The following is a 68009-nucleotide window of genomic DNA, read 5'->3' as shown; positions in this document are numbered from 1 at the left end:
AATACTTTTGTACAAAACGGGTTAAATTGTCAGCACTGTTGTACGTGTATAGTTTATGCTTTACTTTAAAACAATTAAGTAATATTTCTCTAACTCAGAGTACTAGTTTGTTGCAGCTAGAACTTTTCCCTCCTTGCAAAAACTGGGAGATAAATTGGTTCCTTTTTAGCTGTGACATACCATTATGTATAGTAGATAAAAGTAATTATGGGTTGAGATGCATAAAATGGCCCACTGGATAGCTTATCTAGGCAACTAGCTACATTCTGATGCTATGTGTAGAATCTGATCTGAAGATTAAAAAAAAATAAATTCCATCAACACCTGTAGTATTTCAAAAGGAATAGCGTGGAAATAACTAAAACTATAGTTAAGTAGCCTTCTAGATCAACAGCTTGTCAGTAACTAATGAGATCAGATTAGTTAGTAATTAGATTAGCACTTCATCTGCTAGTCAGTTAGTAAATGTTACATCCACTGACTTTGTTGAAACAAAAATCTGATTACCAAATTGAAGATACTGGTGAAATATACCTAGTATATTCTCACTATGAGATGGTACACTGTCTGTTTCAAATCTAATTTGCATTAGAGATGCTTTTATAGAGAGGTATCTGCAAGAGAAAAACTAGGTGAGTTATAGACTTGATCAAGTATTGATCTCAGGAAGATACAAAATCTTGAAGACATTTCCAGTATTATTTCATGACTCACTAAAATAATGTCAACATGACAAATCTCAACAGGTTCAAAGCACCATGGAAGAATGAGCAGTTTTGGATCTCTAAAACAGAGGAACTAAGTTGGATCTAGATGCATACAGAATCCAAGTGGTGAGCCACGTTGTGTTTAAAATCACAAAGTAATTCAGACCACTGAAGTGGGGGATGTTAATGCCTAAGCAATGTGGAAGAGCTGCCAATGCAAGACATTTTTCTGTTGGTTGGCTCATAGTATCCCAAATGGAGAAAACAATCAGAATGTCTGCTACCTAAACAATAAATTCTAACATTCCAAAAAACCAACAGTCTTGTTTCTTCCAGCAGATGCCAGATGACTTTCTGCTGGAATGTCTTTATTTAACACCCTGCAGATTGAGCCACAATTTCCTTCAGTGTGACTTCTATTGACAACACTGCCTTCTTTAGACATACTGAGATTTAGGATTTATAAGTTAGACCAAAAGGAGAATCGCTACGACTGTTTGGGTCATTCTTGTTCAGCTTTAGGCAGTTTGTCTTTTAGAAGAGAAATAATTTCATTTAACATCCAAGTGTACCTGAAACCTTCTCTTAAACTGCTGTAGGTGATGGCATATTGTATCTTGGTGCCAAAGGGAATCAGTTCTGTGTCCTTATGGTATGTCTGTGAATAGTGCTAGCACTGAAGATGGAAAGGCTGCAGTTGACTCTATATTAGAGTCACTGGTTCATAAAACTGAAGAAATCAATAAAATTCAGCATGTCTGTTATTTAGTTAGTGAGATTTCACTAACTGAAGAGTAGACTTGTCAAGACAAATATAAACTCAAAAGTTAAGCACAAATCCAGTTTTTGTGCAAAGTGGAAGATAACATAAGGAAACAGGAAGAATGTGTTATTTTCACTGTACTTTAGCTTAGGCTGGACACTGCCTAACTTTAAACTGTTCACGTGGAACCATTTGATAAAGTTATTGCAGAAACAGTGTACTGTTTCCACTGAACGTAGCAATGATTAACTAGAAATCACTGTGTATGGGTTGCTCCAAAAGTAATGTCTCTGATTTATTTCCATGGGAACTGCAATAGGTACAAAAAGCAAAATAATGCTGTTTGATAGTGTTTTGTATCTGAGGATTTACTCTCTTTCAACATGGCCACTACCCTTACCTATGCATTTTTACTAGCAATGAACAAAAGCCTGCATGCTGTGCTCATAAATATCTGCCAGCAGAGGTGGCGCACTGTTGCCACTGCTGAAATGCTACACTCACTGCCATCCAGTGTGCGGCCTCCAGGAATGTTCAGCAAGCTTTGGTGATTATCAGTGGGCTCAATTTTTTTCTGCACAGAGGAGTTTAGTTCCAGTTTTTTGCTTGATCTGTACTTCCACATCAGGCGTCATTCTGTCCAACTGCCCCTCTGCTGCCATCTGTTGCATGGTAACGAAATGGAATGGAATATAGGTGGGAAGATTCAACGTGCACTGCGATACCACCAACATCTGCCTCTGACATCGTGGGCCAACATAATAAAGTAGGAGGCATTGCTTTCAGAGCAACCCTTGCACATAGATTTTCCACATTTTTAGAGAATAAAGTCATTTTTAGATGGATGGATGAATTTGGGACACTGTTGCTTCGTCTTTATCTCTAATTGAGATACTATCACGGATTGTAAGACTCTGGAGTATAATGATTTGTCAGCGCAGGACAGAGTGGACCAATTTAATAGCTGCTGGAGGGGTTAGGATTCCAGCAGCCTTTGATCAAATCCTTTTTAGGTCAGTAACATTTAGAGATGTAGAAAAAAAATCAAGTAATTGGAGAGAGACCAGATGGTTTGTGGCTAATTTGGAAAAGTACAGATTATATTGTTGTGCAGGATCTTATTAAATAGAAAGGTCTTAAGATTTTGTAAGGGATAGATTAATATTGATATCATGTTATTCACACTGTTTAGTGTGCAAACATCATCCATCTTTTTATTTTTCTGCACGTGCTCATTGCTGCCTCTAAAACCACAGTGTCAGGAATTAGCATGGTGAGTCAATAGACAATAGCATTATGTGAATATTTCTCTTCTATGTTTTCCGTTGTTGAAGAAATATTTACGTGTGTGTAAACTCTCAGTTCAAATATTACAGAAGTAACCGAGTGTATGCCTATCATGGAATTAATACAGGTGAGCGAAGTGCCATAAGCACAGGCTGATCTTTCTGCACTCCATACCACTTTTGCAGAGCATTTTACCTTATTTGCACAGGCTCCTACTCACTGCAGTTACACTAATGAAATATGTGTTCATTTTTAAGTTTCTTTACTGTTATATTCTGTGTGCACAAAGACGTACTGGATAGGAATTAAGCTGTGTGTTTACTTTAAGGGGATAAAGGTAAAATAACATGGATTGAACTGGGTAAATATTACTTGTGTTTATTGCAGCACTGCCCAGAGGTTGTGGGTGAAATTGCTGAATATTTCACAGATACTACAAGGGGTAACTTCTACCCCACGCAGTTTACAGCAAAGAATAACAGTCGACACAGACTGGGAAGTGACTTTATAAGAAACCTCTTTTTGTGGGAAAGGTAGAATGCAGAATAACAGCATGTCTGCTGCCTGAGTCTTGGGATCATACCATCTCAAACAAGAACGACCTACCTGTCCCAATGCTCATATACACGTGCCGTAAGATATGTTTTAAAAGCACTTAATGCATTAAATATATTTATAGGCTTACATGTGTATAGTTTTGCAGGTATATCAAGATGTCATTATAATTGTTAGTACTACTTCACAACTGTTATTGGGCTGTTATTGCTTCTTATTATCTCACTTAGTGTTCCTAATGCCTTAACCGTGATTAACAGATTTAAACTTTACATCATCTTGCTATCGTTTGCTGGCACACACTTAAGAATATATCTGAGATTTTGGGATAATCCTTTCTGTTTGGCAGAGATGTTTGGAACTAAAAAGTACAAAATAGATGGTCAGCTCTGGAGGGAATCCTTCAGAGAGGTAATAGCTTAAGGAAAACATTGCCAAACAAGCAAAGATTTGCTGAGAGGTTTTCGGAATAACATTCTTGACTTAGAGCCCATTATCTAACAGATGTGTATTGATTTAATAAGCCTCCCTACTGTTTCACTATAAGTACTTAGTTCTCTCATCTTCAGTGTTGTATGTGGAGCAGGAACTTATTAATAAAAAGTCTGTAATTCCAGCAAGACGTGTCGGTGCCCATATTTATCAAGGACAGTTAAGTATTTTAAAGCTAATTAAAGCTGCTTCCTTTTTTTTTTTTTTAAATTGGGATGCTGCTTCTAAGTCCCTCAGTTGGAAGTAGTACCTGATGTATACATTTCTGTCTTTATTTGACAAAATAATGATATTACAAGCTATGTCATAGATTCAGTTTTTTTTTTCCCAGGATGCCTCAAAATAATCTTACAAAATAATATCTTGCTGTGGCTGCACAAGAACTGACACCTTGCAACTGCCAAGCTATTACTTCATTCTCACTTTTTTTCTAGCTGATGTTTACTAACTGTACAGAATCTGTTATTTTTAATACTACAGGCTTCATTTGCCATGTGAAAGGCTTAATACCACTAATTTCTGGTGAATAGAAAAGCATGTAATTATATGGCATATCTCACTGCTTTGCAGAATAGAGGACAGAATAGAATGGCATCAGTGCATTAACACAACTTCTACCTAGACTCTAGTTGTACTAGTTTGTAACACTGAAGCTGTTGGTAGCCTCTGCCTAGATTGACATAAAGACTCATAATGCAGATGATAGTGAAGCACAAACAGAGGCATCCAGTAGTCCAGAACTGTCACAGATGTGACAACTGCTTACCTCTGCTCCAGGAAGTGGTTCCCTTGGGAAGAAGGAAGAAGTCCAGCCAGTTTTTCTGCTTTTCCCCTGTCTTATTTCTTACTGTAGCAAGAGGCGATAATAAAGAGAGGTAAAAAGAGGTAGGATTTGGTGCAAAACCTGCTGCAAGAAATGCAAATGTGGCAAGGAAGAGGGAGAGAGTTCTGCTGCTGAAAATTGCTGTAAGGTTTAGCAAATGCTGCTGCATTGGAATGCAGCTGCCTGCCTCAGAACTGGGCACAGAACGTCATGTACGGCTTTCTCAACAGTCTTGTGCTGTGCACGAAGGAGTCGTCTCATGCCTATGTACACATGTGCATGCTTCAAATGAAGGCTGTTACAAAAAGCTGTAACCTTACCTAACATGAGAACAGCCATTATGATGCTCAGATTTTAATCGAGTGTGAGTTAGGCTGTGGGTTTACCCTGATACTTTGTGTGTTTATTCATTGCTATCAGGTGTTAAAATGAAAAAAAAATCAGCTGCATGTTGATAAGCAACTAATGATTTTACTCTAGTTTTGTGGCACTAAGCTTCAGGTAGTTTAGAAGAGTCTGAAAGATGGAAAACTAATAGATTTGTCACTTCAGCCTCTTGAAAAGCTGTATTCCTGATGTTTCAACATGCACATTGCAAAAGGGAGACACTATGGAACAAAAGGGAGACACTAATGGAACACTAACAAGTCATTTCTGAAAGTCTTAGCCTTCAAATGTTAGTCTTACAACTGTAAAACAAAACAGCTGTGTATCACTGTAGTGGGTATGTTATCAAGTACCATAATCCCATCTTTTTTTAAGGTAAGAAATACATGTGTGAGAAGTTCTGCAAGTGTTCTGAGCACAGGACTTCTTCCATGATCTATTACTATTTTCTGCAAAGTTTCAAGTAATTTGCTTTTCTGATTCAAGCTATAAAGCTTTTAACTATAAAATTGATCTCCCCGTAAAGTGCATGTTGTGTTCTAATACCATAATTACCTACGGCCTGATCTTCCAACCCTTGGTGGCATAAGTAATCTTTACTCATCTGTCTAATCTTACTGATTGCATATACAGGAGGTGTTAAGTGAGTACAGCAGGCTGTTACCCAACTTTTCTAAATCACAATTTGTTTTCACATGAATAAGTGATCTAAGTGAAGGGTTAACAGTGCTCTGTCTCTCTTAATTTAAGAGTTGGAAGACAATTATAATTCAAAATGCTTCTTCTAGTTGAGACTCCTTAGGAAAAATATATACACCGCCTAGAGCTAGAAGTCCAACTTTGCTTTTAAATGCAAATATTTTAACAAGTATAACACATAGAATCATGAACTATCAATTATTCCTACTAGGCACATGTAAAACATCTTGTTTATCACAAAGAGGCCAAATTAAGCAAAAAATGTAAAGTAAAAATTTGTAATTGAAGTGTTGCCTGTTCTACTTTGAAACTGCCCGTTGTTCTTATCAGCTGTAGCCTCCAGGTTGTCTTGATGCATTTGAATGGGTCTTTTAATAAGAAAAGTTGAGAACTGCTGGTAGTGGCTTTCTGTGGGGGTTGTTATGCAAGTTAATCTGGCTTGCAGTGACTGCTTACTGAGAATGGCGTTAGAACAGTGCATTGTTTACAAACACAAGCCTGTCAGATAAGAGAGGACATTAGTTTCCTCTACTTCCATTCCCTAAATGTTCTATGGGTAAGTACAGAATGACAAGGGGGAAACATTTCACTTCGGGAAGAATGGATTTCCCAGCTAACCTACAGAGAGAAGAATATAGTCAAAAGTTCATGTAGATTTTTGGAAGCTTTAAGTAGAATTTTTTTATTCCAGTTTAATTGCATCAGTCTGAAGGCAGATCAACTACGAGTTTCAACAAATGTTGTTTTTAATTTTCAGCATGTTGTTGTTTCAGCCTAAATCAAACAATCTGCTGTTTATCTCCATGCCCAGGAAGAGTTTGTTTGAGACTGTATCTTTCTTTTTGTTGCTGTTTGCTTGTTTGTTTCACCAGGGTACTATTAACTATCTTTCAGAACTGTAACTTCAAAATTATGTCCTCAAGGTGATTTTGTTGCATTCTTTTGAAGACGTGATGACTGTTTTACTGACACTTTCCTGTTCTCAAGGGAGAGCTGATAGTTTTGGACCAGCAAGTAATTGTCTGGATCATACTCAAAGTCTCCTCTTCAGGTTTCACAAACGTGTATGCACATGCATGGGATTAATGTGAATGCTGAGTCTCTGTATGGCACAGTCCTGTGATGTGTTCTGAAAACACGTCCTGATCACACAGTTATCTCTGGGAATATTCAGTGAAGTTAATGTTACATCACTGCAGCGTCCAGCACCTGTTTTTTGTGCCTTTTTAGTTTGGGTTTTTTTTTTCCTGGAGTGGGGTGGGATTGGGGGAGAGGAGAGGATTTTTAGTTAGTTTTTAATATGTCCTATGAGCTCTTTTCTACCTTGCAGTCTTAAGTCTCTGGCAGTTAATGGACTGTTCTGTGTTTGTTTGTTTGTTGTTTGTTTTTTACATTAGCCCTGCTTTTGAGGAGTGATTTTTGAGATCTCTGCAGTCTTGGTTGCCATCTGGGTCTACAACCCCAACCCCACTGATGTGCTTGGGATGTTATTTTCAGACGTCTCTCGGTTGCGTTTTAACCTTGGAATTTACAGTGCTTCGTAAGTCAATCCTATGTTGACTGGATTGATAGAGACTGTAAAACAGGTAATTATGCAAATTATGTCCAAATAGTATTATTAAAGATGCACTGTCTATATTGTTTCACAGTTTCATCCCTCTGTTCTCTTAGATTACTTCCATGCTTTTTACAGCTCCGAGGTTCTATGTGCAAGAATATGAATTTATTCCACGCGTTATTTTGTCATATGCCTTGAAATGAAAGGTAGTTTGCTTCTGTACAAGGTTGATTTCAGAAAGGTAGGAAAATCTTATTTTTTAAAAGCATGTTCATCCTGCTATCACCTAGTTCTGATTTTTTTCAACAGCACATGATAAAAGAGACTTGACCCAGCTGTAGTGAGCCTTTTGCTTCAACTCCTTAAGTGCATGAGAATTGCAGTAATGCTTATTTCACTTAAAATTACAGCAGCCACAAGAGAACCTGTTTTTATGTATTTTTCTGTTTAAAACATAAAACACAGATGATTTGTCAGGGAACCACCTGTCTCAAGATAGCTGAATACATTGATTCCATTGTTTTCTGACTGTTGAATCTAAGCAAGACCACCAGTGGTGTATTTCTGTGATGTGATGGAATTTTGACATACACTGAAGAAAATTCATGGCATTGAAATCATCAGATATTTTTTCCTTGTATTAGTTAGCGCTGTTATATAATAAGCATGGTTTATTTCACTTGTTTTCCAGCATTGTTATTTCATGGTTGATTGTTGACCATGTTTACTAGTTGTAGCAGCTGTCACTGGACAGTGCGGAACTTTTCAGATGTGACCTGGAAAATGACTCATTTTTTGGCATGAGCAGAAAAGCTGAGTTACTGGGATCATTCACAGTGATATAGGTGAGCACTGATGCATCTTACAGTGAAATTTATTGCTTCTCTCTTAAAGTTCTTTTATCAGATCAGAGGACTAATTTGATTGAAAATGCAGAATGGTGGCACTGCGCAATGGAAAGAGCTTCACTGCAGAAATGAGTTCTGTTTCAAATGAAGACTGAGATGTTCAAGCACAGGTTGTATCTATGAGTGGACTTGAAGGGAAAAGTGGTCTGTCCTTGAGATGGGTAGAACTGCATAAACAGTCCTTCAAACATGTACTTTGTGCCAGACTTCTGTACATTGGTCCACAAGTATTCAGTTTGGGCTTGATGAGTCCTGCTTCCTTCTCTGTATTCTACTACTAAAAATAATAGAATTAGAGGAAGTCTTGTGCATTAAACAAATGCAACTTATTTGGCCTGGAGTTATCTAAAAAATAAAAAGGCACATGCAAATTAAATTTTATTCAGGGATCTCCTGTTTAAATGGAGCAGTGATATCATCGAACTTGCTCTGAGATTACTGCATTGTGTTGGAGAAGTGGTGGGCAATGTAGGTGGGCGCTATTTGCTGTTCTTCCAGATTTTTGAAATGTAAACAATGCTTACAAATGTAATTGGCACACTGTGATAGTGAACTGCCAGCCTTACTGAGTTGAATAGTGGCTGCTGTACTGTAAGGAGAATTCATGCTCAGACTTGTAGTTAACTATGTAACCACTGCAGCGTAACAAAGATGTTACTTCTATAGACATCCTTTTGTTATTTTAGGTTGAACTTTGGGACTTCGGAAGCCATCTTGGAAGAGGTTAAATGATGCCATGAGAAATTCTGGCCAGCATACAGCCTTTCTAAAAGCTCTGCTTTCTTTAGCCACGAACTCATTTGCTTTGTAGCTTTCTGTTCACCTTTAGTGTCTGATTTCGTAGTCGGTGAAGTTCAGCAGCAGAACTCGGACCACATCCTTTGTGCCACTCACACTTCAAAAGGACATGAAATAGCTTTCACATCTCCACCTCCCTACTAAAATCTCTCCTACCTTTTGGTTTCTTGCATTAGAAGGGAAGGAATGTGCCTGAAACAGTCAGTTTTTTTTCTTCTTTTCATATTGTTTGATGCATGATGAGCTTGGCTATCTGATCTCATTGTGTTACTGAATATGGCTTCATTAGCCACAAAAAGTGCTATCTACAAGGAAGAAAATATGCCCTCTGCTGACTTCGCATGCGGCTAGAATTTAAAAAGCTGCTGTCAGAGTACCACGATGGAACTATTGTTTGCAAATAAAGCAAATTAAAATAAACATCTTTTATCATAAGAAAGCAATTAGTGTTGATTCGCAGCTTTGCTTGGTTTTTCTTTCCTGACCTTGACTACATCGTGATGGTTTTGTGCTTCTTCGGACAGCTTCCACTGCATCTGCATCGATTAAACCTTGATCTCATTTATTATCTCAGGAAATGGTCTCAAGGTCACAGGGCTGGAAATTTAATTATGGTGGCAGTATATTAAGTGGCACATTTAAAGATGCTGAATCGCAGTAATTAATTTTTTGGATGGTGGTCTCTAGGGAACAGGTTTTCTCCACACTGGGTGTTTAGACATCCATCATGGCCATTCAGCTTGGCAGCTGTCTTTTAGCTTTAAACTGTGTCATTATTCATCTTTTACGGCTGACTTTAAAAACACTAGACAACTATATTCTTTTTTATTGTAATATATGTCAGATGCTTGTATTAAGCTATACTTCACCTTTGCTATAAAACATTAACAGAGGTTGCTAGTAGTTACCTGCCTGGCCTCTAAATTGAGATAACAATTACCCTTCGCTGACATCTAGTGTCAAGGCATGAGATATAGCTGGAGTGCTGAATCCATTGGCCTGGAAATCCTGCACTTCCCCAGTGATTCAAGCTCACCCGTGAAGCTACAGCACTGGACGTAATTAGTGGACACGAGGGATTAAGTTGGCACTCGGTGTTGACTTTGTAGCAGCACTAGGTTATTGAATGAAATGCAGCACTGCCAAGGTCTTAAAAATCTTGTAATGTTTAATGAAGGAATGGTCATTAAACTTGCTGGATCAAATATTAGGCAAGATGGAACTGGGAGGTATTTAATAAGGGGTCTGAAAATATGAACTAAATCACATCCACTCATTTACAAAGCTGGCAAAAGTCCAGTCTTTCAAAATTCTTCACTGCTGTTTTAAGGTAGGTGGTATTGGACTGGGGAAGGAGAACAGTGAGCAGATTTTAGCTTCTAATGTAACTTCATTGAAAATTCTTCTACTGTAAAATTATTTTTCTTGAATGAAATATTGTTTTCATGCTTCTCGGACTGTTCACAGGTTGATGTGAGGTCTTTCACACCCTTTGTCAAATTGAATATTTCAGGTCTCTGAGTGACCTAGTCTACAAACATGTTATTGAAGTTGAGTGAATTATATATGGCTATGCACGTAGCCAACCAAAGCAGAGCAAATCAGGGCTTGCTACACCTGTAAGAACAGAATAGTCCAAATGTTTGGGTTTTTTTACATGGCTTTTTCAATAAATCCAGAGTCCATTGGATTTTTTGAAGAAAAATATGCCGCAATATGAAAAATCGGAGGTAAAAGCAGTATTTGAGGGAGGTTTATATTTGGAGCTTAGCAAATAATTACTCGAAAATGTAACGAGGGTGTATCAAGCTTGTGTTTTCTTCCTTGTTGTGCCTCATCTTAAATAATCTATGTATGTGAATATTCACAATGGAATGCAGAGTAGCCATATAAAAAGCTAGGATTTTGGAACATGAGGGGAGGAGGGAACATAGCTTACATCACCACTGCCTGGAGAGTGATGGGTGTGTAATAAATAATCCATAGGTTAGGATAAGTTTGTGTGAGTGATTAGGCAAGCAGCTGTGCACAATAAGTGGATAAACAGGAAAGAAAATAATTAATGTTAATTTCAGATGAGGTTAGTGGTACCATACTAAGTATTCACTAAGAAACGCTTCTTTAGCTGTAGTCCTGATGTACATTCTATCCTTGCAGCTCACCATCAGATTAAGTCACTGATGTTTTTGTTCAAACCGGGAGAGCAAATCTTGCTGCAGTTCAGGTGTAATGATGGGCTGTTTGGAAAGTTAGCAAAGTTAGGCTGTTTCATGTCTTTTTACATCAACAAGCTCAATCAAAAATGCTTAGAAGTTTGTATTTGGAGGCAATTTTATTTAGAGATTCTACAGTAGAGGGGTTGCAGTGATAGAAAATGGTTATGCTTTACTTCCTTTATGTAAGAGACCTGTGTACATATAGTCTGTCAGTTTTTCCTTCTGAGAGTTCAGATCTACAAAACCAAGCACGAGAGGTTTGGATTCAAGTTCTACTTCATCAGAATGTTCAAATGATTTATCGTGGCGTTTTTCCCCATTTTTGAACCATCTCTTGTTAGCATTAAACACTGCTGTTCATCTAATGACTTCTTGCAAATGTAAAATCTAAAGTAAAAATTTCCTAAAAATATTGTTTAAAATAGCTATCTGGTTTACTTGCTTCATTTTTCTTTTCCTAGTTCTGAATGCCACATTTTTAGTCTGCATCAGTGTAAGTTTCTTTCATACAAGGTATGCAATAACTGCATTTCTGCTTATGAGAACTAGCTTTCAAAACTGTTTCAGTACATACATAACTGATATCCTCTTAACCATCCAGCCTGAACGACTCTCAACTTTCCTAAATGACATTTTATTGGAACTGATTATGATTAGATAAATGGGTGACTTCACTAATGTATAATACATTTTTCAATTATGGAGTATGTGTGATAATTTACATTTCTTGTTTGATAACGTGATATTTATGTGGCGTTCTGCAGGAGATCTGCTGCTGTTCATATAATGGTCTTCTCTTAAAAGAAACTGACTTTCAAATTCTTTCAATATATTTGATTTTTTGGATAAAAAAAGATGTTAGAAATCCACCTTGATTTATCATTCAGTGGAATGAAACCTGCTGGTGGCTAAATTCTAGTCCTGGAATTTGTTGCCTTAGGATCCAAGTTCTGTCATCAGCTTCACCGATGCAAGATTTAACAAGATTTGTCTGAGAAATCATGGAGAGTTATATGACTGTAGGATGGCCCAGGCTGCTGCTGGAATGACCCTCTGGACCTCCATAGCATTGTCACCTGATCAAAATAGGCTCATTTGTGAGATCAGATCAGGTTACTCAGAGCTTTTTCCAGTTGTATCTGAAAATGCATAAGGACTTTCCCAAATCTTTTCACACTCTTTCTTGTACACACGTGTGCTGTGCTTGTACTATTTCTCAGGTTTTTTTGAAAGCTCAGATGTTTTATTTGTAGGTACCAGGGATCCTGCATGTCAAGCAAGGTGAATGAAGCCTGTCAAGGCACTTGCTGAGTGGGGTAACTATACACGTGCGTGCTGTTGCAATCGAGATTTGTGATCTGAATCTGACTACTACTTTCTAACTTACCTCATTACCTTTTAGTAGCAAACTACTGAAAGTGCAGGAATCTGATCATGAAAAATCAACTACCATGTAGAAATAGACTATGCACTTAAACTGAATGGAGTAGAGCAGCTATGCATGAGCTTGCAAAACGTAACCATGATTCCCTCTTTTTTTTTTTTGCAATTGCAATTTAGGTCAAAATATACTCTGATTAAGAGTAGTTTCAGTGCTTTTTTTCCTTGAATTTGAGTAGCCAAGAGTGTGTTTGTTCTAAAACTGCCTTAATGCAGGTAAACGTGAAAACGTTTGTATGTGATTCATATTGAGTTTCTTGTACAGAAAAAAGAAAGAAACACAACAGGAATATTCCCTGTAAGTAAATAGTTCAACTTAAAACTGATACAAGTTTGAGGAATGCTGAGTTCATGGAATGCATTATTAACAGATAGGCATCCACAGTGGTTGAGACACGGGTAGTTTTGTATCAGGTTAATAATTTGGTGTCAATGGGCATGGCCCATTTTATTTTCATTTAAAATCATGATGCGTTCATGAATCAGTGGGAGAGCTTTTCTTAGATTAAAACGATCTGCTAAAAGCAATTGGGTAAAATCTTTCTTGACTGCAGAACTGATGACTTCTGTTCCTCATCTAAATTGGTGTATGGATGTATATATACTTATATGTATGTGTATATACATTAGGTTTTAAACAGAAGGATGAGGACTTTAGTATCTTTTAAATTCCCTTTCACAGTTTTTGAAGTGTGAAGCTTTACTCCATCAACTTTAATTCTGTTCCCAGGGAGTAGCCAAAAAGAAATCTCCTTCCAATTAAAATTATTGAATCCAGGTACGATCATGCAAATAGCCAGGCGGAATTTATTTAACCTTCAGCCAGCTGCCTAATCAAGTTGAAATTATTGATAGCCCATCAGCAGTGATCAAGATGGAGAGGCTAAATGAAGAGGTGCCTTTTCTTAGCTCTTCCACTCGTGCTTTTTTTTTTTAATAGGAGAACCATTGAGCTGGTAACAAGACTTGAAATGCCGTGTCAGCTCAGCTAGCATGGTCAAGGAGCTCAGCTGTAGAAGGGAAATAAAACTGTTAAGTTATGGCTGCCCTCCAATCAGTCACAGGGGTAATGATGTTTGGCTTTAGTCAGGTTATATGTCAGTAAATATACATCTCTCAGACAGCCTTTAAGACAGCCTTAAGCTCATGCTTATTGTTTTATATAGATAGGGGTCGGATGCTGATATATGGTGGTCATAGGCCACTGGTATAAATTTCACAACATTCATCAGGTAAAGTTAATCTCAATAGAACAGAATGTGACTGCAGTTTTGATAGAATATGCATTCCATCAACAGTGATGGGGCATTTTTTCTCTTTTATGCTAATCTAAGTTAAGATGATCTTTTTCCCCTGCCCTGATTCTAAATTTATCTCTGCTTGAAGTAACCAGTTACGTTGAGTTTTTAACGTAGGGCCCTGACAAGTTCAAAATTCAAAATTGCAGCTTATAACACCACTGATGAACTGTATTCTGCTCACTTGTCCTCTTCACAGGAATCTATGAGTCAAATTCAAAGGTAATGAGACCTCAGAATTCCATTTTTGTCCAAGTGCTGGAAAACACAAATGTTAGCTTCTTCTCACGTGGAGTGATTGTGTGAACTCTTTTTCAAGAGTTAAGGATTGAGACAAGACCGTACCAATGCAAGCATTCTAGACATTCCACTTAAGATCAGTGCTAAAGAATCTGTGTCTATTTGCAAGTACAGGATTATGCCTTCTATTACTGTAGATTTACATTAGTTTGTTAGAAGGTCCCATTACTCCAGCCTCTGCTCTTACTAGTATTCCTTATTACCATTCTGCACAGTGAGGAAATGTAGAAATACAACCTACAGGCACGTGACTGCGTGCCCTTTTCATCTTTAGTCTGTACAATGAGACTAGAATTTGGTAAAGTCATAAATAGTATTTTCTTAATAAGCAAAACTTGCTTTGAGGCTTAGTGTGTAAAGTAGTGTTCATTTTTTGGTTAGCAAAAATTTGTCTTTAAGTGTAGGTTTATACTACAGCATCAAGCTGTCATGTGGTATAGCAAACTTTAATCCAGACCTCCTTGGACCAGAATAGCAAAACTGTTTCAGTTGAATGTAGTAGGATTTATACAGACCAATGACTTAACTCTGAAGTTTTATTTTGTGTCCTAGTTGTCTAATGGAGAATTTGACTTGGTAAAGAACATGACTGGAAAAACAACAGGTAATGTCCAGGTCTGCAGGCAGAAATCATTTGTAGGAAGTTGATTGTATACCAACTTCAAACATTAAGCTTAAAAGAAAAAAGAAGAACAGTGCAAATAAAGTTCTTGTAGTCCTTATTATAGCACAGTAATGTCACTCAAAGTCCTCAGGCTATGTACTAATTTGGAAAAAAAAAAAATTATGATTATAACAACACATTTCTGTACTTACTTGATCAACTATAAACAGTAGCACAAAAATAATTACAAAGTCCATCCTCAGTTGAACTCCACTGAAAGCATAAAGTTTAGCCTTTAAACAAGCAAGCCTAGTTGATAGACCATATCTGTACTAGAAAACACAGAGCTGATACAGTAAGGGAGGGAGAGGCATCAGGAGAAAGGAAGATGGAACTGCCTGCTCAGCTAAGAATTAATGTACAGCTCTGAGGAAAAGAAATGGCAGCTGCAGCAAAGAGCAACATTTGTTTGTATTTTAATAAATTGCCTCCTATGTAGACCTACTTGAACTTGAACTGGAGGGTTATTTTGCTTATTCAACAAGCATGACTATTACTTCAGCTGCTGAAAACTGATCTACCATAACACAAATCCTCACAATGTTTGTGGAGCCTAGTGCCAGGCATCACCTAATACTTGATTTTACTACTTATAGAGCTGACAAAGTTCCTGATGGACAAAGGGCTACAGGTGGCTGAGCAGCGGGCCCTGAGAACAACTGTCTCCATCATCCTGGCTGCCCAGGTAGCACTGCTGCATGGAGTTGTATGAATGCCCTGGATGAACAGTCCTTCAACTATGAGAAACCAAAATCTTACCAGAGATCCAGGTAAGCCCGACTTCACAGCCACTGAAAGCATGGCAGAAACGTTTTTATACGTAAGAGAGACTTAATTTTATGGAATGGATGAGAATTCAGTTTATAAATGAGGCTGAAATTAAGACTTTGTAATACTTCTGCTTGTCTGATTATAAGCACACATATACTGGTCACAGTGTTTAATTAAATAAGCAAAAATTTGTTTTTCTGACTTAAAATCTGGATTACTTCTTTGAGAAGTCTGTGGTACAGCTGATTTCACTGGAGGACTTAGTACAATAAGGGATGAAAAATTTGCCTAATGTTACCTTCCAAAAGAAGAGGCAAGCTTCTCAGCTTTTATAGCGTTGCTCTTCCACATGCGTTCTGTCTCTCGCATTCTAACACCTGAAATCTGCCTGCTAAGCCTCCAAGCAGGTGGTACAGATGGCATAGGGGGTGTTGTGCTCTGAGTTTTATCGTGCCCTTTTACAAGCATTTCATAGAATCATAGCATCACCAGCATTGGGAAATTCTTCTCAGATAATCCAGTCCAAACATCCACCTATCAGGAATATTTCTCACTAAACCATATCCCTCAGTACAACATCTCAACACTTCTTCAACGCCACCAGGGGCAGCGACTCTATCACCTCCCTTGGCAGCCCATTCCAGTGCCTGACTGCTCTTTCAGAGAATTTTTTTCCCGACATCCAACCTGATTGTATCCTAATGCAACTTGAGGCCATTTCCTCTAGTCCTGTCACTAGTTACGTGGGAGAAGAGGCCGACCCCCAGCTCAGTACAATCTCCCTTCAGTTGTACAGAGCAATAAGGTCTGCCCTGAGTCTCCCCTTATTCAGACTGAACAATCCCAGAGGGGATTTCCAGTGGAGTCTATTTGAATTTGGCCTAAAATTCCCCTGAGAACATTGGAATTTGACTTAATATTTCATTAACTAGGACCTTCAGATTTTGCATGAGTAAAAATCTCTAAGATTATTTATCTTCTAAACACAAGGCAGGATTCCTTGTAATGCCATCAAACAACTCTGCTAATAACCTATCCATATTTCCTACCGCAAATACCCCAGATCTTAATAATTTTTTGCAGCTGGCAAAGGATGAAATGATGATGACATTAACTGTGAAGTTCTCCAGTGACTGATAGTGGTCCTGACCTGATAGAAAGATGCATCAGTTTATATGTACATGGTTAAGTGTGTCTTCAAGCATAGCTATAATTCCACTAAAATGGTTATGTAAAATGAAAGCAGGCTAGAGGATTTCATGAAGAGTAATAACCTCGCTTTTTCTTTGTTGTTTTCCTTTTATGTCATGTAACTTGAAATAGAAGTGTTTTATTCTAATAGAAGTGTTTTATTCTAATAGCTTTGGCCTGCCTTAAATGGACTAAGAAATCTAGCTACATGATAAATCAGCTGCACTGCTGCAAGCAACATGCCATTACACTTAAAATAAATGCTGCTGCCCAATCCCCAATGTCCGCTATTTTCTCATAATTTAAATTAAATAAAAATATGCTATTCTTCCATTATAAAATATGCAGCATAAGGTTTATTGCTGTGCGTCGTAAAGACCCACGTCCGCTTGATTTCCACTGAGAAAAAATAGTGAACCAAAAACTTTAAGGGAATTATAACTGGTTTAGTAGTAGACACTGAACAATTCGTGTGTCAATGAACATTTGCTGCTTATGAATTTGGTGTATTTGCTGCTCCTTAAATTACATCTTACTACTTTATCGTTCTTTTGGTAATAACCATTAATTAAAAGTCAGAGCTATCCAGCTAATGTTTTAAAATGCATATGGTCAATTATAAAAAGAAGCATTTCTTACACACCTAAAAATCAGTTTCAAATGACAAACAATAATATTTACAAAAGATTCTAGACTTCATTCATTCTTTCTGTGCCATTTTTAAAGAAGTGTATCAAGATTTTAGGCAGAAATAGTTTTCCAGTGACCCATGAAACATTCTTGTTTCAACTACTGAAAAATGAAAAAAGGTTTTTCATTCCCTGTATCTTTGAGAAATAAGTTTCCCATTTTATTAATTGTGCTTCAGATGTAATATTTTTAATAAACAGTTACAGCAATAATAACCCAAATACACATTTTTTCATTTGATTTCTTTTTTGATACAAATCTATAAAATGAACATTAAGCTTTGATATATGCTGTGTCATTGTTCTCGTAACTGCTAAAGGAGAGATGACCAAAGCTTTCATATTAGTACCACTTAACAGCTTTGCACTTTTTCTCCTTTGGAAGTTCTGACCTTTGGGGTGAGGGGAGAGAAGGGAGAAAATTAATTCAGAACAGTATGACAAGATATATTTCTTCCCTAAAGGAATATTTCGTATGAATGTGTTTCAAGTATGTGTGTAATATTTAGTTTTCATGTTTATGTTATTTACAGATTAGTTTCCAATTGGAATTAGCACACAAATTGAACAGGCTAAATAATCTGAGTTAGTCTGACTCCTGCTACCCTAGGAGCACTGTAGTTCCTGGCTCTTATACCAATGTATCATCCATTCATTCCTAACTTCATCTCAGTAAGGACAAAATCTGGAAGCTCCTACATGCACTGCTCAATTTTCTTTCTGCTTCCTCATTCTAAATCTGTGTTACTTATTTGTGGTCTGGAAATGGAGGGCGTTTATTAATTGCTTCCAGGAGTCACTGGTTCCTTGGTCCCCACGGTTTTCAGCTCAGGGAAGACTTTAGTGTGCCCTCTCCTCAAAGGGATTCCCATTGGGATAGTTGTCAGTAAAGATAATGTTCTTTCAATTTGTTTCTTGTGATAGTTGGAGCTGGATTTGTTGCTGTTTCTATAACATGTTTGAAATACATCTGGAATCTGACTTGAGTGCTGGTGGGAGACAGGAGAGCCAGTGGTCTACGCTGCTGTTATTCAGTCACCATTCCTAACACCACTATGGCATTGTATATTTGTTTTAGGCTTTTCTTGAGGTAGTTTGTTTGTATTTTTCCCAAAATTTATTATGGGAATGCAATCCTGGGGTACAGCAGGCTCACTCTGTTGGAGTACTTAATGACAACCCCTAAGGTACTGTGATTCTGTGAATTTCCAAACATCTGATAAACCTATGATACATAGAAGACTTGATGAACCTCGACGTTGATGTGGATGCTTTTATCCTAAACCCTAAAAAAAAAAAAAAAAAAAGAAAAAAAAAAAAAAAAAAAAAAAAAAAAGAAAAAAAAAAAAGCACCCTACTGTCAGATCTAAAACATCAAACGTTTACCTTGTTTAGCAGCTTGGATTCTGGTGAGCATGCTGATCCAAACAGAAGCTTGATAGCGGTCCTGACCTATGGGTCAGAACAGAGACAATCAGGTGGCTGCTGATAGAGCACTTAATGGATTTATTGCTTATATTTGATGTTCTTTTAAATTTCCGTTAAAAACCAAATTGTTGGAGCATATTGACTTCAGTAGGACAGAAGTCAAGGTAACACTGGATAGTTGGCAAAGCTCAAAAACAATTCTGTATCTGTAGGCTGTTATTTCTACTAAAGGCAATTCCTTTGTTTACCTGAGGTTTTTGATTTACCAGAGATTACAATAATTTTATAAAATAGTAGTTTATAAATGCACAATCACTTCTTCCTTGAGAATTTTTGCAATGGATTTTCCATGTGGTGTTACTGTAATCTGTAGTTATCAGATCACTATGGGGAGCGAACGTTTTCTCATAGATGCCAGGGTATTGAAACAAAATTATCTCAAATCTGACCAATTTGTCTTTAGATTGTTGGTATTTCTACTCCTAAGTATTTAACAGCAGGTCTTATTCACAGATAACTGGGCTCTTTGTAAGTGTTTCTATGCTCATCGGATGTTCCTGCCCCAATAACGTCATTAAGAGGCTCTTGAAAGGTAGACAGCTACTCTGTGTGGATGATGCCCATGTGTAAAATCAAGATGGCTGGATTTGTTTCATATTCCAGGGCATGGGTAAGGTGCAAACAAAGACAACTTATCTGGCTGCAATCAATCTGTTTCTGGATTATTTAATCTATATTCTATAGCGTGTAATATATAACTGCTAATATTTCCTAAATATGCTCCAGGTCCTAAGAGAAAATGATCATATCATCGACATAAATGTAACAGACTTTACCTTTTACACTTGCCAGGAGAATTTTTAATAAGTGTGAAAGAAGTTATTTTATTTTACCTTATTTTTTTAAGTTAGGTAGTATTAGCTGGTTATAGTCACTACAAGACATTCTTCAGTTTTGTTTTCCACCGACTGATTTCCATTCAAAGATGCTCTGGGCATATATGGCACTTTGAAAACAGATTTTCTAAGACCTCACATTGTAATAAATGATGTTTCCTAAGCTTTTTTATGCAAGTGTCATTGGCTAAAAAAAATTCCACCTGTTACCAGGAAACCCATCATTACTTGGATTCTTTTATATGTGAAAATTGAGCAAGAACTGCAAATTTGTGCCTACTTGAACTACAAACAACATGAAATGATTCAGATATTTTCCATACGATCACCAGGTGAGAACTTGCACATAGTAAGGCACGTTTCAGGAATAGGCAGGAAATAGCTTAGCCAGGTATTTCAAGCTATGGACTTGTTAGTGTTCGATTAAGGGCTTTTGAGAAGAGTGACCCTGATTATCATTCTTATGATTTAAATCAGCTCGGCTGTGCCTGTGCACTTCCTCAACTTGGGGAACAAAGATTTGGTTTTAAAATAAACTTATTAAAGGTTTGTATTTTCCTCGTGCAATATATTAAATTCCTTCCATCAGAGAACAAGAAACATTTTAAACGACTGTTGAAATCTGTCAGGGTCTACTGGTATTTTCCTCTCTTTCCATCCTGGTTAGGCTTAAATAATATATTAAGTTGTACATCTCTGTATTTTCTCTTTCAAGCACATATATTCTACAGCTTGCCAATTCTGACTACTCTCCTATTTAACATTTGATCATTGTATGGAAAGGCTTTAGTTTGAAGGGAGCATATGAGCAGTAATGATTTTGATTTTTTTTGTCTTGCTGAAATTTGGTTGTCTCCTAACATTGCTCTTAAAGCTATAAAACTGCTTCTGTTTCACATTAGTGTATGTTGTGCTCTTTTAAAAGCTGTATGTCAGTATTTCCTTATCTTTATTTTTTTTACCTGTTCATAATTACCTGTATGTTATCATCCTGTCAAAATTCACTTCGCATATTCTAAAAAAAAAAAGTTTACCTATTTAAAATTAAATGTAATTAAAATGATGGTGTTTAAAAAAAAAAAAAGTCCTTAGTTAGACCATTTCTCTAGCTTAAAGAACAAGCAAACAAAAAAAAACCAACCAGCTTTTGCAACTCTATAATGAATTAATTTAAAGTGTTAATTTAAAAAAAGCAAAAACCAACCAAACAAAAGCAAAACCCATAATGTCTATGGATCTGATGATTTTTTTTTTTTTTTAAAGTCTGATACAGCTTATTCCCATAACAAAACTCCAAGTATTTAAAGACTTCATAAGTATCTTTTAAAGTGCTGTACCTTCATGTGTGCCAGGCACTACAGCTTCAGAAAAAAAAGTAGTCATAGTAATTCAGTAATTATATTGGTGTGACTGTCCAGTATTGGTTATTCTGTGCTGCTATAGGCTGTAGGAAAACTACACCGGTGTTCACAAAGTGCAAGGCAAGTAATTGAGTAGAACTAAATGATCTGAGAGCACGGGTTCAAGTTTGTGCAAAATGAGATCCTAGCAGTATCTGTGGGTGGGTTTTTTGGATTAGGTTTTTTATACTCATATCATATCTTCACTGAACAAATTTTCATCCCTTGTAAGTCAAAGCATCTATTTCTTATTTTTCTTATTGGCACTTGAAAACCTGCTCTTTTTGTAACTTTTTCCTGTATCAGCAAAAAAATGTGAAAATAGCAGGAAAAAAAAATCTGGGAAAAAAAATTAATTAATGCTTATCTAGAATTCAGACAGCAAAGACAGTCCTGGGGTCAGAAGGCACACCCCATGAAGATGGTAAGCTCTGGCATTAAAAGGAGGCACACTGCTGTACGAGTGGAATGTATCAAATATACCAAATGTTGACTGCAGCGAATCCCCTTGCTCAGTTGCTGTTGAAGAATGCCAGCTGATAACTGGTGATTCTCAGTGTGCACTTCCTAGGCTATCTTTGCAACATGAGGGACCACAGGTAAAATGCATTTCAGAATGCAATATGTGATTTTCCTTGTGATGTCTAGTGCCCCTATATTAGGGGATCCTGTGGCTATTGGCACATCTGGCTCTGTGAAAACACTATTTAAACCTTTCAAGCTAAGAAGATCTCATAGAGTATTGACAAACACATCAAGAAATAAACTGCAGTGTTTAATCACATGGGCATTGCTGTGCATGTAGCTGATCTGTTGGAGTTTAGTGGGATGCTCTTGTGAAAAAAGGTTTCTGGAACTGATCTGCATTTTTCTTGCACTTTCTTGCTGGAACACAGAGGTTCTTTTATTAATTAAGATGAATTATTCTGTTATTTTCCATAGACAGTTTCTGAAGGCAACTGAAACATTATTTTCTGAGGTATTTGTCTTGCCATCTAGAAGGTGTTTCATCACTGTCAGAAAAGCTCCCTGTGTAGTTCCCAATGAAGCCTCACAAACATTTAAATCCCATTAGTAGCTCCCCTACTGGAGGGGAAGTTGATTTAATTGGGAGTCAAGATAATATTAAGCCTCAGTTAAAAAAAAAATAATAATCCACAATTTTTTTTTATTATTATTTTTTTATAAATCAACTCTGGACCTGAGTGTGATTAACAGGAAAATCTGTCTACAGCACTACAAGGGATAATTAAGCTGTAAATTTCATCTTTGTTTGCCAGATAAGAAATATTTTTTACCACGGGCTCTTCCCACCCCAGCTTCATCAGTACAGACAAACATAATTAAATAATGGCTGATTTGTTAGCATTTTATTAGATGCGTTTGTAACGGCATTAATAATAATAATAAAATTCACAACAAATATTGTAGGTATTGAGATTTTCAGCAGTGGAAAACGTGAGTTTCTCAAATCAGGCGGGCTGGAAACATCCATTCCTACAAATTGAATTATTCCTCTGTGCAGAAGAGCAATTGAGATACTTCCATCTTGGTTGATTTACATACTCTAATTGCTAGTTCCAGTTGCTAGTTCCTACTAAGCACTGAGTTCACCTGCTCGATCAAATTAATAAATTAATATTTTCAGACAGTGAGTATTGACAAATAGCAGGAAACAGTAAATTCACACTTGATTTTAGTGACAAAACTGGATTATTCTTTCATTCAGGAATCTGTTTGCTGCTGTCAAAATTTGCAAGGTTTTGTAGGTGTATCTTGTGTAAATGGATGTCTATGTACATATTTATATAATGGTAAAAGTTTAATGCAGACAAGGATGGAAATACTACTTTTTTTTCTGTTCTTTCACAAGTCATATGATCAGGATGTCTCTAAAGTGACTCACTTATCTGGCTGGGAAATAATTATGTTTATACTTTGCTGCTGAAACTTTACAGCAGATTGAATTCTCCATATACAGGACCTATAGGAATAATCCATATTTATGGCCAGTGAAGTTCACAGGAAAATCTGAGCTGGCATTTGTAAACTTATTTGCAAGCTGAACTTCCCCAAAAACCCATTTCACAGCTTAGTTCACTAGCATATGTCTCATCTGTATCTTAATCAATGCACAGCTGACAAGGCAGAGGACAATTATTATTATAGGCATCGTATGCCTTGCCAGCCTGTGGCAGAGGGAAGCCCCTGACTTCAGAGGCGATGCTCAGACACAGCACAAGTGGCCTGTCCTGTCCAGGCTCTGCAGCAGTGTGGGTGTGTTGTTTTTGCTTTCTCTCAGAAGTCCAGAAGAGACAATCCTGGAGACCTGAGACCAACTCCTTGTACGTGTTTCAAGAATTGCAGAGGAATTTCATAGTCTGCCTTAATGACAGTGCTGAGGGATTGTTTTGGGAACATTGAGGTTTCTCAGTTTTAGACACTTCCTTATCTGAAGATAACAATTCTTTTGTTACAGAGCTGCTTGTTCTTCAAAATGTCCTCATTTAACCCACTCCCACAGCCCCCAATAAGACACTACAACAAGCCAACCCTCATGGTGCCTATCCTTACTTTTAAGGAATATTTGATTCTGTACATACGTATTTAAATTTTATAGAAAATGAAAAAAAAAAATTATTAATTACTAGCTGGAAAAGTAATTAACTCCAAAAAGTAATGGAAGGGTGTATGCTGGTCTGAAGTCTGAAAACGTTGATGCAAAGATTCTGGATTTCCTCCTTCTTTCATAGGAAAATACAATTTCAAAGGTCTTAAATGACTCCAGCAGATAGGATGAAGTCACACTTCTCAATTCTGGCTTGTGATTATCCTGTCATCACAAAAAATCACTTTCTTTTTTTTTTTTTGTCACTACCTTTACGATAGCCTAAAGTGCTTACAGTGGAAATATCCAAGAGAACTTCCAATTTAAAGCTCAGAACCAAGTTCCACATTCTTTGTTCTGGCTGAAAATAGATGAGATTTGATTCTTCTAAAGCTTCATTTGGGATTTGTTTAAAGCCACTGATAACTCTCCAAGCAAAAATTATAACAGAATTTATAAAGTGTGAGAATTAAAATAGATGCTCACTAGGAGTATCTATATCTATGTTACATAGGTTTTCTTATCTTCATAATGACAGTGTCTGAACTTCAATAACAATATATCGTAGCAGCTGATTACCAGTAACTTTAATGAGGTCTGTCTGCTGTGTTTTGTCTCCAGTTCTCCAGGTACTTTGAGATGGATTTCTAGGACTAGTGGAGAAGAGAACTAACTTTCACTATTATTTAGACACAATACATATGTAAAACTAGAGCTTAGTTTTAATTGCACATCTGAGTTTAGGACTTCTAAAGTCAGTATTTCCCTAAAAAGATCGTAGGTGTCACCTAAGGTAGTATGGCTTAAGATCAGCAAATAACGAATAACTAAGGTGCTTGTCTCCGATTTGTGTGGACATTCAGATAATGCTTTCAATTTTTGTCCTTTTGAAATGCTCATGTAATATAGAGGTTATAAATCAATTCTTGCAAGCCAAAATATCCTCTGCTTTCACTATTAGAAAGCACATTAACAGTATTAATGCTGAAATATGAATATATGCTGAAACTTGAATGCATTCCACAATCAATTTTTTAAAGTAAGAACTGTAAATAACAAGCAATTTTGGAGTAAAATAAATGATCCCTAACAAAGTTTAATGATAGCTTAGTTTAGTCACAGTCCTTCTTCTAGCAACAGCTAACTTAAAAAAATCATTCTTATAGCATATGCATAATTTTAGATGGGAGGAATAAAGTTATGGAGCGAGTCTGTTAATTTATTCTGTACGAGTATGACGAAGACTAGGAAAGTCTTTAACAACCACTCATCTTACATAGAAAGCTTGCCTTGTCTTCTGGGATTTCAGTTTGCCAATAGAATTCTCTTTGCAGGTAGCTAGCATTCAAGTTGTTCCTTTCTACTCAGACTATTGCTTATCTTTATTGATCAAATCCCATCAATCCAATGAGAAAGATTTGTAAAGTATGCTTAAAAATAATATTTTAAAAATGAATGAAATCTAGATGTCTCTAATTTAGGAGTCTCTGAAGAATCGTATTTTCCAGATGTTATTGGAACTCTCAAGAGTAGTATTTGAAGTTTTTTAACTTAATGAAAGCACCAACTCCTACTTAGCTACACGGCTTTGGAAATTGCAAATTAAAAAATATAAGATCTGTGATATAGCTGAGAAACCAAAATAATGCAGCCACATTATGAGCACAGATTTTAGCATTTTAATGTCTACTTGTGATCTGAACAGATACCCATTTTCTAGCAAAAACAGGGTTCAACTGTCTTAAAAAGATAGATATAAATCAAGTCCCCTACAGATAAATAACTGCACCTTTCTGCTTCAGATGAAGTTGTCGTTCAGCATTCAGCTCAAGACATAGAAGGGAGGATAAAAAATGCAGTGTGCATTAATGCTGTTCATCATGAAAATGAGTAATCAGATGAGCTTCCAATTGAAGCAAACAAAAAAATCTAGCTTGGAAAAAACCACATGCTTGGAAAAAACCACATGCTCTTATTATGTTTTGCTTGCTTGTTGGTTCTGCTCTTACTGCAATTGTAATAGCGTCCCGTCACCACAATATTTAAGTGTTATCTTCTCCAATTAGAGTTGTCTGAGAAGAAAAGATAGGAATGAAAATTATGTATTCTGAGTGGCTATTTTTTTTTCCTTCTGATTTTATTATGCAGTCAGATTCGTGCTTGAAAAGCAAGGTATCATGCTCTTGCTTCCTGCATTTGTGCTACAGGCTGTCAACTGGCACAGCCAAGCTGTCCTTTTTGCACCACTACATTTTTTTACACAGTTTAACTTCTCGTGCTAGTTGAAAAGATGAAAAGCTATTCATGGAATAAATAGCAATAAAAGCTAGCTAACTCTAGCACTGCATAATGGAGTTTTAATGTATTCTTCCTGTCGGCATAGTGCATTTCTGTGATAATTTTATGTGACAGCATAATTAAACAGGAAAACAATTCCCATTTCCTATGTATTTTATCTATTTATCATCATTTATTTCTTTACTTTCTTGCTCTGCTATAAATAGTATTGTAAGGAGAGTTAAATAAGTTAAACCAATGCAATTACTTTTACAGACTGAAATTAAGTTCATATATCAATTTATGCTGGTTTGCATACAGCACCTACTATTTGCCCTGTACAAATAAATGCATTTGTTGCAGTATATTTATAGTGTCACTGTGGTTTCCATGTTTGCACTCTTTTTGAGTAATGTTCTGTATGTTAAAACTCGACATTTTAACAGTATTTTCAAACAATTTCATTCATTATCAAATAACCATTTATTACACCGTGGCAATTTCAAAGCATTTACTGGACCCTCAAAGCATTGCTGAACAACGATTTATCAAGGAGTGTGCAAATTTTAATGCTTATCACAGCAAATACAAAAAGTAGCATTAAATAGGGACTTGACAACAGCTCTGAATACATTATCCTTTTTTAATCTTGATGAGTCATTTTTAGTAATAGCTAGTTGAACGATTTGTTAATCTGGACACTCAGGGCAGTGTGTTAGATTGTTTCATTGCAGAAGACTCATTTAATCAATTCTGTAGTATGCGTGGGGTGTTATTTAACAACTGTGGGACACAGAAGAAACATCACGCTGCCTTTGATTTCCTCATGGTGCCTACCATGCCCCAACACTGCCATGCTTGAAGTGCGCTTCGTATTTTATCTGAGCGTGCATCTCACAAATGACAACTCCAGCCCAAGCTGTGCTGGTTTTCGCTTACCTCAGGTGAATAACAGTGATGCAAGTGACTTTAATTTTCTGTTTTCAGGGCGGATCTATTTCCCAGTGTTCTAGCCAATAAATAGAATTGATTTAATTTCATATGTGACCACTTAGCTGCATTTCCATTTCCTTACATTTCTAATTCTATTGAACTTGAGATCCACAGTATGACAGAGAATAAGGCTGATAACCACAAATGTAAAGTTAAGTTTCTGGAAGCATCTAGGTATACATATTAAAAGAGAGTAGTAGTTGAGGGAGTTCTCAAAGATCTGGTTAATCACTGAAGAGCTCATGCATTCCATTCACCATTAAATAAACCGTTAAGGCTTAAAATGTTACAGAGCAAATTCTTGGAAGTTTCAATGACTTGAGAACATTTCTCTTATGTGAGGTTCATATGTGGCCTACAGCTACACGAGCCCTGAATCAATCATTTGGTATTGCTAATTTCAGTTATAGTAACATTAAGCAGCTCCAGATGGAGCCTAGATCTCACTCTACTAAACAGCAGCTTAACACCATCCTTACACAAAGAAGTTACAGGCTACAAGTTTACTGAATGAATAGGGATAATAAGAAATCACATATTCCATGCTGATTTTCCTTGGCCAAGGTAATGCAAAGAGCAAACTAGAACTTGGGCAGATTTTCTGTATTTCAATCTTCATTTTAAAAACAAGCTGAAGGCATTGATTCATTGTCTCCAATTCAGGAGTGGTCCTCAGGCCCATTTGTTCTGTTTGGGCTTCCATATTGGAGCCAACAAAAGGAGTTTTTACTCATTAACTTAATAATGTAATCATTTAATTTAAATTGCCACAGCTTTCAAACTGTGCTGGTAAAACAGGCTGTAAATCGCAGTAGAAAACAAACAGGCAGCCTGTTCTGCAGCCTGCACCAGAGCATGGCGTGCTGCGCCAAAAGAAGTGCAGCTAGGCACGGTAGTTCAGCAGAGAGCAGAGCAACAGCCACGATGCACCACAAATACGTGCCTTTATACGTGCAGAAAGGAAAAATCCTCTTTGTCTGCGTTGCTCCCACTGTAATGCCTTCTATTCTTTCATTTTACCTATGTATATCTTTATGTTTAATTTCAGACTCTCACAGTTTCCGTGTTTAGTTGTTATTTATCCTTTTTGAAGGAGTGCAGGGCTTCTATTTATTTATTTGTTTGCTTTTTGTCACCAACTCTATTAGCATCCCATGAGAATTTTTCTCTCATCATTTTGATACCTTTGCAAAGCACGCAAAGAAAACTCATACAAAAAATAGATTAATTAATTAATTAATTAAAAAGAAAAAAGAAAATATCTTCATCCCAGCAAAAAGCATTAGAACTGATACTTAAATAAAATTGTCACTGAAGTCAGAAGGGTCAGATCATGTGCACTAAGAACCTTTGGATTACCAATCACTTAATGTTAGTGATGCCACAAAATGCCAGAATAAATGAATGATTATAGCCCTGCTAATGCTTATTTAAAAAAGAATACATACATACATACATACATACATATATATAGACATACCAAAAATTCTCATGTAAAAAAAAAAAGTCTTAGGATCCACTGAAGCCAAGAATAAACAAGATTAAGCATCCAAAAAAGTCAGTAGTTTAGAGCTGCAGGTCTACACAGAATTTTGTACCCTGAAGTATTTTGGAGACAGATGTGCTTATAGCCAAACACACAAATGAGTATAATATAAGTCACATTGTGTCTGCCTCTTTTTAGTTTCATCAGTCTAAATGATGAAGTCCTCAGATAATGAGGTATGCTTAAACCCAGCTGTTGTTGATCTGGAAGTGATCCTTTGATGACTGTTCTTCCCACCTCTCAGCCTCCTTTCCACTAGCCTGCCTGTTTGACATTACTATTCCTTGATTCATACTGGCTAACCAAATAGTTTGGCTTCTTTTTCATCTCTCTGAAACCATATATATGTATGTAACTGTGGTAGACTTTCTGTGTTACGACCCAATGAAGTCCACCAGCAACCTGCCAGAGCTAAGGCCTGAAATTGGCAATAAAGGTTTATAATATGATCAGGGCTAACAACACACTTTCTCTCAGATTTTTTTCTCAAAGATTTTCCTATGATCAAGTATATTATTTGTACATGAGCAGAAGCCTGAGTTCAGGGAGGAGAAGGAGAGTGTCAGCAAGCGAAGGTTTTGGTCATTCGAGGAGATAATATACAATGCATTAAATGCAGTGAGGGTATCTGTCAAAATCTAAGGTCCTCCATCTCTGCCATTACCTACCTTCCATTATAGATTAATTTGACACTAATTGCAAAAATGATATAATCTTCAAAAACTATATGAACATTAAAGTTAATGGACAGGATAAAATCTTAAGTATTCTCACTGAATAAAAGCTTAGAAAGAATGGGCCATGGGCTGACACAGAAAGCTTAGACATGAATTATATTAAAAAATTGCGTCTAATACAGAAAGCAACAGAGAACCAAAAGGGAATTTAAAGAAAACATGACTGGTACCAATGAAGTAAATTTCAGAGAAATTATTGATGATGATGAGTGGGCAAAAAAACACACTGGGAGCCCGTTAGCTCTAAAAATGACTTTGGGACTAGACTTTGTTAAACTTAAAGAAACAACTAACAACAACACGAAAGCAAACAAAACAGCACAACAACAAAGCACACAAAAAAACCTAACCTAAGATATTTTTTCAAGTCTATACCACCAGCAGAAAACCAAGTGCATGTGAATTTGGTGTGTGCTGGACAGACTGGAGCATGTGATTTTGTCTTGCCAGCTTCTGCGTGTGAAATTCGCACCAGCAAACTAATCATAGCTTTGTGATATTCTTCCAGGTCCCTGTTTCTGGTAAAGGCATTGTAACGGAATAGACCCTTATCTGCACCAGATGGTACAAGTCCCTGATGAATCATATGCCAGCTGCAGCCAGAATGCAACACGCTCCAACTATGCGGCCTCTTTCCTCTCACCGTGCAGCCAGCACAGCAAGGCTCACGAGCACTCAAAGCCACAGAACATGTGTCTCTATGTAGTTGTCCACAGTAGGCATATGAAAGATGACAGCTTCCAGAGCCGCACACTGTGCTCTTCCTGCTAGTCTTTTCACACAACAGGCAAAAAGAAAATGGTTTCCTTCGTCTGTTATGTCTGTTTTGTCCAAGAGATTAGAAGGGCTCTGTTCTCCATCAGATGACACTGCTGTTTTCCCTTTTATTTTGCATTAAATTAAAGGGTGCTAGTTAGACTCCTAACTTGACTCCTAACTGCCCCACTGTAGCACTAACGTCTGTGCTCGTGTGTACCAACTTAATGCAATTAGCAATATGTACAGCTTGCAAGGGAGAATAAGGGCGATGCTAACACATGGTTAATTAAGATATTACAGTTAGCTATTTGCTAGGCTGGCTCAGGGGAGTAGTAATAGGATATGGAGTCTTTCACCTTAAGTTCAGCAGTTCTTACCCACAAATTCCCAGGCAGTGATCAGTAATTCCTCATTAACCCCGGAACAAAATGAATCTGACTCCACTCAGACATGTGGATGACTTTTGAGCATGTCTGTCAACAAGGAGTATCACCATCTCTGTCAACTAAATTTCAAAGTGAAGAACTCCAGTGCTGTGAGTAAATAGGAGAAGTCGATGCTTTCCTGCAGAATTAGCTTTTTTTTTTCTTTTTTCTTTTTTTGTCTTGAGACTCAACACACTAACATAGTAACTCCAGATACAGACTTAAAGACTACAAATTAACTGGTGTCCTTTGGTGCCCCTGCAAGACAAACAGCTAATAGTACTACAATCATAAAAGCTGGAAAAAAAATTCTTAAGAGAAAAAAAGGTAAAAAAGCAAGACTGAAAACTAAAAAAACTAAAAACCACCATACCTAAATTATAATGAATCTGCAAGAGGACCCTAATTTCATGATCCTACTTGCACTGCCAAGAACATAAAGAATCATTGCTTCTTGACATCATACTTTTGCTGAAGGGCAATAACCTCCTCTGTATGCATTGCCTTAATCATGTCAAGTTGTGTCCCACAGATTTGCATATCTCCCAAGAAAGCATGGTGCATTGCCAGCAGCCTGATAGGCCAGATCAAAACAATTTCCTAATGTATGTTTACATCAGTTTTGGCTCCTGAGCCGTTCTTGTTCTAGTTGTTCTCCAAAACAGAGCCAATTCCCTCTCTTAAAGCTGTGTGTTGCAATGGGGATAGAAAGCAGAATAAGCAGACCATGCACCGATACACTGTCCTCATCAAAATTGTGCAATGCTTTCTAGATTAATGAACTGCAAATCAGATACACAAATGAAACCACATGCTGGATATAAACCCAGTCCTCCGAGACGCGCTTGTTGTCACAAGTCAGAGAGGGAGGTGGGGGGAAGAGGGAAAGAGAGCACGCAAGCCTGTGTGTGATGGGGGTGTAATGAATGCCAGCTACCCTCTCGACTCTCTGGGATATGTAGGGATGACAAACTCTCTGAGGAACAATTCCTTTGACTGGTTCGCTGAGGAAAGGAAACTTGTCATGCTGCCAAGAATAAAACTGCTTCTGGGCTTAGTTTTGAATTTTATAAAGTGAATAAGTGAAAAATGTATACACATTCACTTCAGACCCAAGTCATGAATAATTGAAAGAATATATAATTGTACCCAGCTTTCCCCTCAAGCTCAACCAGCAAAGATATCTTCTGTCCATGTAACGGGGTACCTCAAATTCCGTTCAGAAACTGAAAACAATCTTAACCGAATGTCACTGAATTCACACCGCATGCAAGTAGGAATAACAGCCTGACCATCAGAAAAGCAAAGGAAAAACTCAACAGTTTTAAATTAAGGAAGCTGCACATTTCTGGTTATACAGAAATGTTTTGCTAGTGTGGCTCATCCACATTTGATACTGGGTTCTGACAACAATATGACAGAAAATGTGTTATTAGCACATTATGATGGTAGACATTAGACTGGTACTGCAAATGGCAGAGAGTACATTTTTATAAGGCACAATAAGATAAAAATGTATACCAGGCCAAAAATACACGTGCAGAAAATAAACTCAGCAAACAGAAGTTATCTGTACCTGTTTGTAGTGCTTTTTTTTTTCCCCTAAGATAGGGAGATGTTCCAGCCCAGATAGCAAAATGTAAGTTAACACTTTTTCCTCCACTTATACTGAAATATATATTGACGTATATATATATATGTACATACATACACACTATAGGGTGCACTAGAACTGTTTAATGGTATTTTTATCAAGACAGATGCAAGAGATTTACTGCTTTTATTCTTCCACATTATTCCTGTAGTTCATAAGTCCTTCCATTTTCAACTGAGAATTACTATTCTCTGAGGACACAGTAGTTAGCAAATACAGTATGGATAGCAATGTATCTGGTATGGCCCATTTGCAGATACAGAAAGCTTATTTAAATACTAACAAAGAATATCGGTGACTTCTGTGAACAACATGACCATTATCCGCTCCCACTGTGGTATTAATGTTTGTGTCCAACAAACTGTGATGCTCTTTGATATGAATAATATGTTAAAAAACCTGAATCACACAGAGATGAACAGATTCAATTTAAGTAAAGATAATATTTATATCTTCAAAATGGTCTGGGGTTTGGCTTGGCTGTTATGAAAGTTGCACATTCTTTATACTGTTGTACTTCCCTAGCTGAATTACAAACACCAAATGTTCACCTAGATCCAGTTTCTATCTTGGCTGCTAATCAACAAGGTACTTGCTGAGACATAAGAAAGGGCAAAACAGCAGGCATGGGAAGTGCAATTCTGATTACGAAGAATGAGTCCTCTACAGCACAGTGGGTTCTATCTGAAGTAGCTGAAGGAGGTTTGGGATAAACTGTATTGCAGTATTGGAGGACCATGATGAGGACAGGATCACTTTCTGCTCAGTATTTTTCCCATGATATACAGAGAGGATAGAACTACCACAACTAGCTAGCTACGTCAGCGTGATAACAGACTGCAATTGTACACACAGCTTTATAAATACAATGATGATGCACCCTACAGGAATACCACAGGAATAGCAGAATATTGTACACTACTTTGTTCCTGTCCACATGTCTGAGAATTATTACTGTATAATATGTTGCTCTTGTAATTGTGTAGCACAGGTGCCTAAGACAAAAGTGAAAAAGAAAAGGTTGGAGAAAAAATGTTTTTACACTTTACAGGGAAAATGGCAGGGAGGAATTACATCCAAATCCAAACTCAGACTTTCAAACAAATATTTTTAAATTCCAACATTCCTGAGCTGTTGCCTGAATCAGTTGAAAGAGGGCATTTGTAACACAGGGTTTGGTTTTTTTACTTTAGAATTAATAGACGACATTTTACTAATAAGCAAAATATGAAAGGACCATGAAAATGTGAATGTTTCTGTGTTTAGTAGTTTTAGATTATTATTTTCTATATACAGGTTAACTGTGAATTATTTCAGACTTGAAGTTGTGTAGCAGTTGATTTTTCCCACACAGAGGACAAAATTAACATGACAGAGTATTATTCTTAGAAGCCTGCTCTCTTTGGTAAAGCTTTTGTGTGAGAATCTGCTTATATTTGCAGCTGTCTGATGTTTAAAAACAGAATTATTCAACATCTGCGTGTAGTTCTCTCTGACCCCTTGTTTGCTTGTTTTCTAGGTTACCCAGGAGCACCGGAAAGATTTCCAGCCGTGTTGTGCCACCCCGTGTAAGAAATGGGAAATTGCACAGCTCTGCTGGCTGGGTGGTGCCCTGCAAATGGCAATTTGAGCAATTTGAAGGCAGTTTTGAGTTTATCAGCAACCAAATTATCATTTAGAAAAGCTCAACAGTATTTTGTACGAAACGTGTTAAAACATTAACTTTAAACCTTTTGACATAATAAGTAATAGTGGCCCTTTTCATATTACAGGTCCGATAAAGAATAAGGAAGGTTGTCACACAGCCTCAGTTTTCAGAGCTCAGCTGAGCCCAGCTCCGTCTGGAATAATTCCAGCTGTTCACCAGCAGAATGAGATCTCTATCCACTCAGCCCTAAATACCCGAGAAGGCTCAAGAACCTTAAAAACTGTGTACAGAATTCCTGTAATCAGATCTGCACTATTAAAAACCGGGATGCTATGGGCATGAGCTGCTCCAAATATGTACACTAGTAATGGTAAATTTGGTGTGCAGCCAGGAAAATGTAATACCCTGAAGCACAGAATAATGCTATTTTATCACCTTCATGGCTGTTACCTCCACAAGCAAAAAATTAAATGGTGACAACAGAGTTGGGAGAACAAAACACCGTTTTCCTTTTGCTGTTTCCCCTTCCTGTTTAATTGTATTTCTCATGCCAGTAGCTTCATAATTCCTTATATTTAAGCTCGCTCTTGCTTTGTGCTTGTAAATATTACCTGATAAGCCTATTTTGCAATAATGCCTACAGGCCTCAGGCTGTTTGCTGTGAATTATACTAATTCCTTATAAATATTCTAACAAATTTACCTTAATTGCTTTATTTCCTTAGATTTCATCTTTGCTGGAGGGGGGGTGAGTGTCTCTGCTCTCTATTCTTCTTTAGCACTATATTCTTACACTGTAGGTTTCTCCATTCACGTCACGCACCATTAAATCGCTTTTTTATTCTTCCTACCCTTCTTCCACACACATGTCTCGTTATCCTAGGTTCCTGCTGTACCCTGGTGCATCTTTGTCTTTTGGCTGCGAGAAGCAGGAATTCAGTTTGGTCACAGTCTGACTGCAACAATGTTGCTGCATAGGGCCAGTTCTGTGCAGCTGAGTTTGTTGGCACACGCACAGCAATACCTACGCTCACGTTCCAGCAGATGTACTGTTGCAGAAATGAGCTCCCGATTAAAAAAATGAATCTTGCCCCTCAGCTTCATGAAGTCTGTGTGTGCAAACGCTGCCTTCCTGCTGCTGCGTCCCAACCCACCGTGTTCCAGCGGGGCGGGACTCACAGAGCAGCTTCTCAGGCAGCATTCTGCACCTCGGGCACTGCTCTCCCATCTCCTCCCCGCGATAACCTCTGTCATTACTGCTGCCGAAGGACGGTGAGCTCAGGCTCTGCGTAGCTCCCCGGTGCTATGGGTGCACGGTACCACCTGGTTTCCCAAGGACTGCTCACCACCTCCGCCCCACCATAGCCCTCACACAGGCGCCGCCCAGCCGCGCGCCTCGTGCCCTCAATGGCCGTCCGCGTGCGAGCAGCAAGTGCGCGTGCGCCAGCTATAAGAGGGCGGCGGGCGGCCGTGCTTTGGCGTGTGTGCGTGAGCTCTCCAATCATTGCACGGCGCGGTGGTCACGTGAGGCTTGCGGAGTGCGCGCTTCCGGGGCCGCGCGGGGCGGCGCGCAAGGCAGAGCGGCGGTTCGGGCCGCGTCCGCCGCGGCCAGGCCCGGATCGTCACGTCCGACTCCCGCCAGGTACGGCCGAGGGGGTTCTGGGGAGGCGGCAGCGAGTCGGGATCTCGAGACGTGGAGCCGTGGCTGAGCCGCCAGCGGGGTCAGCCTGGTGGGGCCTGGCCGGGAGCGTTGCGTCGCGGGGCGCGGTTCCCCGAGCTGCGGCGCTGGGAGCGGGGCGGGGCGGTGTGGTGTGGTGTGTGTGGCGGGTTCGGACGGCGTTTTCTGTAGCGAGAGGCGGCCGGAGCGGCGCGGGCCGGGTGGCTGCATGTGGCTGCGGAGCCTGGGCTGCTCCTCCAGTGCCCGGCGGTGCGGGAGGGATGGGCAGCAGTAGGGCTTTGCCGAACAGCCGCAGCGGTGAGCGGCGCAGAGCTGTCGCAGTTGGGCCTCTGAGCCGTCTGCCGTTCGTGTAACGTGTAGCTGCGTGGTAGCTGGCGAGTTTGGTTAAGTCGGTTCTCAGCAAGTAATTCCATTTGCTCTTCGGTCGGGTGCCAGTGCTGTCGTCTGTCTGACAGATGGGCACTGAGCTGTGAGTCCCGGCGAGTTCAGCAGCGTGCGACACCGCGCTGAGTGCTCCCGGCGAACCTGCAGCTCTCTTGCTTTGCCGAGTGATTTCTGTCCGTTTGCTGAGGAAAGGCAGCGAAGACTGCTATTAGCAGAGGGCTGTGCCTTGCCTCCTTGTGCTGACATGCAAGTGACACGACTTAGATGTCTGTCCTTGTATCTGGGATGTGTTTTCAAGTGTTCGTGTGGCTTCGTTCTCAGAGCCAGTGGGGTTATGGAAATACTTAGAAATTACAGGGAGCTTTGCAGTATGAATCTGTGTGCAGGAAAATTATATATATGTATTCTTCTGGCGTGCTTTGAAATTAAAAACTGCTCTTGGAGGCATCTCTTTAATGCCTGGAATGTGGAATTCCATTTGATCTTTCTCATGAAATTGCTAAGGTGAAATGTAGGAAAACAGCAGCGTACCATTTTTTTGGCTCACTGGGACTGCAGCAGGTGTGCTGCGCCCTGTGTGTGTCAGGTGGAGCTCAGCAGTGAACTCCTCATTCCAGGAGTCTTGCAGAGTACACTCTGTATTCATTCTACTTCAAATGCTGTAATCCTCATATCCTCATCAGGGATCAAATATGATGGGTCTTTGTATTGGATGTATAGATGTGGCCACACAAATGCTTATCTTCTGTTTGTGTTCTTCAGAGAATTCAAAGGTGAAAGAAAATGTTTAAAAAGTAAAATAATAAAGCCTCTCAAAATGCAACAGGCCTTCTTCAAAAGTAAATTTTAGGCATTCTGTTGTCTTTTTTCCTTTAAATATCAGGACATCTTAGAGTATGTGTGTAGCTGTAAGCCACATCAAACAGTAGCAGCTCAATGGTCTTCTCAACCATGCTATGCTTGCATCATACATGTACCCAAACCAAGCCAGTGCCATGTTGGTGAGAGCTGAGAACCAGCCCTCCTTCCAGGAAAGGGTTGAGAACACCCATGTTGGGCTTCTGGTGCAAGCAGTAACGCACCTCAGCTAAGTATTTCCATGGGTTTAACCTGTGTGTCTGCACTCAGGTCCTTTCATTAGCTGCAGCAGAGAAGTGATTGCAGTGATGTGGTGCCTTGCAGTACTTCTTCCTGTTTGTAGTGCTCTGACTTGTTTAGCAGTGTAACAGCAGTGCTGGTCACTGAAGTCCAGGGTTTGCATGAAGAAAGCAGAATCACATGGCAGTCCTGCAGCCAGGTGTTCTCTGTGTTGAAGTTTCTGACCTGATATATTTTCCAGTCTTCTAATTCCATTTCTGTACATTACATGGAGAGTAATAGCAAACAAATCTGCTGTTCTGAGAAACTATGAGTTGGCTGTGAGGAGTGCTAGCAGCAGTCAGAAATTAATTGCTTCTCTCCTACGTGACTAGTGAAGACTTGCATTATTAGTGTTATACTTTCAAGTTTAAAATTTACATGTTTCATTTACAGGTGATTTAGAAAGACAGTAAAAAAGAAAAGCCACTACTACCACAGCAGCCATAGGAAAACAGTCCTAAACTCTGCTTTAGCTTGTATGAACAGAGCTTTGTTCTTACCTTCTAAGCACTGGTATGACGATATAGAATCAGTCATCAGCCATCCTGGAAGTCTGCACTTCTTCAACTTTCCTGAAACTGAATTTCTTTCCTTCTGGATTTCTTACGTTGTTCTAATTGACAAGTGACAGTGCTTTCGTTCCTGAAACTTGAAGTCAAAACATCTGCAACTCATTAACCTACATCTCGAGTGGGATGTGGAAGTGAAGTAGCCTGAACTTGTGCTTTTCTGACGTAGGACTTGGAGCTTGCCTTTTAAATTGTTTGCAGTTATACTGCGCAGTATTTAATGGATGATGGTTTTCACATCTACCTTTATGAGAAGCTGTTGATGTGGGAAGCGTGTTCTAAAAGTATCTTAGCTTGGTTACAGCATAAATAACTTCCAAACCCCACACCTGTCCTGTATGCTGATAGGCATTGTTTCTGCACTGAAACGTGGTACATCTGAAATTAACAGATGTTAATTGGCCCTCAGCGTTCGTCATGAGTGGTGATAAAGCTGCTAGGGCAGAACTCGGCTTTGAAGTCTTAGGGGAACAGCAGTGTGATCACAGTGTCTTACAGCCACGCGTGCAGTGACTGAGTTGGTTGCTGTCTTTTCTTTTGTTCATGCTGTTCCATGTTCTATTCCATTCTTCTGCCCTTAAGAATGGAATAACCAGTTGAGATTTTCTTTTAGGTTTATTCTGTTTTTAGGGAGCTGTGTCTTTGTATCAGATAATTCATTCCATGCTGACTGTAACCATCATGTTCTCTTCATTTGAGCATGTGGGATATCTTGTGCCACTTCTTGTGCTTCATCTCAATGTCTCAAGACAAGTGCTATGTACAAATTCATTGTTCCTGCTGATGGGGACAGAACTTCATCCCCAAGCAAATTCTTTAAATTCATTATTGCAAACACTCAGCAGGTTAGAATGCAGGAAGAACTTCATACCAAGGGTGTCGACATCGTAATGAGAGAGGACGTATTTTTGTGAGGAAGGTGGTATGATTCAAGCAGCAAGAAAGCATTCCAGACAGCACACTAGTCAAAATGGACAGATAGGAAGAGGAGCGCTGGGAGGACTCTTGCTGGGGACTTGAAGCCTGTGTGGGCACGTATTGCCTACAACTGAGCTGCAGGGGCTGAACAACTCGAAAAAGGAAAGGCTTCTGCTAAGGAGAGTTAGGTTGTTACCTTCTAGAAGTTTTATATTTATTTCCTGGGTGTGGGAGGAAGGAAAAGTCAGTAAAAAAAAAAGCCCTAATGACAAATTCAAGCTTAATTGTTTCTGGTAATACAGTTTTAACAACAAAATACTTCTAAATTTTTATATTGTGCAGCTTGTTTAGTATAGCCTTAAGCATTGCAGGTCTTTTGAGAATCGCTCTGTGGTTATTATCAGATCAGGAGAAGAGAAATTGACTTTTTCCATAGTAGTTGATTCTACTGAATAGTAAGCATACTTGTTTCTTTTTATCCATGTAGGAATAAACTGTCTTTCTAGCTTGATTAGCAGTGTGATTGTATTCCAACTTTGTATTTACTGGGCTTTACCTTAATTGCTTCTTTACATTTAAAAATACAATTCAATTTCCTGTTTTCATGCTTTTCCTATCACTGATAAGTTTACCTGTTCCTGTCAGTCTTCAGAGCCAACACAGCCAAGATTTTCAACTGGATTGGATTTGTATCATAGCAGAATGGTTTATTATGTTCTGTTGTTGGGGATGCCCTGTTGCTGGTGATGGGTGAGCCTGAAAAAACCACAGCTCGACTTGCACATCTCTGGGTGAGTGCTCTTTTTGTTGAAGTGTTTTTTGTTTGTTTAAGAGCTGAGTTGTATTTTAGACCTGACCATCTGGTTTGTTTGCTTGTTTTCCCCAGAGTACACCTTTATTCGGTATCTCATATAATTTAGAGAGTTGTCAGGTTTTGTTTTTTCATGCAGTGTGGAGTGAAATGGTGTAATCCCAAATGAAAGATCAGGTTACTCTGAGCTTTTGTTGTAACTTAACGATTGATTCTGCTTGAGCAGAGTGTTGGATTAGATGATTTCAAGAGATCCCTTCCAACCTAAATTATTATGACAGTTTTGTTATTATAAGCAGCTTATTACAAGTAGTTTTGCATTTGGAAAAAAAAAAAAAAGCGTGAGGATGGGCTGTGGTGGGAGGGGATGAACTGTTAACAGTTCCCTGTTTTTTCCACACAATGTCTCAACTTGGTGGTAAGTGATAGGATGCATTGTTGCAATATTGAACTATATCTTTTTATGTTCCTGTAGCTGCTGTTTAGGCTGCAGTCCAGAAGACAAGGGGTTCTGGCTGATCAGGAGTAACTATTAACAATTCAAGTTGGCTGGAGAATGGAAGGTGTTGAGTTTAAGGAAGAATGGCAAGATGAAGATTTTCCAAGGTTTTAAACTTTTTGTAAATAAAAATCAAATACATAACATCCAAAACAATCTGTCCCTATTTTCCTGATAAACTAATACTCAGTCTTGCAGTGATTTCCACTAACATAGTGATCTTGAGAGGCTTTTGTGCCTTGTTTCTTTGTGGTCTGGAAAGGGATGGCTTTATGTTAGTGTGTAAGTAATATAAGAATGCCCATACTGAAATTTCTGATGTTACCAGTATGAAAGTGTAAGTTCAGCTTTGTTTTCTTTAAGTGTTAAATGAACTTTTCCTGACTGTTTGCTTATAATCACCAATGACTGAGGGCCTGAGTACTGCAATAAGCAATGCTTCTGAGCAAAACTGCTAGCATGTAAGAGTACTGTGATGCTCAGACCTACAAAGAAATTAAAAAAAAAAAAAAAGTTGACTTCATATATGTTCTGTTTTATAAAAAAAAAAAAAAAAAAAAAGAGTACTGTTTCTGTGATGTATTTAACATTAAACTTTATCAAGCAAGAATACAGTAAGTTTTCCTAAAGATGATACCAGTGGCAACTAATACTTTGGCATTTCATAATGGGAATGCTTTAAGGAAATTTCTGCTGTGTTGTTTACTGCCAGCTTGAATTTAGATAGCATGTGCATTTGGATCAATACAACCCACAGTGTGTTTTTAGTGGAAGCTACTATTAAAGACTATTTTGTGTGTCAGGCCCCTACCAGAGGATGATCCTGTTGACTCAGATATATTGGCTGCAGCAGGAACAGAAGGTGAAACTGGTAAGAACATCTCAATGTAGTTGGGCTGATGGTTTTCTGCATAAATGGCTGTCCTAAAACTCTGTTTTGTGTTGATTCATTTTTTTTGTTTTTGTTTTTGATGAGGCTTGAGGGATCAGCATTCTAAATGACATATTCATATGTGAACAGAGGGATCTGAGTAATAATGAACATAAATAACACTCATTTCATCACTGATCTTAAAATCTTGGTTCGTTGATTTCTGTTCTGCATCAGGTCGGGCCTCCCTTAGTCTAACTCCGTATTTTAGGCCTTTTAAGGTTTTTGGCAGTCCAAAAGATAAGAAAAACAAACGCAGCTGTTTTGGATCTTGTCTGTCTGCTTTATCTTGGATAATTCCAGTACTGGATCAATATCTTTATTTGCTGCTTTCAGCTGCTGCCTAAATCATGCAAATGTTTGCCTTGTGTAAGAGCACGTTGTGTATTTGCCTAACACTTTCCTTAATCTGCTCATAGTGTTGTCTTTTAGCTTTGTCTGTTTGTTTGGTTTGGTTTTTTTTTTGCCTTGTATATTGCTTCTTTCAAAGACAGCTGTGATGTTATTTATTCCTGACAAAAACAAGGAATACAAATGCATTGCACTGTCTGCAATACTAGTGGAGGAGGCACTTCACATATTTCTTTTATTAATAGTAAGGTGATCTCCCTCTGACCTTAGTATATATGCAGTTGGGTAAATGTAACGTTTTAAGGACTTGAACTTTAGTCTCCCAAGTTGTGTTCTTTTTACCATGTATATTTTAATTCCTGATGTAGAGATGCATTGTTTAAATGATGGGCGTTAACTTACTGTGTACTCTGGGGAAGTGCCGTTGTCTTGTTACTGTGCTCGTCTAACCTCACTTGAGCTTTGAAAACAAATTTGCTTTTTTAAATGCAGCAGTTAATGGAACCAAAGTGAGGAAGAAACTTACAGCTCCAGATATTAGCTTAAATTTAGATCGCAGCGAGGAGTCTGTTTTGTCTGACTTGGATGAGAGCGGAGACATTGATTTGGATGACTTAGATACTCCTTCAGAGAATAGCAATGAGTTTGAATGGGAAGGTAAGTGTTTTGTAGCTCTTGTATGTTGCCACAGGATGTTTTCTTATTCTTCAGGTGGGAAAGAACTGTGACTCGTAATTTCTTTTCTCATGCAAGTCATTAGATAGAGACAATTTTTAAAACGCAAATCATTTGCTGACTGACTAATAACAAACAAACATAATAGCTATTAACTCCAATAAAGTAAAGGGAATGTAAATCCTTGGTACAAACACACACTTTACATGTGTTATAATTCCATTCTGTATAGAGGTAAGCAACGTGAATATTAGCAGGTTGCACATTAGCGTATCAGGACTTCGTGAATTGTAAGCCTTTGTATTTAAAGAGATCTAAATGATGTTCTTAAAAAATGAGTAACACCTGAGTCATGTACTGCTGAAATGAAACAGAGAAAAGGTCAGAAATCTTCAGACTTTGCAAACTTTCTGTATTGGCTGGAAATAGTAGAAAAACCTGTATTTTCTGTCAACTTGAAATATGTTTGAAGTTAACTTACCTATAGCCACGGTAGAAGTGCTACAGAAATGATCCTTACGAAATGAGTAGATTGTTAATAATATTTTTACAGGCAAAATCTGTTGAATCTAGTTTTGTTGGAAATAACAAAGTTCTGTGTAGGAGTTAGAGCACAAGTTTCAAACTTGCAGCTTAATTATGATTAGGGCCCTTTTAATGTAAGCTAAGGACTATTACTTTGGTCAAACAGTTGGAGTTAAACTTCTATAAACATACTACTTAAAAATGTATCTGAAATTATAGATACGTGACCTTAACTATTACTTGTTTTGTGCTGCAAATAATAAAAAAAAATCCTGAGAAAACAGGAAGTTCTTTTCATTGTTACATATGAAAAAAATCTGTTATTCATTCCAGGGTAGCTTATAAATGGACGGAAAACGTTCTTTAAAGCAAGGATTTTTAATACCTAAGACATTGCAGGTCAAGATTTGGTAACAGAGGCTCTGGGCTTACCTGTAGAAACGAGTCTGTTTGAGAACTCTAGAGACGAAGAGCTGGTGTTTGGGGTTAGCTTTGCAGTGCTGCTAAGGAAATGTTCCAGATATTTGTGCCTTGTTTTTCAAAAGTGGCTGAAAAGGGTTTCTGTCTTTTCTTCCTTTAATGCTGCTGCCTTCATTTTCCTGGAAGGATAGTTTCAGTTAACAGCTTTGTCTTGGGAACAGACAACTAACTTGCAGTAGGTTTTTCTCGCTTTGGGTAAGGTCTATGCAACGAAGTCAAGAATCATTTATTTAATTGGAGCAAATTTTTTTTTTGACAGATTGCTGTCAGCATAAATTTCGTATAGTGATTGTGCGCACACACAAATTAGATTTAATTTCTAATAGAATGCCTGCATGTCTGCTTGCAAGATAGTGTTAATATTTTAAATTATGCTTCCATGTAAATCTGTGATCAAGTAACCTGTATGATTATCACAGAGTTAACCACTTTGCCTATTTTGGTGACATCCATTCAGGTCAGTGTACTGAATGCTTCCTGTTAGTAGGCTTCTTACCTAATCAGAACCTTGCATGCGCTTTCAAATATAAAACTGCAGTTCATGGCAAACAAAGCTAACAGTAGTTTGATAAAAGTTTGATGTTGATGAGATGGTCTTTTGTCTTGACTGAGGGAACTGATATCCTTCAGCCAAACGTATTGACTGACTTAAATTGGATAGCAAAATGGTTAACCTGTGTTATAATTGGCCATCACAGTATGCAGTATTCATAATGGATATTGAACATGTTTTAACTTCGGCAGATGATCTTCCAAAGCCAAAAACTACTGATGTAATTAGAAAAGGATCACTTACTGAATATACAGCAGCAGAGGAGAAAGAGGATGGTCGACGCTGGCGTATGTTTAGGATTGGCGAACAGGACCATAGGGTGGACATGAAGGCAATCGAACCGTATAAAAAAGTTATCAGTCATGGTGGTAAGAATTAGTGACGCGCTGAGGGGATCTGTTGAAACTACTACTAGAAGCTGAGATGCAGTGATACAGCAAAAATGGAAAGACTCAGTGATGCTGTGCTTTGTTGTAGTGTAAAGCATGTGCTTAGTTTGATACTTCTTGCATTTTAATCTAAAATTGCAGAACGTATTTGTGGTCAGCTCCTAACATGACCATTCGTAATGTGCTTAGAAGTTATACAGTTCAGTGTTATGATCTAAATTTTTTTTGGTTTTAAGAGTGTTGAAAGAAATAGCTTTAGTTTGCTCAGGCCAAAATCAATTTACTGACTCTAGCTTAACAGTCTATGAAGTTCAGGTAGGAAAAAAAGTTGGCCATCAAAAACATTAAATGTACTGAGATGTGGAGTACAGGTACAGCCCTTTGATTGCATCTGTTTCCATTATTTCCCTAAAAGTAGATTAACTTTAAAAAATATGTATATATTTAATAATTATAAGCAAAATGTTTTTGGAAACAGACTGACACATGTTCTTACCTCTTTCATACAAGTGGTTCCAGAAGATCAGTCTAGTGATAGGTGATGTATAGTGTGTGTGTGTGATTGTCCATTTATATACCATTGGTGTTTGCAAAGCTCTTTAAGGGAAATAATGGAAAAACTTGCTGTACATTCATGACTTTGAGTGAAAGTTGTCAAGATTTAATCACTGTAGTCACTACTGCTGCCTTTTTCTTTGTAGGTTATTATGGTGATGGGTTAAATGCCATTGTTGTGTTTGCTGTTTGTTTTATGCCTGAAAGCAGCCAGCCTAACTACAGATACCTAATGGACAATCTATTTAAGTAAGTCATCACCTGCCTTTGTACACTACCTTGGCTTCATATTGTAAAACTTAATAATGTCTTTTTTTTTGTGAAGCTTCTAATTTTAGGTGAGGGAAGGGTAAAACAATACAGCAACTGTGTCTAATTCCAGGGGAAAAAAGTGACTGGATGTTGCTTAACACTGTTACCAGCTTTTCGTTTTTGGGCATATTTGGGCAGTACTAGGAACTACTTCAATATCCACAAATGTTCACTTGAGCATTTTCTTTCCTGTGTTTGCAGGTATGTAATTGGCACTTTAGAGCTACTAGTAGCAGAGAATTATATGATAGTGTACCTGAATGGTGCAACAACACGGAGAAAAATGCCAAGCATAGGCTGGCTTAGGAAGTGTTACCAGCAAATTGACAGACGGTAAGAAGTTCTGTAGTGTTTTCTCCCAGTGTTTGTGTTCAGTGCTGTTTAATGAGGTGCCTGCTAATCATTAAGATGTAATCGTGAAGCATATTGTTTGTTGTATTGAAAATCTCTTCTGACATCTTGTTGGTGTAGAATAATGGTATGGATATGCTTGGTTTTTTTTTGTTTTTTTTTTTTTTGTTTTTTTTTCTTTAATTTCGTTTTTATAAGTGAAAACATAGCATTAGAATGGTGGGTACTGCTACAGTTTAGTACTTTGTTAAACATTCATATGCTAATATAATAAGGTGGGTCCCTTGACAATTTCATTGCAAATGTGTTAAAAAAATACTGTAACTTTGGTTGTTAAAATGATGGTAGCCTTTTAATTCTGACTAGGTATTTTTCTAGTGTTTTCTTAGGGCAGTTGGTAATTTCAAGTAATGGGATATCAGAGTGCTAGATCTAAATAACAAAATTGTAATTGCAAAAATGTGTGTGTGTATATATATTTTAAGAAGCTTTTTGTCATGTTACTTTTTGCTCTAATAATCATGTTCAATGTTTGCATCCTTCAGGTTAAGGAAAAATCTGAAGTCATTAATCATAGTTCATCCTTCTTGGTTCATCAGAACGCTTCTGGCCATCACAAAACCTTTTATTAGGTAATAATATGGATGCTATTATTCTTTTAGAAAGTTTAAATGTTTGACTGTTTAAATATTGATCTAATGAATACTTTCTAAGTTGTAACTGTACCCTGCATTTGTTCTTCCACAGCTCAAAATTCAGCCAGAAAATTAGGTATGTCTTTACTCTGGCAGAACTAGCTGAACTCATCCCCATGGAATACGTTGGCATCCCAGAATGCATAAAACAGTACGTCTTATAGTTCAAATGTGTTCTAGGTTGACCATGTTTAGGAAGTGCTGTACAATATATTCAGTGGTTGGTTTGAATGTAATACTTGATATTTAATGACACTGCTATGTCTAGGAGGAATTGCTGAACCACAGTTTCAATATTCCATACTACAGAAGGAATGCTAATGTACCAGGACTTTCCTGTAGTGTCTCACATAATTAGCTGTTTGTGATGTGTTTAGTCTTCTGTAGATTAAGCCTTGCTGCAGTTGTTCTACTTATTGTATGCTAAATGGCTTGAGTAAGAAATGCTGTGCACTTACATTGAACTTATAGTATTTTCACTGTTCATGCTAAACTGCACTACAAATTAAGGAGTGAAATATCAATTGGGTAGGGATTTCATTTGAAGAAAGCTGTAGATAAAAAGTGCTTAAATCCCTACCCATTGTACTTCTGAAACTATTTCGGCAGAGAGGGGAAGGCAGTACCAATGTCCCAATGTCCTTGACTTTCTTTTTTTCCTTCTGCTCTTCCTTTCAGATCTTTGCCATATAATATCTATTTAATGTCAGCACAACTCTGCTCTCAGGTGTGACAATGACACTTGAACAGAATCGGTGGCTGCAGTAATAAAGCGAAATCATAAACTTTTGTCTTGAAAAGCTAGATGGAAATAATTCTGTCAGTAGATTAATTGGAAAGCATAACATACAGAGTCCATGGATTATGTACCACAATAGGTGATCACAGATGTGATGGCTGATGGGAAACTCTATAAAGGAAGATAGTGTAGTATCACTTTGGGCAGAGCATCACATCCATGTTGGATGAACTGACTGCTGGGTACCACAGTAAACATTCAGCTGGTGTTAGTTGTGAATTTCTTTTTATTTTTTTAGCATAGAGCAAATGCAGTTTTTTGTTGAAGGTGAAAGATGTGACAAAGTTGGAGCAGCCTTCTGCTACTCTGAGAATTTTCTCTTGGGATTTTTTTGAAGGATATATTAGGGAAATTCAGACTGTCATTCCAAGTCTTATAAAGCTACTTTCTGTACTAAAGAATTGCTTGGGTTGGAAGGGACATTAAAGCCCATCCAGTTCCAACCCCCGCTGTGGGCTGGTTGCCACCACTGTATCAGGCTGCCCAGGGCCCCATCCAGCCTTGCCTCCAGGGATGGGACATCCACAGCTTTTCTGGGCAGCCTGTTTCAGTCTTCAGAGGTCAGCCAAGCTCATCCTTTATAGTAGTTAATTATCAGACTAATGTGTTCGATATCTGGTTTTAAACTATTAAGAGTATAGACTTAAAACTTTAGCGATGGATAAATATTGTACAGGAAGTTGTTCTGGTAGTTAAAATTTAATACTAATTATCTTGAAGATGCAAAACTTTTTTTTTTTTTTTGCTTTTTTCATTTAAAAACTTGGCATGTTTCCACAAACTATTTTGACAGTAATAGCAGTTTGTAGCTTCTATTGAATTTGGCCTTTGTATATTTACTGAAATCAAACTTTTCCCCACCAAGGTATGAAGAAGAAAAGTTTAGAAAGAAACAAACAAGGTATATTCATGTTTTGATGAGGGTTGCATCTAGATAAGACTATTTGCACTGCAACTAACTCCCAGATGATTGGCTTGTGTAAAGGAATAAGCATTTGTAAATATAAACAAGCACTAGTGACCTAGTTCTTATGCATGAAAGTAACATCTGAAAACTCACGTATTTGTAAATAGTGTCTACTATTAAATGTGATTCTGAGTTTTAAGGGGTGTGTGTGGATTCTTAACCACATTTTCAAGAGGCAAAAGCATGCTTCTGTATGAACTGATTCAATTGTTTCACTGTTTCTAACAAGTGATGTCTAAAGAGCTGTTTTTAGGTGCTAAGCTGTAGTTCGCAGCAGAGGCACAACTGTGGAGGAAGTTCTAATATGTATTTAGTTTCATATTAACTACCTTTTTAACTTGCACAGATGCAATTTAATGTTTTTAGTGCTGTTTGTATTTGCAGTATGTATATTCCTTGGTAACAGTCATTAGGTTTTCACTTTGCAAACTTTCAATCTCTTGCTAATCATTCAAGCTATCCTAATAGCTGTGATAACTTTTTTTTTGCTTTTACTTTTTACTGTATAACTAACAAATGTACTAGAGTGTCCTGTTATTAACTTCACTTTATTTGCCTACTCTTCCGTGTGTGTAACTGTTCAGGGAAGCTTATTGTCTAACTTGAATAATGACCAAAGAAACAGTGAAATGAAAATTAAAAAAATAATTCTCTCTGAAAACTTGCACGTGAAGCTACTTCACTATGAATTACTCCATTAAGAGAATCCTGTGGTGTTGTAACCTTAATTTCTAAGAAAGCTGAACTTAAGAAGCCCACCTTTAGCATCCCTGTCAATGTTGATACTTGTGCTACCAATACTTTTCACAAAAGTTTTATTTCAAAACTTACTACTGAAGTGGACAGGAAAGATCACAGGCATGAAGTGGTTGTGAGATATTGTGTTGAAAGCAGCTGTAGGCATTGTAATATGGGAAAGGAGACATGTTGATGTTTGTTTATGAAGAGTGTTGTGGATGGCAGTAGGAATTCTTTGCCTATGTACATGTTATTTTGGAAGCTAGAGTGTGATACTGTGGATTTATATTGACAGCTATAGGTCTGTGTGTAGCCATCTTGCATTAGCTTACCATATTTTCTTGTGCTTCCTATAATTCTACAAGTCATGTCACAATATGCTTTCCTAAGTTACTGCAGTGAGGACAGGGATGAGTTGCAGCAGCATGCTGTGCAGGTAAACCGTTCCTTAATTAGGAATGTTTCTAAATTCCACTGCTCCAGGTTTACTGAATCCATATGTGTTAGGTGCAGTTCATAAAACTGTAAAAAATAGAACATCTGCCTCCTATTTTTATGGGTCCATGACCTGGAAGAGTTGTCATTGTTTTAATCACTTTGAAGAAAGTGGCTGGCTATCATTGGAGAGACTGAACAGATAGGCTAGTCAGTTCAGCTGTTAGAAGACAAACTTATCCTGAGCCTGTTGCTTTGGGACTATGATTGGTTCTAAAGTTGAGTGATCTTCATTATTTTCCAGAAGATGTAGCTAAGAGTGTAGTTGATTCTAAAGATCTAAAGATGAGAAGTTGATCTAAAGATGAGAAGTATGTTTCATGCAGCGCTGTGAGCCATCCCCTGCTTTCTGCAAAGCAACATGTTCAGTGGCCCAAGGTAGATACAGAAGCTCCTCAGAAATGAATTTTTCCTGGGTAGTGAAAGGACTCTTATAATTTGATGGAAAGTACTGCAATTAAGGAGCCGCTAAACTCTTGTTAATTAAGTTTTTGCTGTTACCTTCTTGGCTTAGTTACTTAAAATTGAAGAAAATTCTGTGCTAATATTGCAGTGTATGAGTTCATCAGGTAGCAGCACCTGATAGTATTGTTAACTGAGAACTTGTGTTCCTGCTTGTATTTATTAGTAAGAGTACAGAACCTTTTTCTTGCTGTGCAGTCAAAATGTACTTGTGCTTTTCAAATGCTATGCTTACTTTAATGGCTTCTTAACAATTTTAATCAATTTTGAGGGGGAAGTAAGAAAACAGACTTTTTAAACATCTTTTAAACATTGTAACTGCATTTAATAAAAATCTTAACTATTCAATATTTACATGCTAAACCTTGTTCCATGCAAGAGCTTTCACCTTTTTCTGTTAACAGTTTTGCGTAATATATAAGTGAACTAAATTTTAATACAGTTCTAACATCACTGTTTTCTTTACTAAGCAGAGTTGACCAAGAGCTGAATGGAAAACAAGAGCAGAAAAGTGAACAGTAAGTTGAGAGACAGAACAAGACTGAAGAATATACGGATGGATTTATGCTATTTTCTTCATTTATGATGCATTCTTGTGTGTATATATAACATAACTTGTTGCAAGAGGTGCTTAACTTTAGACTGGCACACAATGGACTCTTCACTGCTGTATTGGTTTGTCTTGATTTGAGTAGCTACCTTTGTGTAATCCTTTTATACGGCCAAATGTCAAAGAACCCCCTGTTTAGAGGATGTTCTTACAATTGTTTATCTAAATGATGCATGTTCTTCAGTAAAATATTTATATATCTAAATGCTAAAGGAAAGATAATATATATTTTTATGACTTTGAGCAATACATTGTGTACCTGCTGAAGGAATTCATTTGCAGGTAGGCGAGGCCATAAACTACTTGTTATTGTATAAAGTGCGTGATCTGTTTTTGCTCTAAATGGTCAAGTGCATTTCTTGGTTGTCAGAGAAACCTTAATTTGTTTGAAAATTAACAATCACATAACGTAGTCTACTATATGCGTGGAGATGCTTATTTCTGTCCACACCTAATACAAGCAGTACTCATTTACCTCACTAGAGTGAGCTTGAGCTTTGTCTTGTAGTCCACTTCTCAGAACACAGATCTGGAGTTCTCTGAATTCCTGTCTGTTGGCCAGAGGGTTTAAGCCTAAGCTGCAGTGGAAACTAAACTGTGTAAGCGACTGATTATCAGACCTGTGTAAATTTAAGCTGCAAATTTCAGATTCTGCTTCAGTAAACGAAGGCTAGTTCAGCTACAAGGATGAAATGAGTTTGTTCTGGGTTGTGTTGGTTTTTGTTTCTTTTTTTTTGTGGATAAATATCAGTCATCACCAGTAATTCTGGTTATTTTTCAGTAGAGCTTGAGAGTGGCATAAATATCTTACCCATAATATCACTTGTGTGCAGAGATTGGGGGACTCTTACTATTACTGTGTCATCCTTGTAAATCAGCATCCATTTCTAAAGCTCTTGGCTTGGCACCTGATAGTAGTATTAACTTCACCAAAAAAAACCCAACAATATAAAAGGTTTCCTCCTTATCCCATAAGGGTAGTAAAGTTGCCTATGTAAAAAGCGTTCCTGGATTCCAGGGCAACAGTTAGGCACTGACTGATAGCCTGTAAAAGTTTGTGAAGTGTCTTGAGCATTGCTGTTTTCCTGTAAGGACAGATGCACACAAATGAATCCATTCAGGAGCTGAGCAATTAAATGTTTTAGCAAATACTCAATCTTCAGATATTTTTATATGCTTGTGATTTTTGTCTTTAAAATGTCAATTTCATTTAGTGTTATATGTTTCTCTTGAACTTTAAAAAAAAAAATGCATTCAACTAGATTAATACCTGGCATGGATTAGTGGCAGTTTAGCTAGTTCCATGGTCAGCATTTATTAATGGCCACTTCATGTAGAATCTCTAATGATACACATAATGGTCTGGGAACAGATACTCATGTCAGATAAAGATGAACTGCCCACGTCTCTGGGAGTTTGTCTGTGATTCAGAGGCTTTCATCTCAAGGTCTTGGTACTTATGCTACCTTCTATATTGTGGTTTCAAAGAGATTAATATGTAGAATGTTCTCTTTCAGGAGGTAATATTGATTTCAAATTGCCTTGAATCTATTACATCATGTTTGGATCCTGCTTTGAAAGCAGAACACAAATGTGAACGTTTCATTTTAAGGCTTTTTTCCTCTTCTAAACTTGATGTTGACCTGGATTAAAGTTAGTGAAGTGGACATTTTCACAATTTGTTTAATGCTTCCACAATGCAACACATATGAACAGACAAACCTGGAAACCATCCCAGTCTTTGCTGATTCTGTATGAGTCCTAGAGTAGATGCTAAGCATTCCAATCCACTCATCTTGTTTCAAATTCTTCCTAGTTCAAAGAAGTATTCTTCTCAGTAAAGTCGTGTTTATAATGGAACAACTGAACTTCTGTGAGTATCTGTGCTTCCCCTCCTATGTATATTGCATCCTTTAGAGTAGACAGTCCTCTGTTTAGGGTGAATTCTCGAATGATAAGATCATTGGTTGTTTTCTTTTTTCTTCTGGTGGCTGAGTGGTTCTGCAGTTTCATGTTGCAGTAGTACTATTTCTTTTGGAAATACTTTCCTAAAAGTCTGTTTTCTTTAGTATTAGTTTTTGTGAATGAATACACTGTAAAACAGTTGTTCTGTCCTGAAAATATACACAGCATGAGAATCTTGTGTACTAAAGAACGATTCTCCTCTGACCTTTTCCAGCTCATCATTTAATGATGAGGGGGATGTTTACAAAAAGCAGAGGTCCCAAAGTTATCCTGAACTCGAATTAACTTGTCAACTTTATATTTTTAAATATATAGAATAATTTAATATATTTTAATATTTAAAAACGTTAGAGTTAGAATTTCATACTTTATTAAAGTTATTTCTTTCTGAATTGCTTTGTGAAAAGTAACAGTATTACAGGGGGTTCACCTTATGCACTTCTTCCTAGAGGTAGAATTTGTGTTGCTGGAATATGTTTTGAGCTCTGCTGATAGAAGTTGGAGTCACTAATTCACCTTCAGTTTGGAGGTTTCATGAGTTTGTGTGTATGTGTATATATATGTGCTAATGGATACCTTGTTATTGCTGTGTGACACTGAAATGGAGTTGTTTGAAATGGTGATCTCTGTATGTGTGGATGTGAGGTTGTATAAAACGAGTTTTACAACGGGAGAAACATTCAGAAGTGACAAAGGTATTTTGGAGAAAGTGTCATTAAAAACTGATGTGGATAGACTCTGGATTGTATAAATACTCTTGATAGTTTTATGTAGCGTGGCAAAGCTGTGTTCTACTGGAAAGTAACGGTGAGGGATCCATAGAAATTTAGTGCTGAATCATACAGAAATCTTTTGAAGTTTTGGAATTTTAAAATACACATTCTCAGTTCAGTTTAGAATTTTCAGTTCCATAAAGCTTAGAACTAGTTAGAGTAATATGTAACTTCTTTGTAACTTTATGTAGCTTAGCATATTTCTTCTTCCTTTCCAGAGGACAAGTGAAGAAGAGTATTTACTTGCTGTTAGGAACTGTGCATTGAAAACAGTATTTATATTCCCAATTGCATACAACTAGTCTTAGCTGGGTTAACATGTCTTGACAAGTTTCTTGCTTCACACACTTTAATGCTCTAATGGCAAATTAGGATGTTTCAACAGGAAATTTGTGTCAGACTTCAAAGTTGGGTGAAATGTTGGTGGTAATGGGATCTTATGAAATGACCTCACAGTGTGTCAAAAGGAGAAGAGGGCATTAGTGCCTAGTTACAGCCTCACCAGTGTCATAGACTGGAAAGTCTAATAACTGTGGGGAAAAAAACAATTGAACTAAATCATGAACAGATGGTTTTAAACTAAATCTGTAATGAGCAGTAAGATTCTTGGAGAAAGGTGTATTTCAGTGTCAGACTTTATTTGTGTATCTTGCAGACTTACATTGTATTTATTATGTAGAAAGATGGCTTAAGAGCATCTCTTACCCAAGCTGTTGTCTCTGAAGGTGACGTTAATTCTCAAGTCATTCCAGTCTCCCTTAAAAGCCTCGTGTGAGGAGGAGGGGGAAGGGATTATTGCTTGTGTGCTTTCGGTAACCACAGAAGACTTAGAAGGATTTTGGAGAAAAATATGTATTCAGTCCTTGTGGATGCAGGTCATTCTCAAGAGGATTTTTTTCATGCTGGTTGTTAGGTGTGCTTTAATGATACTTTTCAAGGATACCCGATTTTAGTCAAAGTAGCACTTTGATATATAAAGAATATTTAAATAATTTGGAAAGACATTTTGCAGCTTTCCTAACATCAGAATTGTAAGTTGAACTACGCTTTCTCCTGTCACCTCTTGTGCTCTACATTCAGCTAACAGGAATGAGGGCAGTTGTGAAGTAAAAGAGAGTACAGTTCTGTTTGTGTTTTCATCATTCCATTCAAGCATGACTGAGATGAATTAAAAAGCTTTAATTTTGCTAAACTATTTCAGATCACTTTTGTTTTGTGATTCAGATAGCCCAGATTATTTGTTTAAACATCTTTTTTTCTGTTTTTTTAAATTATCTAAAGAACAACTGGCTTTTTCAATTAATTAAAAAAAAAAAAAAAAAAAAGGGAAATCTGTACCTTACCATGGACCTTCCTCTGGCTTACTCAGGGCTGACTATTAGTTGTGACATGAAGTTCCACATTAAAATTTGTTCACAGAAGATAAGTGTTTGATTTCCCAGTGGCTCTGTAGTTCTGTGTTGCTTCTTACTCAGCATCTGAACAAGGCCTGTATAGAAAAAGGGAAAGAGCCTTTCAACGGGCTTAAAAATTGTCTATGAACGCAATTATTGGTCTGCACAGTGTGGCAAACTTGCAGTTTTTAAGTAAATGGAGCTGTAGCAGTCATGCCAAACCATGAATCATTCTATAACCAGCTTAAATAATTGACTCTTAGTAGTCATTGCAGACACGATTGTATTTTCCTTTGTCCCTTTTGTATAAAGCTGTGTGAATACAAGGCTCTTCACCTACCTCTTGTATTAGTATTCCTTCTTTTCTGTTTGCTTTCCAAGATGTCATGGAGTAATGTGATGAACGTGTCTGACCGTGCCAGCTGTGCACACTTATCGGAACCTTTTAATTAGGAAAAAGTAAATGCTGAATGCAATAAATATTTTTGAAAGAGGTCTGCATGTTTTCTTTTCCTACTTAGGACTGTATGCTGACTTAAGTTTCAGGAGTCTTGTCCTGCCCCCTCTTGGAAAGCATGAAATGTGACGTGGGTGCAGAAAGCGCTGCGGGCGCAGTGAAACGCAGCGCCTTGCTGAGGACGTTCACAGCCCCACCGCTACGCCCGGCCTCCGGTGGCTTTCAGGCCGCGGCGGGGCGCAGCCCTGGGGGTGGAGCTAGCGCTCGCATTTCCGCTTCCGGGTCGGCGGTCAGCGCGGCCAGTGCTTCTTCCGGCCGCTCGGAGCGGGTGAGGCGCCGGCGGTGGCGGCGGGCGGTGGTGAGCCGGGGCCGGGCCTGGCGGGCGGCCTCGGGGAGACGCGGAGTCGGGGCTGGGGCTGCGGCTCCCTGTCCTGCCGCAGCGCCCCGTTCCGCAGTGGGCACCCTGCGCCGGGGGCTGGAGGCCGGCCGGCCCGGCAGCCGAACGGGAGGCGGACGAGGCCGGCCCCGCGTGTCGCGTTCGGGCCGTGCCGGTGCGGCTCCGCCCTGCCACCCGGGCTCTCGGCTCCTGCCGTGTACTGGGCAGCTAAAGGCCGTGTTGTGTTTTGTAGGTTTTTTTTTACCTCGTTTATTAATGAGAGCAAGGATACAGCAGGCGTCCCGAGCCGTGGATGGTCAGTAAGGCGGCCAGCGCCCCGCAGGAACCATGGCCTATCAGCTGTACCGGAACACCACTCTGGGCAACAGCCTGCAGGAGAGTCTGGACGAGCTCATCCAGGTGCGAGCGCCGGGCTCGAGGCGGCTGCCGGGAGCGGCGGTGCAGATACAGCCGGATATAGCCATGCTGCGGGCAGCATCTCAGCTTTCAGAATGTTTACCTATTGAGATCAAAAGCGATTTGCGTTACGTGGGAGCCTTTAGGTGAACGTTGTAGATGGAAGCCTTTTCTGATGTGGCATTCTCCCCTGTTGTGTGGTCCAGTAAAGCTATAGCCAGGCTATTCTGGAACACTGCAATCAGTTTCCTCTTCTGCTGGTTTCCAACTAACCAGCAGCAATCTTCGTGTAGCACAAAAAATCTTTTAGCACATTATTTCTTCTCCCGGGCTTAAGGTGGGAAAACAAAGGTAAATAAGGGGATATGGAGCTGTTGGAGCAGGTCCAGAGGAGGGCCACGAAGATGATCAGAAGGCTGGGGCACCTCCCCTATGAAGACAGGTTGAGAGAGCTAGGAATCTTCAGCCTGGGGAAGTCTCCAAGGTGACCTTACTTTGGTGGCCTTCCAGTACCAGAAGAGGGCCTACAGAAAGGCTGGGTAGGGACTTTTTATAAGGGCAGGTAGTAACAGGACAAAGGGAAATGGTTTTAAACTGGAAGAGGGTAGATTTAGACTGGATATTAAGAATAAATTCTTCACTGTGAGGGTGATGAGACACTGGAACAGGTTGCTCAGTGAGGTTGTGGATGCTTTCTCCCTGGAAGCACTGAAGGCCAAACTGGATGGGGCTGTGAGCAACCTGGACTAGAGGGAGATGTCCCTGCCTATAGCAAGGGGGTGGAACTGGGTGATCTCAAAGGTCCCTTCCAAGCCAAACCATTCTATGATGATACTTCTGTAATGCTTCTATAAGCTATTCTTTTAGAGACCTCTTCCCATAAACTTTCTTGTGATATTCTTTGTTTTTAGTGCGGTTCTGTTTTCTTTTTCTTCTTTTTTGACTGAAAGCGGAAGCAACTCAAAACTTGTTTTTACACCTCTTCAGTCACAGCAAATCACTCCTCAGCTGGCCCTTCAGGTGCTACTTCAGTTTGATAAAGCTATAAATTCGGCACTGGCACAACGAGTCAGGAACAGAGTCAATTTCAGGGTAAGATAACTGCCTGTCACAGTTCTTGGTAAGCGATGGTGGTTTGAGTGTTGATGCAGAATGTCACACAGTGTGCTGTGAGCAGAGATTTCAAAAGGTCCTTTATGATTCTGAAATAATGGCTGCCTACTTGTATGTTCGGTATTTAATTGTGAAGCTTATTATCTCCCTGGTCTGTTGGGGAATTTTTGAAGGAATGCAGAAATTGGAAACAAGAATTTGGTGGGATGAGAGCAGAGGAAAAAGGAAAAGCTGAAATGTGTAGTGTTGCTGTTGTTAGTGTCCTGCAGATGGGGAGAATTTTGCTCCACTGAATTGTATTCTGCAGAAGTGAGATAAAGCCAGTTTTTCAGCCACAGCTCTGACAGGAAAAGAGACTAGAGACATGCAGGTGTACTTTTATATTCTGTTTGCTGTAGGTCTCACAGAAAAACTTGTTTTTTTCACAGCCACCCTCTTTAGTTAATGGCAGATAGCCAACCAATTATTAAATGTCAATTTGATTGTAGTATTGAGGGAAAAGTTGTCCTGAGTATTTCTCTGCAGTCTATGCAGAATGCAGAAATAAAGCATGCTTGTAGGATTTTAGATTTTTTTTATTTTATTTTGGTGTTTTTTCCCCTCACATAATTCTTTTTAATATGTGGTGTAGCAAACTGTCCTGAAGATGCAAAACAAACAAATTTCACGTGGAGCTTAAGTTCCAAAAGAATCAGTTTAAAATGTGAGAAGATAAAGGCCAAAAGGTGTGCACCTTTGGAATGCACCATGTGTAGGAAAGCCCTGTTATGTCACACTGATTAGTTTTTTCTCTTATAAACAATTGCAGAATTCATATATTCTGTGATCACTGCTCATATTCCTTGGGTTTTAAGAAATCTTTTTTGGTACTAATATAAGTTACATAGTTTGTTAGTGCACGTGAGAAAGCTTTTTAGCATATCTATGAAACTTCCATTTGCATAGAGTGTAACATCCTTGCATTGAAAAGATACATGGAAAGGCCTTGAAAACTTCAGCCACTGGAGGGCATTTAAATAACAGTTTTCCCCAGTTGCTTGCTTGTGTGTTTGCATGCATTCAGGTTCATAGTTGGTTTTATGGCAAGCTGATTTGTTGTTCTAGAAGGTACGTAGTTCTGTAAAGAGTAAATGTCATATTTCCTGATATTTTGGGGATGCCACCTATAGAAAATATCTTCTGTTTTTTTCAAAGGGATCTCTGAATACATACAGGTTCTGTGACAACGTATGGACGTTTGTACTGAATGATGTTGAATTTAGGGAAGTCACTGAGCTTGTGAAAGTGGACAAAGTGAAAATTGTAGCATGTGATGGAAAAAGTAAGTATGAAATAGAATATAAATAAGCACAGGCACTAGACCATTTGTAGAAAGCTTTGATTGATCCTCTAATTAAAGCTATACTGATTGTATTTTTCAGGTGAAAGTAGGGCTCTGAACTCTGTTTCACTTCTCATCATTTGTTAAATAGAAGCCAGCTGGATGCTTCCCTAACTCATAAGCACTGAAATAGGAACGTGTGAGAGATTGTGGACACCTGTTGTGCAAGTGCAAAGTCAGAATTAATCTGGTTTGAGTTCCTGCATAGTGATTTTTGCAGTATTAACCAGTTTGCTAGAACAGCACCATATTTTATTGAAATCAAATCATCATCAAAGCATCAGTCTGAGCAAGCAGTGAAAACTGTTGGAGCAATTGGTTGCTGGATATGATAGTGTGGGACCCATGCACATGGGAAGCTTTTGATGGCATGGCAGATCACGTGGTGCAACTAATGTCTGGCTCAATGGGCCCCCTGTATGTAACTGCTTATAGGAGTTTATCCCCAGCCGTGTGACTGGATTGCTTTTGTCAGTGTTGCTTGAAGTTCTTTGCTGAAAAAAAATAATCATTTAGCGACTACTGTGGCAAGCTGCTTCACAACTTTTCCACCCATTGATTGACAGAATGTCACTGGTGTGTGAAAAGGCGCCCGTTGTTTTATTCTTAGAGGTGGTGCTAAAAGGAAGAACTGAGAATGGAAAAGGCTGTAGTTATGTGTAAGCTAGCCCACAAAACAAGTTCTTCATGACTTTTTGGATTCTGGCGTGATTATAGGGGTCATGTCAACTTGTAGTTCTACATAGCTGTCAGAACTTGTCGTTTGTTCAGCCTCTGCTGTTAGCTACTGTTTCTTTCAGCTTATTGGACATATTCACTCACATGTATGCAGATAAGGTTTAAAGAACTGGGTGATTTAAAGTTGTTACTAAGATTTCAGCTCTTTTTCCACAAAAAGACTTGCTTAAAAAACTCATAGTAAACATTGATGTGTTTTCTACTTTATCCAAAGACCAGTATTTTTTCCACAGTGCTAAGAACAAAAAAGCAATGACAATGGTAATAGTAGAAATTGCACTTCTGACAAAAGTTCAGAACAGAGTATTGCACTCAGTTATTTTATGAAGGTCATGCTCATCCTCACAGGGATTTAAAAATGCATGATAGATATACTGCAGTAGCACAGATTCCATAGGAGCTTTTGCTGTGGGACGTGCTAACTTTTCTCTTTGGCAGATCATGTGATTTAGTAAGATATGCTTGTGATTGACTGCAGTAAAGTGCGTGACACAGAGTTACAGTAAAGCCTCTTCTATTTTTGGTACCATATTGGCAAATGATGTATATGCACAGCCTTGAAGTTTTACAGTGGCTGTTTTCGGTATGATTAAATGAGGTGAAAGTACACAAGCAGTCCTTGCCTCACATTATAGCAGTGAAGGGATTTGGGTAGGTACAGAGCATGTGCTATATTAAAAGGCTTGAGGGGATGTTTTTGAGTTTGAGGAAGGTATTAAAGAATGGCATTTGTTCTCTTTAACTGAAGTCTGTGGGATAGTGTGTATTACATTGCCTTTTTTCTTTCCTAGACACTGGTTCCAATGCTGCAGAATGAAAAGAACTGTGGTTTGCCTGCAATATTTTCTGTTAATGCGCAGCACTTTCTGGAGAGAAGCATGGAAAGGGACTGTGTTTGTACTTGCATTACTTGCATCTTGTGATGCAGATGTGAGTTAATCCGTACTAAGAAAGCATCACAGGAAAACAGTGGAAGAAATACCTGTAGCATTTCTTCAGTTCACCATGTGGGGCATGAAGAACACAATGTTATTTCTTTTTTAAAAAGTTACAACAATACTGTTGCCTTTTTTGTTCACAATAACTTCTCTAATAAACTTTTATTTAAAAACTTGTGAATGAATGAGTGATCATTGGAAAGCTTTGTTTAAAAACATACATTAATGCATTCTTGTGGTATTCTGTAATTGTTTTTATAGTACTATTGCAAATTCAAAGGGCTTTCAGTTGTAGAGTCTAATCTGAGTATGGTGGCAAAGGAATGGCCAGTTATTTTCAAAATAACATTTCTAGACATCAGCAAAAACTTAGCAGCTCATGCTCATCAGTATACTTTTCTGTTTGTTGCTGTATGTTATTATCATATTAAATAGACAAAAATAGGTGTCTATAGATGTATTTGTTACTTGGTAGATAGTAGGTATCTGTAAATACCAAATCCATTGTGTACTCTGTGCTAGTAATACATTGACTTGAGTATTAAAATATCACTGCGTAGCTCATGAAAGAGAACCTTAAGGATTGCACTGTGTTCTAAAAAAATACTGGTGCTGCTTATTTTTATGTTTATCTAATCACTCTTTGTGCATGACTTTGGCCTGGAATAGGTATTTAGAACGTATTTAAAACGAGAAATTTCATGTTCTCAGTTAGAAGTGGGAGAAGTGATGAGCACTGAAAGCCTCAGTTATTGAGGATAAATTAGAATCCTTCCATCCAGCTCCCCCTTCAAACCTGGAATATCTTCCATAGACAAGATTTATTTTTTTTCTTTGCATGAAGGGATTTCACAGGCTTGCTTCACAGACATCTCCAGGTACTGTGATTACAATTTTTCTTTTGTCCTGTATCTGTTAAAATGTCTTCTGTGTACTGCAGTTTGATAAGAAACTGTTCTGAAAAAAAAACCAAACAAAAAACAAGACTATTGCTCTTATTTGAACAGCATGGTAATTGCCTACTGAGGTCATTATGTTGAAGGATGTCAATGTGTGACCCTCCTGTGGTTTTCTCTTTTTTCTGTCTTACCCGATCTTCTATGTTTAAATGTTCTGTGATAATTGTGGGGCAAACTGAATTTCAACCCTAAGAAATCTGTTAGTTGTTCCTACCTCCAGCCCTGCAGTCTTTTTCTCTCTGAACCGAAGCTTCTCAATCTCCAGCTCTTTTGTAACCCTTGGATTCCTTTCTAAAGTAAATAAGTATATACTGGTTTCAGTTCCAAGTAATGTGCATTAGCATATTCACTACAGTCTTTTTCCATTAAAAAAAAAAAAGGCAGCAGCATTACACTGATGTAAGGTTTATGTGTGGAATGAATTTGTTAGCGTTTTCTTCATACTCCTCCATCAGCCTTCTCTTGTTTTTCAGTAGTTGTACATTGCTACATTAGCACTTGCATCCTTGGAATTACTTTATTTGTTAATTGAAAGAAAATACAGAACTTAAGAAGCACTGATTTGCTTCCTTGCATGTGTACATGTGCAAAGAAAAATTTCAAATGAAGGAGAAATAATTTGAATGGTGAAGATGTCTGCTACTCAGCAATTCGTAAAATTCCAGTCAATGTGAGTGTGATCAGAAATGGCAGTTCGTAAATTCAAGACAATTTTAATGACTTGTTCAAAAAAAAGGGAAAAAAAGTAATGTTAAGAGTTGTAGTGGAGATCTGGGTGTGTTCCTTTGGAGAAAGGTGATGGTGCCTAACAGTAATACTCCCCATGTGCTCTGATTATCTGTTGATTCGTGTTGCCTTGCTTTGTAAGGAAGTATTTGAAAAGGAGATGGACGTTCTGAAATGAATTTAAATGCTCAAAACTTAAAGCACTCCATTCTTTCCATAGTGGAAAAATGTGCAAATGCTTAAATACCACTGAAGTTCTTGATTAGCCTTTTGTTTGGCCCAAGTTAACCAAGTACCAAAAAAAGCAACACAGATGAAAAGCGTGTTGCATGTTGTACTAAGATACTTTTTTTCATATCCAATGCAAAACTGTCACTGACTAGAGCATCAGCATGCTTGCTGCTACCTGTTTGGTTTTTCCAGCTGTAATGGCTTGGTTCACTGGTTTGTTGGGGCTTGTTTTTTCCAATTTATTTCAGAAAAGTCTGAGTGCCTTCCAGCTGTCCATAGTGGAGAAAAAGCAAAAGATAATTTTGACCTTGAGCTGCAATTAATGTTTATATTTGGAAAGAAACTTTGCAATAAATAAAAAGAATCTGGGGGAAAAATGAAAGTGGATGACTAAATCCCGGAACAAAAATGGCTGTGGTGACTGCCTGTGTAAAACATGGATTCCACGAGAGGAAAGGATTTTTGTGAATTCCTCCAGTGCACAAAAGTAGATCTTGGCTAAAGCAAGCTGTTTGCTCAGTCAGGGCTGTGAGTACTGCTTCAAATGTTATCAGAGAGAGATTAAAAGAACAATAAGTATGGAGCTGTCAGGGTCATCTTGTAACACAGTACAATGAGGTAGATAAGATTTAATGGCAATGTTGGATGTTTGCTTTGCTGCATCTTCAGCAACATAGGAAGTAGTATTTCAGTTAACGTACTAGTGGCTTGGTTTTGCTTCTCAGTGCTCTAACAGTTCCTGGGTGGACATGGGAAGAAAATTCAATAATAAATAATAAATAGGAGGAGCATAGGAAAGAGCATTTGAGTGAGTATCCAGTGGAACTGGAACTGCAGTGGGAGATCTAGCCTTAAGCTTCACTCTCGTAAGAGGAGAAACTTAATTAGGAAATTAGTTTTGCTCAAAGATAAATTTTTTTGTAAAAGTTAGTCAGATTGTGGTGGTATAACCAATGACCAAATCAATTCTGCTTATGGTGGCAAGTATTTTATCAGTATTTTGTTTCTGGAGGTTGTACTTCTTCATAGTTTGTTTGTAATTTTTACCTGTAAATATTTACCTGTAAATTTATTACCTATAAATTTTTCCTCCAAATTTATTTCCATTGACCCATTTCCTTATTACAGGACGTCTCAGAGATGATCTTATAAAACACAGAATAAATGCAAAGCAAGAAGGAAATAGATGCTCTTGACTAGAGTGAAGAAAAGCCATTGATGGACTCTGTGTTTCAGCATGTGTTATGATAGTTTCAGCTCACGCTGTGTTGTTCTTGCAAAAGTGAAAAACATTTGGATTAAAGACAGGTGAGTTTTTTTTTAAATCTGTTGTTAGATTTTCAGAATTGTAGTTTCTCCTTCCTCCTGTGCATACCTTGAGTGGCTGTTTGCAACACACTTCCTCCTTACGCAGCTGGTGGTTTGTTTAATGATCAGATTGTTAGTTAGCAGCTGATCTGTAGACAGAGGGGTCACAAGTAGCCTTTCATACTCTCACTGGACCAAGCTAATAATAAAATTCCTGATGTGACTGTTTCCAACTTAGTTCAGGATTTTATTGATGAAGTTCATAGGGTATTTAATCTGTTTTGGGGGATGATTCTGTATTCTACTTTGGGCTGAGGTTTGTCCTAATTTGCTGGCAATTTGTTCTCCTCAGTTCTACAGCTAACCTTGCCCAACTGCATCATTTCTTTGTGTCCCTGTCATCAATTTTCTGAGATGCTACTGAACTTATTTCTGCGACACTTTGAGATGTGTGGAACACAAAGTTACACGTGGTTATTCAGTGATGTTCTCTATGTCTCCTTATCATTACAGATCATAGTAATATACCTCACTTTTTTATTTGTATCACTGCTTTCTAATGTCAAATTTCTAATGTCTGTGGAAGAGGAAGTGCTGTGAATATTCCTGTGCCAGAATCTTTTTATCTTAGTTCACTTTCTGAATTTGGGAGTAGCCTCATGTTCCCCCAGAATAAATTAGGTTACTACTGAGAGGGTGAGTTTAAAATAAATTTGCACAAGATATACCTTTGTTTTACGAGCCAAATTATCAGAGATAAATTGTGAGTAAAATTTTCGAATGCTGTTGGTGGTGGTAAAAATAGCATAATCATGTTGAAAAGGTAAACATTTTGTAAGAGTGCATACAACCATGAGGTGACAGAGAATGACAGTCTGACTACTCATTGACTGTTTCCACCCTTGTTTCCACCCTCTTGTTTCTGTCTGACTGACGGTGTACTGTGTAAAAGGCTGTATCCAAAACACACCAAAGATGATCAACTGCCTCAAAATATAATGGCATAATCCTACAACAAAGATTTGGGAGCAAAGATTCTCAACCAAAATAGTTAAGAGTTAGAACTTATCAATAACCAACTGTCCAAGGTAGACAGATTGAAAATAACACTTGGTGAATTGGGCAGATGGTCTCTATTTAAGGACTATAAATATACTTCAAAAACGTCTTGATGTAATTATTTTCATATTTGTCACTCTATAAGATGCTGCTTTTGTGATGTAACAGGCATTTGTTTGCAGCAAAAAAACCTTTGTGTTTTTGTAGTTAACCTAGTTCCCCAAGAAGGGGGAAATTCAATTCCTATTCAATAGGCAAGCTTTTTCCAGTGTGGACAAATGCTATGTTTTAACCAGGAAGAGCAGAGATTGCAATATGCAATATTCAAAGAGAAGTTAGTTTGACTCTGCCGAGACTTACGTGAAACTGATTCAAAGTGGCTTTTTAATAGTTTTCAGATCTACGTGCTTGTTGCGCTGTCTCCATTTGATTGCTTGTTTGTTTGTTTGGGGCTCTCTGTCAGTCACAGATAAAACCTTTGCTGATACTTATTCTGCATAAGCAATGCTTTGTATTTCTGGGAGAGGAAACAACTTTAAAAGTTGCACGTATCTACAGGACAGAGACAGAAATTACTGTGATAAATCTGTAAGCAACCTGTAAGTACAAATCTTACTTTAGAGATACTTACTAAGCAACAGAGAGGTCCCTCTGGGAATCTTTCACTGTTTTAGGCTGAGGTTTCCTCCCTGCCCCAAGAGCATCTTTACTCTCTGTAGGCGCTCAGAGAATTCTTCACATGGCTGGAAAAACATCAACCAAACTTGAATCTATCCCAGCTCTGCCAGTGAACCACTGACAGCAGTTCACCACTTTGGGTTAATGTTTATTACTCTGCAGTGAATGAATGAGCTACAACACGCAAAATCAGAGAAGGCACCTACAGTTTGAATGCAGTCTTCTATGCTGGGAAATGTGAGTTCTTGCTCCGGCTCAGCACAGATGTTCTAAGTGAACATACTACACATGGCTATATTTGTTATGTAATGCAGATTTGGCTGCTGAAACCATTTGAAGTTTTACATGTTACTAACAGAAACTTTACTCTCCATAGGAGCAGATTTCTATTTACAGTACTTGGAAACCATTTCCCAATGGACTCATCAACCCTACTGCTTTACTCACTTTTGGGGGAGAGGGGGAGGATGGGGGGTGGGGGGGGAAGTTGGGAATGATAAATAAATGTCCAGTGATGGATTCATTGTTAATTTGACAGCTTGTCTTGCCTTTTTTGCCTACAGCAATCACTGCTGCTTCACTGCGCCATTTCAAAAATCAGCATTTATCATTTCATTTTAAAATGTCCAACAAAATTACAGCAGCACACCTTGTTAAGTCAGTCATTTAATCACTTCTTTCTTAAATCAGTGTTTCCAAGAACTGCGCGGCTTTGGTCATAATTGAGCTTCTGAAATCAGCAGCTCGCTACATTTAGATGATGTTCTTTGGCTGATGGTCATTCCCCACACGAGACGCTGAATTTATAAAGATGAAAGTGTTCACTGATTAGAAAATCTTAAGGAAAAAATGCTACCAGCACAGAGGCAACTGAATTAAACTCTCGGCCTCTCTGTGAGGATGTGCTGGGTGTGTGGAAGGAGCTGGCCTTAAGGAGAGCTGGGTGAAGCGCCTGTGGTGAGATACAAAAGTTGACCAACTTACAGTAACTTCAGTAACTAGCTCATAGTAACTTCAAGTAAAAAAAAGAATGCACTGGATGTTTTTGTTCTTCTTAAGGCCCAGCACACCCCTGGATGTGGCAGTTACACTGTGGAGAGCACTGCATAAAACTAATCTCTGGGTGGAGGAAAAAGGCAGGAAGGAGGCAGACAAGGTGGGCCTGTGCACTACTCTCCACACAGCTGTCCTGTGCCTGTGCTGCAGGTGCAGAAGGGCTGGAGGGCACAGCCAGCTTTCCTCAGGTGAGTACAGGGCACGGAGCACCCAGGAGCTCTTGCGGCACTTTTGCTACGGCTAGCAGTCAGAGGGCTCCCGAGCGACCGAAACAGGTGCAGCAGCCGATGTTCAGCCGGGCAGTCCGATTAATTGCATCGCCTCAGCTCGTCTCGTGACCTAACAGCGAACCTTCGGCGTCACTTCTGCGAGCAGACGGCACGCGGAGTGCAAAAACAGCGCGCTCGTCCGCTTACGACGGCCGCCGGAGAACTCCGGGGCCGCCTCTGTGTGGAGCCGGCAGCGGCGGGCGGAGTCCCGGCCCCTCCGCCCCACAGCACCGCCGCTCCCGCGCTCGGAGCGCGCCGACCCTTCGCCTCGGGGGTCGCGGAAGGATCCCCGCCCGCGGTCCGCTCACAGCCCCCGGCCGAGGAGCGCCTTACGGCGCAGGTGGCTCTCGAGACACTGGATGGCCGCATCGTCTACTTCGGGGTCGAACTTGTTGGCCAGGAGTTGGCGCTGCCGCAGCATCCAGGCCACGTCCCCGGCCCCGTAGACGCAGACGCTGCGCTGGAAGCGGCCGGTGCAGGGCGGGTAGGGCGCTCCGCGGCTCGTGTCGCCGTCCAGGTACTGCCACTTGACCAGGCGGGGCAGCGCGTTCATGTCGGACGTCTGGAACTTGTCGCTGTACGGCACGGCGCCGGGCACGCCGGGCGCGCGGTTCAGCGTGGCCCACACGTGCTCGTCGGGGCTGTAGGTGTCCTTGGCCCAATCGAGGAAGCGCCGCGCCGCGGGGTCCTCCAGCACGTGCCGCACGAAGGCCCGCGTGGCCGCGATGTAGGCGCTGCCCGTGAACATCGGCGAGGGCAGCGGCGACGGCGACTTCTCCGTGGCCGTGCGGGAGATGGAGGTCTTCACGAGGTGCTGGTACTTCCAGCGCTCCCGCTTGTAGGCCGTCGGCTTCTCCGACTCCATGCTGTTCTGCCCCTGCAGCACCCGCAGCGCGCGGACAATCTCCGCGTTGGTCTTGATGGGGAAGTCGGTGCCGCACGTGGTGAGGATGTAGCGCCAGGGCACGGGGCTCCGCAGCAGGTCCTGCATGCAGTTGAGGTCGGCCTGCAGCCGGGACCAGGAGGCGTACACCACGCTCTCCAGGCGGCTGGCCACGAAGACGTTGGGGAAGCAGGCGGCGATGGCCCGCACGGCCTGCTGGAAGGCGGCGGGAGCCTTGCCGTCCACGTGGACGCAGTAGACGTTCTGCGGCGCGTAGAGAGAGCGCAGGAGCCGCTCGAACATCTCGATCTTGTGGTGGATGACCATGGAGTAGGCAATGGGGAAGTCGGCTTCCTCCTCGCTCAGCGGGAACTCGATGTAGCGCCGGCCCTCCTTGAAGCTGCGGCAGTCCTTCGTCATGTTCAGGTACTCCTCGGGGCTCAGGGGTTGCCTTTTGTTCCTCACCTCCAGGTTGCTCACCAGGGCGTCCCGTACCGCCTCCTCGTCCCCGCGGACCACCCCCGCGCAGTCGAGCTTCCAGCGGGGCTCCAGGCGCAGCGCCCCGTACAGGCGGTCCCGGCAGCGCGGCTGGGCGTCGCGGCAGGGTAGGGCGATTCCGCGCAGCGCCACGGCGGCGGCCAGCAGCAGGGAGCCGAGCAGCACCGCGCAGCGCCGCCGCGCCGCCGGGAGCTTCTTGTTGCACAGCCGCATGCCCGGCCCGCGCCTGGGAGCGAAGCGCTGCCCGCCCGGCCCGCCGCTGCCTCGCCCCGGGGCGCCCCGCGTCGCCTCGAGGGAGCGGTGAAACGGTCGTTGCCGTGCAATGAATGGACTGACGGTGCCGCGATCCTGCTGGGTGGAACAGCGGCGGGGCAGTCACCGCAGGTGAATAAAAGGAAGTCCCCTCCCTCTCTCCTTGCTGCGTGACTGTTTCATTTTATTAGTGCATGGATATCTTGTATGTCAGTGTGAAAGAAGATATTTGATCTTACCGCTTACCTGTCTGTGGAGCAAGCAGAATTCTTCTAGAATGCAACCTTGTGCTTTTAAAGAGAAGTATTGCTAGATGACTGTGGGATATATGCTGCTTTCCCAGTGTTTGCATCGTGTCAGGGAGCGACAGCAGCAGTGTTACTGGAGGGAAGCCCTGCAGCAGTGTGTTTGCTAGCCTGGAACGTTTGGGGCATTAGTGAAGGGTTATAGAATCATAGAACGTCTTGGGTTGGAGGAGACCTTAATGCCCATCCAGTTCCCACCCCCCTGCAGTGGGTAGGGTTGCCACTACGGCTGCCCAGGTTGCACATCAGGCTGTCCAGGATCCCATCTAATCTGGCTGTGGATGCTGCCAGGAATGGGCCATCCACAGTTTCTCTGGGCAGTGGTGTCAGGGCCTCGCTGCCCTCTGAGTAAAAAAAAAAGTTCCTAATATCTAACCTAAACCTTTACCTGTTTAGCTGTTTCCCTCCTGTCCCATCAATATCAGAACAT

At 39.1% G+C, this 68009-nt stretch overlaps 3 protein-coding genes and 1 long non-coding RNA gene across 5 annotated transcripts in view; 3 read left to right on the top strand and 1 right to left on the bottom strand.

Annotated features, from left to right (window-relative positions):
- The window catches only part of LOC128075492 (uncharacterized), a 23054-nt gene extending 13514 nt beyond the window's left edge, over positions 1 to 9540 (top strand). The window contains exons 2-4 of the long non-coding RNA XR_008203859.1: positions 7111 to 7299; positions 7963 to 8116; positions 8866 to 9540. This is a non-coding gene — a long non-coding RNA (uncharacterized LOC128075492). The remainder of the gene's footprint in view (positions 1 to 7110; positions 7300 to 7962; positions 8117 to 8865) is intronic.
- Positions 9541 to 35416: 25876 nt separating this feature from the next.
- On the top strand, positions 35417 to 54428 carry BNIP2 (BCL2 interacting protein 2). 2 transcript variants are annotated; one of them, XM_052671699.1, is made up of 12 exons: positions 35417 to 35558; positions 39251 to 39396; positions 39892 to 40022; positions 40719 to 40786; positions 41690 to 41854; positions 43622 to 43798; positions 44521 to 44623; positions 44888 to 45019; positions 45583 to 45669; positions 45785 to 45883; positions 47397 to 47432; positions 49667 to 54428. In XM_052671699.1, exons 3-12 carry the CDS (start codon positions 39973 to 39975, stop codon positions 49713 to 49715), a joined length of 966 nt encoding a protein of 321 aa, XP_052527659.1. In that variant the 5' UTR covers positions 35417 to 35558; positions 39251 to 39396; positions 39892 to 39972; the 3' UTR covers positions 49716 to 54428. The 2 variants fall into 2 exon arrangements, with proteins under 2 accessions (XP_052527659.1, XP_052527660.1); XM_052671700.1 differs by lacking the exon at positions 47397 to 47432.
- A 241-nt stretch (positions 54429 to 54669) lies between these two features.
- Positions 54670 to 59536, top strand: GTF2A2 (general transcription factor IIA subunit 2). The gene is made up of 5 exons (XM_052671702.1): positions 54670 to 54720; positions 55022 to 55188; positions 56173 to 56277; positions 57493 to 57619; positions 59209 to 59536. The coding sequence occupies exons 2-5, from the start codon at positions 55117 to 55119 to the stop codon at positions 59232 to 59234; spliced, it is 330 nt and encodes a 109-aa protein (XP_052527662.1). The 5' UTR covers positions 54670 to 54720; positions 55022 to 55116; the 3' UTR covers positions 59235 to 59536.
- A 5303-nt stretch (positions 59537 to 64839) lies between these two features.
- Positions 64840 to 67235, bottom strand: GCNT3 (glucosaminyl (N-acetyl) transferase 3, mucin type). Its single transcript, XM_052671698.1, has one exon. The coding sequence runs from the start codon at positions 67233 to 67235 to the stop codon at positions 65946 to 65948; it is 1290 nt and encodes a 429-aa protein (XP_052527658.1). The 3' UTR covers positions 64840 to 65945.
- Positions 67236 to 68009: the final 774 nt, after the last annotated feature.

This window comes from Tympanuchus pallidicinctus, unplaced genomic scaffold (genome assembly GCF_026119805.1).
Source record: "Tympanuchus pallidicinctus isolate F22 unplaced genomic scaffold, pur_lepc_1.0 scaffold12, whole genome shotgun sequence".
NCBI classification, from domain to species: domain Eukaryota; kingdom Metazoa; phylum Chordata; class Aves; order Galliformes; family Phasianidae; genus Tympanuchus; species Tympanuchus pallidicinctus.
The sequence above is the reverse complement of the archived record's forward strand: the minus strand, read 5'-3'. Positions and strand labels throughout refer to the sequence as shown.

Coding starts and splice junctions, on each gene's coding strand:
- GCNT3 (XM_052671698.1), bottom strand. CDS start 67,235: ATGCGGCTGTGCAACAAGAAGCTCCCGGCGGCGCGGCGGCGCTGCGCG.
- GTF2A2 (XM_052671702.1), top strand. CDS start 55,117: ATGGCCTATCAGCTGTACCGGAACACCACTCTGGGCAACAGCCTGCAG. Junction 55,189..56,172: donor GTCTGGACGAGCTCATCCAG/GTGCGAGCGCCG, acceptor ACACCTCTTCAG/TCACAGCAAATCACTCCTCA. Junction 56,278..57,492: donor GGAACAGAGTCAATTTCAGG/GTAAGATAACTG, acceptor TTTTTTTCAAAG/GGATCTCTGAATACATACAG.
- BNIP2 (XM_052671699.1), top strand. CDS start 39,973: ATGGAAGGTGTTGAGTTTAAGGAAGAATGGCAAGATGAAGATTTTCCA. Junction 41,855..43,621: donor CAATGAGTTTGAATGGGAAG/GTAAGTGTTTTG, acceptor TAACTTCGGCAG/ATGATCTTCCAAAGCCAAAA. Junction 43,799..44,520: donor AAAAGTTATCAGTCATGGTG/GTAAGAATTAGT, acceptor TTTTCTTTGTAG/GTTATTATGGTGATGGGTTA.